Below are 72,089 nucleotides of genomic sequence, written 5' to 3'. Positions count from 1 at the left end.
GTATTACGTATACATAATGAGAATTAGATTTGGGACACTTGCATGCTGTGGTGGTTTTATAATATAATATAGTACGCATACTTTTCACACAAATAAAAAAATTAATTAAAAAGTTATTTAAAAATAAATTTAAAACGTTTTTATATAAATGAAAATATAAATATATGTTGTGATTCAAAAAAATTAAAAAACCATAACAATAAAAAATATTAAAAAATTCGTTTTATGTCGATTGAAAATTAAGTAAAAAAAAAATTGTTTCTAAAATGTTAATTTATTTTGAAATAAGAATATATTGATTGATAAAAGAAACAACCAGTTTATTTTTTATATTTTTAAATTTGTTATGAACATACATGAAAACATACCTACCAACATCATAATAATTAAATAATATTTTTATTTTCAGTGGTAAAAGACGATGCATACTATAGCTATTATTATAATGTCACCACAAGTGTCCTAAATCTAGTATTTATTGTGTATATACATCATACCTCGCTGAACCTAACCTAACCTGACTGTGACTAATACAGTAGTGTATAGCGTTTAACATGGCATAAAACATAATCTGTACCTCTGTTTGTGCAGTTTGGATTCTACGTGCATATTTAATAATACCCAATGAATATAGGTACTTGCATATTTAGGATGACAGGATGTGGTACATGTCCATTTATATATTTATGCATGTTTAGTATCAAAGTTGTGTAGGTATCTAATTGCGCACACGGCATAGGATTAATGAATAATACGTACCATAACAGAACGAAAAATCTTTCGCTAAAGGGTTCAAATCTATTCTGAAAGTAAATAGGATGGGAAATGGGGGCTATATACAACTAATAACTATACTATATAGCCTATATACAATTGCAGTGTGAAGTGCTGAAATATTGAATTACTATTACCTGTAATATACACCTAGCTATATTAATATAATTTAATAATAATTTAATCTATAATTTTTCATTTATAAATTGTCGATTTTTATCTTAACATATATGTTGAGTTTAAGTAAAATTATAGCTGATGTTTAGAGTTCAAAATAATAACAAATTAAATGTAAGGCGTTAAATAAATCATTATTTTTACAACCTTTTAACTTCAATTATTTTTCACTATACCTAAATGAACACGCCAGTATTATTATGGTGTAGTGTATATCAATAATACTAACAAACGATTGACTTTTTATAATATATATTATACGCACATAATGTGTTATCGTGTGCCTGCAAAGTGTTGCTCGTGTTTATGGCTGTTGTCTGATTCTATAGGTACAATGTTACTAAAATCATAATACTAATATTACTAATTACAGCACCTTACATAGTTACACTATTATATATAACCATTATATACCATTTATGGCATTATTATACTGTACTACAGTATTGTTTGTATGTACCTACATTGTACGACAAATATCATATTATTATTATATGCGACCGGCAGCGTTCACAGCGGTGTTCTCGTTTAATACGTTTTTCAAGTCACTTATCATCGCGACGGGGGAACAAAATATTAATAAAAAATAATATTTACTTATATACATTATACACCCCCGGTGTATTATTATCGGCGGGTAGATCCGTTAATCGTTTCCGAATAGGCGCGTGCGCGTGCATGTGAACACAAACCACACATACGAGAGAGCGAGTAAAGTAAATGCCGTATAATGAAACACAGCGGTTGACTATTTTAACATTTCCGTAGTAGATTAGGAAACGTTATCGAGATTTTTATCCGTACACATTACCTATGCATTTTATTTTTATATTAAAAGTGCTATAATCGACTATATTTTATACATTGTTAGTTTATATATAGTGGTGTACTATAGCAGTGTATGCTTTGTAGGTAGATTGCCCACGTCCCCAAATATGATTTTCCGATGAATACGCATCTGAACCGAATTTCACTCTGACCGAGACACATTTAAATAACCGAAGTAAGTACCTATATAGACTATATGTATAGGCTCTATGTCTTATCCACTACAGGTTGATCCTACCCCCCGAGGCCCCTACCATCAGTGACCACATCCGTTTTCAATTAATTAGCAGTACACAATCTATTTGCATTTTATGACACTTTTAGCACTCACAATATTAACTTATCATTTAAAACTCATATTGATGTCATAACAATAACTTTATGAGGGTACTCCCGACTGAAACGAGATTCGCTTACACCGAGGTGCGACAAAACTATTAATTATAGTAATAATATAAAAAATTTGTTCTAATTTAGTGTTTAACAAGTAATTTGTACTGAATTTCTGCAATCAGACCTATAGAAATACGCAATAAAACGGATATAAAATAAAAATAAAATCCAATACTCTATTATATACTCATTTTTAACCAAAATTTATTTTACCCAAAATTAGTATACTTTTCGTTTTTTAATCGCGGACTCAATTAGCATATTTTTATTATTTTATTTTTATTTTAGTTAACGTATGGGACTCAATTAGCGTATGGACCGAAAAAATACTTAACTAATGAGTAATGGTAATTTCTTGCTAAATCTGTAAAAATGATAACAATTTTACGATATACAATGATATTCTTCGTTCTGTATTGTCACGATTTTCCATAATACATGTACATATACGCGTTTTCAGTAAAATCATATAACACAAAAGTACAATCGTACAATTATTGCTATCTATGTTTAGATGCTCGTTAGGCGTATATGTACCGAATAAGGTTGTTTTAGACTATAGTATATGTTATGATAGAGATAAAACACGATTTTAGACTTTTATATTACTCATTTCGCGGGTAGCATTTGTTCGGAATTGTGGCTGCGAGAATCGAGATATTTACATGATCCTCGAGTGCCCGACAAATCTTATACGCAGCAATAGACTTCCATCACAACGGGTTTTATTATTGTAAATATATAATCAATATCAATACAATATATATATATATATACCTATATACATATTACATATACATATATATATATATATTATACCTATATAGTGATAAATATTGGTTTTGTATCGCCGACGTTGTTCTTTTCATACAACTCGGCGTAACCCGGCCCGTTATTTTATTCACAATGCAAATACGCGGGCCCGGGCACTCGAGATTATTACGCATTATACTTATATAATAGGTATACGCGTACTTTTCAAATATTATTATTAATAAATGCAGAGCAACGTAACCGGCGCAGCAACCCACACACAGCCTATATGCGTATTATTTACAATACACGGCGGTCGGTCCCATTGTTTTAAGATAAAGCGCATATAGAATATAATATAACATGTATATAATAATTGCTAGCCACGGCCAGCCTGCAGCAGTGTGATTCGGCACGGCTGAAAGACAATGCGCATACAATTGCAGCCGAAGACGACAAAATTTTACTAGCGATAGGTTTTCGGCGAGAGAAAATGCCTTTAAGGATAGGGTTTCCTCGTCGAGAAAAGCCGAAGAGGTAGTTACATATTCGTCTACGCTACGCGATCGCACTATATAATATTGTATACAGCAAAGACGAAGACAAATCAATAACCTCAGTGTTTGCGTACCGAAAGTGACGAGACGGTCACACATCGACTACGTGTGTATCATAATATGCGGTTTGGTACACTGATGGTCGTGATGTAAACAATTTGGTTAGAATAACAGAAGTGTAGGACAACGGCATGCGCTGTTCCAAATCTTAACTCGTTAGTACTGTCGCCCGCCTGGAATTGGTTTGGACATATTATATTATCAGAGTCGGCGATGGTGTACGAACGACATTCCTATCAACTTTTCAACTTTTGAGAGGTCACTTTTTTAAATTTAAAACTATAACAACCGAATAATGTGAGATAGAGTATACGATATAATAATATTATCATGTTATAATGTTATATATATATATATAGTGACACATTATATGGGTGACATAAGTATAGTAAGTATTCACTATATATATATTAAACAAATATTTACACTCGTAGTCCATAATTTATGATTATTATGTTTACATCCAATCGACGTCAAAATGTATTTATTTTTTAAAAAACGACAAAATAATGATTCTTCAAAAACGTAGGGCGTTTTTAAAACATATAATACATAATAACATTCCAAATGTTCAATTTTTCAGCATCGCGCCATAAACCAGAATTCTACGTTAAGTGTGTCGAAGTTCACGAAAAAACAATTGCCAATCGATTTCCAATATATAATATTATACACGGATACACCTATTCACTCGTGATGGAACATCAACAAAACGCATTGCAATTATGAAATTTATAAATCATGTAAAACAGACAGCTTTTCTCGAAGAGGCAAAATTCAATATAATATAATATTAAATTCGGAGAATTCGCTGCGGGACGGTAAAACAATCGCGTGGTTGTTATATCGTATACTACTCGACCCCGACGCGGCCGCAGGTATAAACGAGGGCGTGCTTTTCGTCTACCACCCCCCTCGAATAGTCCTCTCTCGTCTCGTCTCTTCTCCTCGACAAAATCCTCAGCTCCTCTCGCCGCCATACGTCCACTGCACAGCAGCCCTCTCGCCACCACCAACGCCTCCACCACCGCCACCGCCGCCGCTGCAATGCCGTCACTAATGATGCGTACGTATATATATATATACGCGCGCGCGCGCTCCCTTTCCCATTTGTACTCGACGTCGTCAGGACTGTCGGGCGGAGAGACAGACAGATAGAGAGAGAGAGAGAGAGAGAGTAGTCCCCAAAGGGAAATGCGAGCGGAAAAAAAAGCAAAAAGAAATTCGTTTTTACAAGGAACGTCGACATCGGTTGATGTGGTATATACGGCGGGGCTGCCGGGGAGAGGTGTGCGTGAGGGGGTCTGGATTTTGGAAGAGCGTACACGAGTACATCGCCGCCGTCTCCCAATACACTAAGCGGATCAACTTGCACCGTCGGCCGCTCACTCGCTCTCAATATAACTCTCTCTCTTTCGCTGTGTTTGTGCGCGTGTATGTGTATGTGTGTGTGTGTGTATGAGCGCGCGCGCGCACCCCCCCTCAATCTTTCCGTCTACTCGCTAAAGGACTACTTACGAGGACGAGGAGAAAGAGGCAACGCGAGTGGTCCACCGTCATCCCCGTATATACATCGATCATCGTGTACTCGTATATATACGGTGAAGACCAACTGTCTTTCACGATATATATATATATATATATATATTAATAATAATATAACAGTGAATTATATAGATATTAAAGTTAAATATGATGGTTGTGTAGGTAAATATATATATATATTTTGTTTTTGGTAATTATTAAAAATAAAAAAAAAATAAAAAATTTGTATGAAATAGACATAACGTAGGAGTAGGTTACCCGTTGGAGCTTAGTACCCAATTTGTACTTTAAAAACGGCGTGTTTACATATATCTTTTACTTTTTAACTTCCTTATTGCGATGGTTTGTCTGGGATACGATTTGAAGTAAGAAGATTTATATTGGAGTTGGTAAGTATAATTTTAAAACAATAAAGTTACATGGTCGTAAGTACGAGTACATAATATATAATAATATGATTACAATTTACAATGTTGGTACCTATACCTATATAGTAAATACACTTACATGATATGATTTTATTAAACAGTGAAATATCTGCAGTACCTATATCGTTTATTATATCAATTTAATATGAGTTAAAATTCATAACAAATACGTTGTCATTCCGTATTTCTTTAATAAACTTAGCTTTAAGGTATATAATTTTAAATATCAATATTAAAATAATTAATGACGCCTCAATTACGTAAATCTATTTTTTTTCATTTAATTTATTTAAGTGAGATTAAAAATAAAAGTTAGTTTTTAATAAAATTAATAAATAAGTATAATAATATACAATATACTTTCTTAAATGTATATATAATAAATTTAAGTTAAAATTTGTAAAAAGTTTTAGTAAAAGTAAATTAAAATTAAGTTACCAGTTAAAATAATTTGTATTTCATTAATACCTACTATTACAATTTCATAAGAATACAGTAAAACATAATATTGAAAATCATATTTCATTTATATTTTAGTGATTTTACCATACTACAAGTCTTGTTTATTTTTGTGAAAATTAAAAAAAAATATATTTTATAGATGGATAGTTAAAAAATACATTTTTTTATAACCTATAAATAATAATAGAATTATAGGTTGAAATATAGAAAACAAGATTTAAATAATAGCATGTTAAAATACATATAGTAAAATAAACTTTTTAACATGTAGAAGAATAGCCGAAGTTAATACCAATATTTTAATGTATTCACACTAGTGCAATTAATGCGTAAAACCCACATAACAAAAAAATATATTATTTAGAAAATATGAATCAAATCGATTTTTCGAATGTGTCACTTACTTCAGAGTATTTATGCAGTCAACAATTCAATAGGAGACGACGTCTATGTAACACAATAAAAAAATAAATGTATCATATAGCCACTTAACAATTAGCCGTAAACTGTTGACTTTTCAATACATATATACAAAGTTCGGATATCAAAAGAAATTTCGAAAAAATAAATAGGCAAATTCGAGGAGAATTAAAAATAGTTTAGCTGTAATTTCAATAAGTACCCAATTTATTGTGTACTCAATTACGTAGGTTGTAGGTACGTACTAAGTAATAAATATATCAAATAGTATTGAGGTGAGCGGCTTATAAAGTCGTAGATTACGAAGTATGTAAGTGTACCTATAGAAAATTATATCCAAAACTTACAAAAACGTCGAATCAATTATAAAATATTAATTCAACTAATTCAAGACGTTATTCACTATTTATATTTACTACAAAATGCATGCCCATAAACAAAATTGTGCTTGTCAAAATTAAGATAAAAACGCTATCTAATGGATTGGACAATCGATACCTATATAATTTCATTTAAATTTGCAATAAATCCAACTGCTTGTATATTAACCATATAATATAAATTAGTATATTTAACATTTTAAGTATAACAACAAAATAATTTTCCTTTCCAGTTGTTTTTTTATTATTGTTACCACATTATTAGCATTTTTATGTTTTCAGTATCTCAGCAATATAATTTATATTTTGCAAACATGCAACCACCATTAGAACATAATATTAGGCGTACACATTTTGTATACGAACATTATTTGTACAAAAAGGAATTAGTAATAATTATAATAGTGAAAATTAAATACATTTAATCATCTTAAAATATCTCAAGTGTTAAATATTTTAAATTAAAATTTTTATTAATTTAATAGGATATGCAAACAAATTTAAATAAATAAAAATTATTCATTAAATCTGTGCAAAAAAGTTTGATTTACGAAAACTATTAAAATTATCAAAAAAAGTAAAAATAAAATGCATAACTATTACATCAAAAATGCAAAAAAAATAGCTAACGGTAGTTTAAAAATTGAATTCATTAGTATTATTTTTTTTTACAAATTCACAGCTGTAGTAGTTTGTCATAATTATCATACATATCCAAACATAGTGATTATGGTTAATATTACCGATAACATTAATCTAATAATTATTTTAATTGTTTACGTGGTTATAGGTATATACTTCCAGAATTTTCAAACTGCGTATACGTACATATTATGGAAATATTTATACCGCGTGATAACCGACACATACAATGTTATTTAGAAATTAATTTGATAATATTTTTGCGGTCAATCTGTATTAATTGGCAAATAATTACAAAATCGCGTGATCTGCAGGGGACCAGAGAGGCCGTAGCCCTCCTCCTTAAATCCAGCCCCGACTCTGACGCGCTATCGCGTATTCTACTAAACAATATTATAAATACACGTGAAATGGCTCGCACGAATAGGCATTGTGCAGTGTATTTGTGTGTATCGTTATAACGCGCTCAAAATATATATACGCAACCCTCCCCCGATATGTATCGCGCTGAACATTCGGGGCCGTAGATTATAGAGGGTTGTGTGCCCACTCGAATATTCTCGCAAACGGAAATAATTTGTCGGCCGAGTTTGATTGTATATACGAATTGACATGTGTACGAATAAACAAAATATAATGAGACCGAGGTGATTTTTTTGCCGATAAAAATGATTATCCAAAGTCGTTATATTCTGTTGCCGAGTGGTATTCAAAACTGTAATATATATAATATGGGGACTGGCGGATGGATGGCGAAACTTAGGCGCATACGCGCAATAAACAATGATGTTAGTCGAAAGCGATAAATAGTACCAATGCGTAAAACTTGGTTTCTCCCTGAAACACAGAAATCGAATTATTATTATAAATATTTAATAGTGATGATGCTAAAAACGGTCTAATGTTATAAAAGCTAATAAATATATATAATAATAATAATAATTTACGACTTACAAAATGTATTTAAAATTGTTATTTAACATTGTATACTTATAAGATTAACTTTTCAAGTCTTCGTTTGATGAAAAAAAAAAAAAATAATAATTTCTCGGGTTTTTTTTTTTGTTGCTTATGTCACATTAAAAGTGCTGTGGCTCTTCAGTCTTCATCTTGGACGTATCTAAAACGTCACTGTATACATAGTAGGTACATATACCTATAAATCGTTATATTATTAATTCACAAACATAAGTATATATATATATAAGTTATAAGTACACTTTTAATGAGCTTCAGCATAAATAATAATGTACATATTTTTATGAAATAGGCGTACGCACGGGTCTTGACCCGAATCTTTTTAAGGGCATAGTAAAATTTCAAATTTGAGTATATTATATTAACTCTATAATTATATTCGCGGAGATCATGAAAATTGATTTGTCGTGATAGCGAAATAAAATTAAAATTATTTGTGTACCACTACATAGTTTTTATTGATTTATTTATCTGACTAAAACATTGTGCACAGAATATCAAAATATGTATACCTAGTATAACTATAGAAGTATTAAAGAGTCTATATCTATAGTATAGACAATGGCCTATCGCCTATAGGAAATAGGAAAATTAATTTACCAATTATATTGTAATTATAGTTTTAAATTTACAATCAGAATATATGTAGTACGCTAAAAAAAAATTAGGGGCACTGTCCAAGTATTGGGGCACTAATTTTTCCAGGCTCGACCGGAAATTAAAGTCTGCGCACGCCTATGTTTTACGATCTAAATCGCATATTATATCGTTGAGGTGTTTTTATTTTTATCGTTATGTAAAACATTTGCATAGTTATGGAAAACTGATATAGAAATAAATCCTTCCCCGGATAGCCGATATCATGATTAAGTTTCCCCAACCTCGTGCAAATTACGCACAATGGTACTACTAGTAGTACCTACTCCTACCTAGTATAGGTACTCGGGTTAGGTTGTGTATACTTTGTCCGCTTTGATTTCGGTACAACCGTGCGATATGTCGGATAAAATATATTATATGCAGACGCGCGGTATTGCGGACGAGAAAGTTATTTGTTTATGGATCGTCGGCGGCGGGGGTGAACGTTTTTCCGATAGCCGCGCCCCCGTAATCCGAGAACGGAGCAGACCGTGGATGATGCGAATAGCGTGCACGCTACGAGGAAGTGACCGCGACTGCAAAGAAGAGAACAAAAAAAAAACAAAACAATGGGAAGAAATATAATATATGCACGACATGCGCAATAATAACGTCATACAATATATATATATTATAATATACACGCCATAATGATTATTATTATTATTAACGTGTCGTGCAGTATAGATATATATATATGATGGGACGGGCCTTATATAATATACGCGCGCATGTAGACTGGTCGATGTGTAGGGACGACGGGTTGTCGGGCGCAGCGGAGGTGACAAACCGGAAAAATTTAGAAAAAAAAATTAAAAACGAAAGAATGAAAAAAAGGAAAAATCTTAATAAAAAATATATATATATATATACTCGACCGGCCGATAATGTGTATTATTGTGTACACGTATATATATATATATATATATAGAAAGAGTCGACGGATATATAATATTACGAACGAGACGATATTATCATAATGTATGTAGGTATATATATATATATATAGTATATATAATATGACGATAAAGACGTGGGAAATGTATATTATTGTATATTCGATCCGGTGACGGCCGTTGGGGAGTGGCGGGGGGGGGAGATGAAATACAAAAAAAAAAAAGCGAAACGACACACTGCTGTCGTAGTTGACACCTTATATCATTATTCCGTACCTACGGCATCCGTGTGTGTGTGTGTGTGTGTATATTACGTGTAGATATACGGACCGGAGCGCTCGTCAACCGCGTTAATCTGTTGCGGGTCGCGCGGACGCGGACGGAGAAGACCACACCTGTAGGAATCTCGGGTGACCGGCGGCGGCGGCGGCGACGTACTCGCAGCGACCGACGACGCATATAGTGGGAAAAAAAAAACATTATTTAAAAAAAATAAGTGTAAAAAATACAAAAAACAAAACAAAATGGCCGCCGCCCGAAGATTACCCGTAATAACCCGTCCGTCCTGGCCCCGACGATCGTCTCCGTCAGGCGCGAGTCGCGCGTACAAGGAGATTACCGGTGTCGTATGACTATTATAATAATATATTATACGCTCGTGCGCGACCTCTGCAGCACTGCAGCGACGTCCGGCCCGGGAGGTGCTCGGTCCGCGCGTCATCTACAACCATATAATAACCGTCTAGCTATAGGGTCAGAACCGTGTCTAACGGGGGGTAAAAGGGGGCAATTTCCAAAATTTTCATATGTTAAGAACGGCGTCAACTATTTTTAGTACCAATAACCTATTATTTGGACAATTTATTTTGCCCCCCCCCCCCCCCTCCGTGGCTTTAACTCTTAATCCGTCGCTGTATAGGGTCGTCTGTAGTGTTTTTGCATGCTTTTGTCGAATTTGTCCGACTTCTTAGACCCATACAAAGTCTATTTAGTCTAAATAATATAATGTATATCACGTTTGAAATAGTGTATACGTGTAAAAACTATAGGTTATCGAGTTCGTGAACGTTCAGTTCGAAAAAGTGAAAAACCGTAATTCCCGAGCACAGGTAAATATATATAGTACTTACTTACTGTGACATAAAAGAATATAATTTTTTGTTCAACCTTCCCTAATCAAATGTCAACTTTAATGGTTAAATGACATATTATTTAGTTTTTTTCGGGATCTTGGTGTATGTAAGTCTCGAACTCTACTAAACTTTGAGACTTTCGCTGATCATTGCAGTTATTCTCGACAATCATATCGGGTGTTGCAAACTTGTAAACAGTTAAAAGGTTTTTTATTCAATATTCTTGTGATCTTATAGAACCGATTAAACATTAAGTTCTTAAACTTACCACAGTCTCCGTATACAATTGTATGAGTATTATAATATATATACATTGCAGCCGGTCTCTCCAGTCTCCGTCTCTCGCCGTATAATTCAAGTAATAATATAGTCGTCTTTTCGAGTCGAGTGAAATCTGCTGCAGTATAATATACCGACGAGAAAATACTATACGTTTAAGAGTAAAGTGAACTGGTTTCGACAACTCGAGTAATTGACATGGTAATCCGTTCTTTATTATTATTATCGCCGTTGTCGTCTGTATAAATACGTATTATGCGATTCGAACGAGCATAAACAATACGCACCGATGACTGTCTGCAACGTATACCTATAACGCATGTGGCGTGTGTATATAATATTTGTTTCGTGTTCGTACGGCGTACGATATTGTTTATTTTATGATTACTATACGCTCTGAAAACGTACCAGACAGAAATAAAAAGCAATTATTATACGAGATCATGCGAGTAGGGTGCGATCAATAATGTATAGTATAATTACGACGTGGACGTAGTTCGTTCATAATTCAAGCGGTGTCCCATATCAATTCTATCAACCTACGATCTACGGAGTGCACGAATTGGAAAACAATTCAAATAAGGGGGACATGAAAGTGTAAAAAAGAATTTGCCTGTACCTACCTTATCAGTGTTTAAATATTTTATTGATTAAGATGGATAAAATAAATTACAAGGGTTACGAATAAATATTTTGTATAAAGGAGAAGAAGAAGGACTCCGTTCCTGTGCACCGCCTTCGATTCTGCAATGCATAAGATGTGCGTCCATAATATAGTTGACACGCCAACGGTGAGCGTAGCAGTAAATAGGTTATAATATGAACACCTAGTGATATCACACCTGCGGGGTCGTGAATAGTCAAGACCGAACGGTATACATATATAGAAAAGTACCGCTTATTATAACAAGTCGCAGACAACAGGTACACCGCACAGGCTACAATATGCATATATAGCTTTAGAGATTATAATGTATTATGTGCATTAAGCTATTTGAGTATTGACTCTAATACAGTATTGTTTAATTAAAACGCGAAGACGGCGCCGAGTCGGTAATAAGACAATGGTATACCATAAGTGATTATATACAGATATATATATCCACACCGCGCCGTAAATCGTAACAACTCGTGTCGAATTTGCAGTAACTTCCGTATAAGACCTAACAGTGTTGAAAAGTAAAATTATTTAACCGCGAGGGAAACAAAAATGATATAAAACGATAAAAGTTATATAGGTAGTTTATTTCAATAACATATTATAGTCTCGTGACTGAGAGTCGCAGTCGGACTCGATTAAATAACGCACTTCAACAATAATAACGTATAAGCGCGTGCAATATATATATATATTATTAACTTGAGAAAAAATAGCGTTGCATCGTGCGCATTGTGCTTTGGTATATTAATATATTATATTTAGCCGTCGTCTGTATATATATAACAACCGGGACGTGTAACTTTTAGGGGATTGTCGTCCTTATCCACGACGCAGCAGCATCGCCACCACTATACAGCTACTATACTTCCACCGCACCGGAAACCCCTATTTATCGAGGCTGTTTCATATACCCTTCACCCTATAATATGTATGTATACATATTATACGGGATATTCTGATACGCACTGATAATATTTTATTATAATGATATAATATAATATAATAATATATAAAACGTGTCCCCTAAACAAAGTCACCGAACAATAACACCAAACATATCATATATATTGTATTATCGTATAGCCTATATAGCCTATATACGTATATATTTTCATATATTACTCGTATACGGTTGCGGTACACACGATATAGAAAATATATATTCTAGTTAAACGCATCGACGTTCGGGGCTCGCGCCCCATCGACCGGAACCCCACCCCCGCCCCGAAAGTCGCAAAAATGACACGCGTGTAATATAACAACATGATTTGACGTAGGTACCTACCTATTATCACGCGCGCGCTAAATAAATTTATTTCGAAGCGATTCGCGCCGTAACGATATTATATATATCCTCAAGAATAATATGCGTCACGCTGAAATAGAAACACCAAACGAGATAAACCGTAGACACATGTTGTTGATGACGTACTATACTGTACTTAAATCGTGATATTTCCAAAAACGACCATATCGTCTATAGCATATACACGCACATAGATAAAGCGTAGAGATTATATTATATGCACTATAGTATAGTATAGTATAGTAGAGCTATAGCTCTACTCGGTTGTACAAATATTTCTACAGCTCGCCTATGGAAAACATAATATTATGTAAACCGAGGTTCTCGGCTGCGTCTCGTCTCGTCTCGTCTGTACCCGAAAATATCTAGTCGAATTCAATTTGAGTCGTCGCGAATATTACAATATGCGTATATTATAATTATATTCGTATTACAAAATATAGTTTGCAGTGGGTTATTACGCCATCGTCCGCACGATTGTGTTTTATATTTTAAACATAATTATAATATAAAAAAATACCATAATTATACGGTGTTGATATTTTATGCATAAGAGACGTTTGTGCGTTTATTTTAGTTCTGCCAGTTCTGGTGGCACACGTTGTACGGTCAGTATGCAATATGCGTGTACGTCGGTTACAGTGGTTTGCTAATAAAGTTCTGTTAATGATGGTGTTGAAAGTTCGAGTTAATATTGCAGATGAGTATAATTTTTTATTTAAATTTATCTCTACAGATTAAAGTGTAAAATATGTTATATCTAATTATAAGTTTACCGAGATCAGAGAACTAGAGTGATGTTTCCGAATTTTTAAAAATAATTATGCGTATCTATTAGTACAGTTGTTTCAAACTGTTCAAGCGAAAAGCCTATTATCTACTGTTTTTAAAAGAGTAAAATCCTATTTGAGGTCAATTGTGAAGGAAGAAAGGCTATATAAGCACATTAGCAGTATTTAGAATTAAAGCAGAATTGGTTAAACAATTACATTTTAACGATATTGTAAGCAGTACCGTTACATTTTCTCATCAAAAAAGTAAAGTTTATTGATTTATATATTTTTTAAATTATAGGTACACCTATATAGATAGCTCAGAATAAATTTTATCCAATTTTTTGTTTCAATAATTGTGCTATTGCTTGTTTACGTTAAACTTTATGATATACATTATAATATGTTTGTACGTAATGTGAAAAGGTTTCTTAATTATATTATAAGAGATTCGATGCAGTACAAACAACGATATATATATATATTAAAGTATAATAGTAGACGCGTATATAATAATAGTATATAATATATAAATTATTATAAGCCTGTACATGTTAATACATTATACTTTATATAATATATATATATAATACAATACCATAATACATACTTTGAATCGAGTTTCATCGACTTGAAAACTTTTTAAACAACATTTTGTCCCGCACCCCATTTCATTCGTCTGCCACATTGCCCTTCCATTAATATAATCTCTTCATTGACGGCTACATGAAATAAAACTGTCCCTTATTCGTTGTTCGGTTTCGATTTTCGGAAAGTGAAAACAAACTTATCCGACGTCAAATCCATCAGACCCAGATTACGGATTATTCGGATCGATTATTATTATTATTAACGATTGTTTTTTAATTTTTTTCGTTGACTAAATATTATTCTTATTGCATGCGTCTTACACTCATAAAATATTATTTTATGGGCTATTGCAGCTGGCCTATCAATAAAAATGGGCGGATTATTCGATTTATCATTAATATAATATTAAAATTATAAAAAAATTATTCGACAACAAATATATTTGTTAATAAAATAATTTATTTATAACGCTCATAGTCGATAATGGTTAACACTTTATAAGGTAGACCAATACATTTTTTTTAAATATTTATGCTTTTAGTTTTCACATATAGTAAATAAGGTACTTAATAACATACTAAACCGTAGTCAAACCGTAGTTGGTATTAAATATAAAACTATTATTTTATTGTACTATTATATAACTAAATAAATAACTGTAGATTTTATAGAATTTATAGAATTTATGTATAATTAAGTTATCTTAAAAAAGCCGAAGATTTTTCCCTGTTGCCGTAAATTAGATATAAAGGTTTCAAGTGTATTTGATCATTCAGCGCAGTCTTATCACGGGTGTGCTATATTTTAATTCAATTTTATAAATCATTATGTAATGGTATACGAATAAAGTTTTTAAAAGTCTTTCGGTATTTTCTGCAACCATTAATCCGGCCATGACTATATTTAATAGCATCACTTATCTCCTCCTAATAGTTACCTTAATGAGTTATGTTATATTGTTTTATGTTGTAGAATTCGAGTGAATACATGCTTATGAACTACACTGCGATGTTAAAAAAATGTCTCGAATAAAAATCTACGTGAAAACGTACAGAATAAAATAAATATAGAATAGTCAATGAATTTGTATTGACTATTTTCTTCTATTGCATATATCTATTTATTATTAATTTTGTTTGTCAAAATATTATAAGAATTAATTTTAAAGTCCCTGCACAGTGCTAAACAATAAATAGATTATTACCACGATTATATAATATATACATAGCTACAACGTCCTAGTAAAATAACCCGTTTATACGTACTAAACAGATTCCAAATACTGTAGAAAATAAGAGATTCTGAAGCTATTATGTGGTAGTTATATTAAAACGTTGTCTACCTCTGGTATGGTGAAATATTTCGGCGGAACACGAAAAATTAAGAGGATTTTTATGTTGATTTTAGATTACATTAAACACTATATTATCGAGTACAATTTAACGTTGGTATTCGGTATAAAATGTTTACATTATATATTGTACTTTAACAATGACCTGGTATACTTGGCAGTAATATAGATCAAACAATAGCGCTGAAACGAGTTTAGTTCGGTGGTATTCGTAGCAAATCTAAGAATTATTATCATAAATGCTGTTGTAAAGTTATACCAATATAAATACTTGTCTGGGTATACAAAATATGAACAGGTCAGTAAACCTGTAATGGTATTGCGTTTTACTTCATTGCCGATATTTTGTCGTGCGCTAAACTTTATCTAGTCTGAAATCCTATTTTCGTCATTAAAGTTTAGAATTTTTTTTTTCTCGTGTACAATATAAGTCCAAGAAAAAATATAATGCATATTATAGGGTAACATATTATAAATATTCATTAACATCCAACTCTTTATTGTATTGTTTTACTCCATTTAATGATCTTTATATTTTTTGTTTTTTAGTCTAATTTAAGTCTTCTTTTACTGTTATATTGTAATTTATATTTTTTAATTATCTTTTACTATTAGAGTACTTATATCTTACATAAATTCTTTTAAGAACTGGCTCTCCCAACACAAGCTCTGCTTTCTGGGAGTGCTGCAATATTATCATATTTTTTTTATTATATAAATTTATAAAGTTATATACTATATATGTATAATATATTCCTACATATATTTTATTATTTTGCTTTAATATGTAAAGTTGTTATTGTTGCAATAAAGTTATTATTATTATTATTATAACTCTTCGCCGATATTATATTATTTCCGCATAAATACGCAATCGCGTATAATATGCAGGTCGACTATATTATGTATCGGCCACGGGCGATTGAGTTTTTTTAAGAATTCGTCGTGGCCCGTCAAAGTGTATATTATAATAACAATCATATAATATAATATTATAATATCATAAATATTTTATACGCCGCGCGTTCTATATTTATTATTGTGATCCCGACGTGCGAGCACGTGCCACCGTGAACCGCACTGCGGCCCGTCTGAAAGTCGAGTGGTGCCGAAAGTCGAGTGCGTACGCCGGCGGCCGCCGGTTGTTTACACACAACACATGCGCGCGAAACGGTCGCCGGCGGCGGCGTCGGTCCTCCAAAAACACAAACAACGGCGCGCGGCTGCGGAAGTGGCGGCGGCGGCGCGCGCGGTCCGTTTCGGACGGTCGATCGATTCGTATAGTGTACATTGTCGAGAGGCTGCGTACATGTATACACACACACCCACACACATTGTTTATGCTGTGGAGGTGTTACAACGGCGCGTACCTATATCGGCGTGGATTGCCAGAGTTTTATCTCGGCGGCGGCCGATAGAAATACCGAAAATGCGTACCTACCGCACATAAGTAGGGCTCGAATTTCGATTAAAAGTGCATTTTTATTTTTTATTCTTTTGTTGATCTCAGACGATAATGCTTTTCAAGTAAACATTATGTATTCGTATCGTATATAACGAGTGATGCTGTTCAAAGCTGCAGAAACTTTTATTTTGCATATTTTGACGTTTTTTCGTTTTTAGAGCATTTTTCGACATTATCGGGTCATTTTGTTGGTTTTAATGCATATAGTTATTTAATATACTATACAAATTTAGCTTATTCAAAATATTATCCCAAGATAAATTATTTTTTTGATATTTAAGTTGTTTTCGTTTAATAGGTTTATCGAGTTTTCCCATACATATCATTATTCATTGTCAATCATTCAATTCAGTTTTTATCTCGTCTTTGTTATTGTCTGTGAAGCATGACCCGTATTCGGATAAATAAAAAATAATTAGTCAGTTTTATTTTAATAAAATAATAATTATATCTTAATTATACATTTTTTAAGGTCATTTATGCGCTAAATGCATTTTTAAGGCTATTTTTGGCTATTTTTTTTTTTGAGCATATTTATATGCTTTTAAGTTTTAAGGGTACTTAAATCCGGGCCCTATACATAAAGAACAAAATATTGGAAATAATAGCGATTGTGTAGAAACTAGAAAGACTGTCCAAATGTAGATATATTATATACCTAATAATAAAAGCGTTTTCGCGTTATACTCCACAAAAAATATTAATAATACGATGTGCCTGAAAATATTATTCGAAACATCCATACGCGCGTATATTAATACTGTATGCACTGAGTCGGCGATATGTATACGCACGATAAATAGCTTTCTACAGCTTTGGGGGAGCAGAGATCTCGGCAATTGTATAATTTATGAGATTTAATGAAATGCAATAAATGTCGATATAATGGAATTATGTGAAAAAAATCAAAGGCCTATTTTATGGTATAGACAAGTCGGGACGACGACCTCAATACTATATATAGTACGTATATGTATATTATGTTCGGTATACTAATACAGCGTAATACTATATCGATTGAAACAATAATATTTTGAATAGAATTATAGGTACTCACAATAGAAGCTGTATAGATTGCAGTAATAGTAGAAACGCAACGATATAAATAGGAGAATAATCAAAAACGAGCATAATATCGTTTGTCCGGATGCAATTTTTCTAAACAGCGGCTTCGAATTGGAAAAATCAGACGGCGCAAAAAAAAATTTGTAGTCCGCGAGTATCTATCGATAATGTCTCATCGATCGGAGCGTACAGCATTATTACAAGTGGTATACAACGTTGAAATATTCATTTTTTTTTAAATTTAGAGGTATATATATGTGTTCATCGGTCTCCCCGCGCTCCGCTCCTCAAATACGCGTTCATACATTGCATCGAGTAAAAAACCATTAAAAAGCGATCGCTACTTTTCGATAATATAAACGTATATAGTCGTTTTCGTCTCCCCCATCACCAAGGCGGCGGCGTAAAACAACCAACAACAATCGTACAAATAATAATATATATGATATACATATATATATATATACTCACACACACACATACATATATATATATATATATATATATATATATGCGTTAAACTACGTGATGTATGTATAGGGTGCGCATTGGCAGTGGCGTCTCGATGTGTATATAATATATTATGTATATATGGCCACAGTTATTTTTAGTAGGTTTGTATAATATATATATATATTTATATACATATCGTGTTTATTCAGTGTCGTCGTCGTCGTCGTAGTCGTAGTAGTCGGCGGCGAAATTTTGGGGTCCGCCGGACCCGCTCCGATCCCGCACACGACATCGTCGGTCGGTCCGACATCGGTTAGCACTCTGCGCGCGTGTCGTAAACAACACGTGCTGACGGTTTTTTTTTTTCACTCTTCCCCCGCCGCACATCGAGAGAGCACTTTTCTTCTCTCCTCCGCCGCCGCCGCCGGTCCGAAAGTGGTGCTGCTCTCGCCCGTGTATATACCGACGTCGCGCGCGCGTTCAATTAACCAGAACAAATGGAATCAGTTGCCACTGCTGCCGCCGCCGCCGCCGCCGTTAGCTAAACAAATAAACACGGCCGAGCCGACACCCTCGTCGCCGCCGCCACTGACTATAATACGTGTGCAAATAAGACGTGCATTATAATGCATCGTTATGTACATATATTATATCCACGACCGAACGCGCGTCGCCCCAGTAAAGGCCGCGTATGCGCCAGTGTGGAAAAAAAGTCACGCCGCGCGCGTCTATATACATTGGGTCGTATATATTATCGAGAGTGTTATGCGATGCAACTGCAATTATTATTCTTAGAGGTCGTTATACCCGCACGTGTTGTCTCTGTCTTACTAACGTACATCATTAGTTTTAATATTAGAGTAAATTTACCGATCATGAAATTTTAAAGGTAAGAATATTATTTGGACAATTTCATTTGTTTTTATCGATATTATCTTTTTAAAATGAGTTATAACTATGTAAAATATTACAATTTTAAAACGATTATAGCTCACTTTAAAATGATATAATAAAAGTATATGAAATTGTCTAGATAATATTCTAACCTTTAAATTTGATGATAAGTAAATTTGCTCTATAATATTAAAGGTAACATCACAAAATGTGTTCTGCTGAACGCAAATTTGCTATGAGTTACGTTATATAGTAAGACGGAGACAACACATGCGTGTACAACGTCATCTTAGATATACGAAATTGCTGCTGTAGTTTATAGTCGTGAAGTCCAAATCCAAAGACGACCGCTGTCGGTATATTTTTCCTATTATGCATATTCTTAAACACAAAAAGCTCAACACGGCGCATTTTGATATATATAATATATAATATCGTATTTTATTGTTCATCGGGTGATGTATTTTTTAGTCGTATGAGAAATGTGGTATTATATCGTTCTTTTAGATTTGTAAGTAGTTTTTCTCTGCAACCGTATGGCCCGCAGGAAAGATCATTTGTCTCCAAAACGCTATTTGAATTTTCCCAACGCCAACGACAACTATAAATAATATCATACATAGCATACACCTATTACAGTTTATAGGTTTTTACTGGCGATGTAATTTTTTGGAATGGGATTTTTATTTCAAACTTTTCCAGGAAAAGGATTACGAGAAGACGTCTTACAACAACAGCGAAATTCCACGAATAAATCAAGAAAACATGTTGGTAAGTACCTACATTTATTTTTTGAACAAGCTAACAAATATAATAAAACTGTTTAAACTAAACACAGATCTACAATACTCGGAAATCAAAATCGTTTTTCAAATGCGATATTTATCGCATTTAAGCTTTCATAATGCACCATTATTATATTATTCTCTGTGAAGGTTAGCCGAGTGAAATTCATTTGTACTTGCTACAGGTACTATATACAGTCATAATTGTACACTATAATATAGTCTTAAAGTCAGTCAAGTCAGGTTACAACCCATATTTTTTAAGGGCAAAGTGAACTGCGAACATTTAAAATTTTTAAATTTTTTGTTAAGCTTTTTATTTTATTTTAACTTACATCATCGAATTAGGTAAATCAAATATTTAATTATCAAAATAAATAATGAATTTAAAGTGTTTAATCATAAATCGAACTGTTCGTAACACTACCGCAGGAAACACTATATGTACCAATAAGTATAGCTACTATTTTTTTTTCTTTTTTATTGTAAAATATAAATAAGATGTTTGAAATATTATTAAAATGTTTACAATAAAGTATCTACCTCCTTTAAGCACAATGCTTGTGTTGGTGGTAGTGAGTTACATTACATAATAATAAACAAAATTACATACAAATAAATCTAATTCAAATTACAAAAATAAAAAGATAGAGTAACATAATAAATTTCATAATTAACATTCAATGTTTCATATCTTATTCCATACATAATTATATAAAATTGAAAATGTATTAATTTATTTTTATAAAACTATCAGTGAAAATAACCATGAGTTAAGTTGTTTTTTTAATGCATGTAATTCTAAGATTCCCAATTGAGTAGTAGATGAGTTTTTTTATATGTAAAGGCATTGCATTATAATAATTAGGACCTAAATAATCAACGAAATGTTGACCAAAAGATTTTTTACAATAAAATACTTTGACATCAAAGGCCATCAATTCACCATAAATTATATAATAAATTTTCTTTTGTCGTACACTATAATATATTTATAATATATTATATAGGTATATGTATGACCTATTATCATACAAATTATACGAGTACAAAACGTATATCATATAATATAAGCATATTTTATTGTATATCCTGTATTATGCTATATGTAGTTATAGTATAACGCATGATTTCTACTATAGGTATACGTAATAAATGTGATATTATTAGGTGTCTCCTTTACAACCTGAATCACGAATGTCACAACGGTATAGGCATAATAATAATTATTTAAAGGAAATGGTCATTTGTATAGTAATGCGCCGTATTAGTGCACATGTTATTGCATTACGTGGAATGGATATCTGTTATCGCGTGTACATGCATTTGTAGAGGTATATATACACATTATATATTACACCGTTCGTGTTGTCGACTTAAACAAATTCCAGTCACCCCCTTACACGTCCGACACGGATATAAAATATACGCCCTTGGTTTACTCCCATTATTAATATCGCGTTGATGATACACACACAGTAGGTGCACGTGTGATATGCCTATATATATAGTTTAATGAACATTATATTATTATATATGTACGTACCTACGACGTACCTATAGGTCATAAACTCGTGTAACATATGACGACTGCAGACGGATAAAACACTGACTTTAGAAGAGCAATTTTACGTCGGGGGTAAGCTAGCTATTATTATAATATGACATAATAATATTATATATTATTTTCTCTAGTGATATACATAGTACGAGAGTAGATTTTTGCAAACGGTATATTATATACATAAGGTAATTCTCGGAGTGGAAATCGTAATAACAATCCGCAGAACAAAAAAATCCCTGACCCCAAGAAAAAACCCTCAATAAAATATTACATTACTGGTATTTTTATTCCGAAATTCCCAAAGGTCCTACCTATCTATTTGTGATTTTTTTTTTTTTTTGAAAACGTTAAGGCGTCCTAAATCGAAATTCGAACGAGAAGTTTCTTGCTTATTAAATGTTATGTATACTATATAATATAGGATAATAGTCCTTATTTAATAATGATATTATTTTACATCAAATATATATAAATATATATATGTCTAAGTAGTACTCTTTTATAATACTGCTCAGTGCTCGGAACCACTTTTACAAATTATAAAATGCTAATTGCTAGGTGATATATTTTTATATTCATAATAGTTGTTATAGTTTACAGTCCTCGCATAATCATAAATTCATAAAAATATACAGAAAAAAAAAACAATTTTCATTTGTAACACGAACGGTGCTACTGTGATAGTATATATAGTAAGAGGTGATGGGTCTTCTCTTTAAAAATATCGTCATAAATTACCTACGTAAAATGTATTATGTATTTGAAAATATGGTTTTTAAAAATTTAAAGTTGTATATTATGCGTGTATGTCAGTATGCGTACGTATGTATAACATTCGAAAATATTCCGGAAATCAGCATTTGAATAAAACCATCTTAAAATGAAACAACGATAGAGGGTGAGCATTTATGCCTGCGACGAATCTCTCTGTGAATGTGTATTTCAATTTTATATATAGGTATATACTCGTATGTTATTATAAAATATTATATTTAATTATATACGAGTTATAAAACTTTGCGTGCGCGGTCGGTGGCTTAAACCGGGAAAACAATTTACATAATATTATGTATAATACGCATGAGCATATATATATATTATTCATTGGTACGTGTCATAACATTACACAGTGATGAATGAACAATGTTCGATGGATTGTTGTCGAATGTTGCCGACGTCGATAAATTATTTTGATAATGTAATGACGGAGAAGTAAACGAAAGAATCTCGAAATACATAACATAGTGCAAAATGTATAGATAATATCTATTAGATTTGTATTATGTATGATATATACATTATACAGTATATAAACTTGTGTCTCCTCTATTGAGGACTGTTTTCTTTTACAAAACTAATAAAATGTCGTATTTGATTGGTGCCAAAAATGGGGCATGTCTTAATATTTCTAAATGCTTCTCGATGAGTTTCTTTATAGGTCTCGGTTGCCCATAAAATTTGATTATTCTATATAATTAATAATAACTTACTCTAATCCGTTTCTCACATCAAAGATCTGAAACGTTTTCTAACGTTTTAGTTTAATTGAAATTTTCTTCAAGATATAATAGTATTGGTTTATACCAAGAGCTTTATAGCTCTAAAGATATATTGGGTTTTGTAAAACGCCATTAATTTGACTTTAAAAATCCACATACATTCCTATTGCTTTACAATGCGTTAGTTAGATCCATTTTGGAATACGGTTCACTTATATGGAGTCCATACACTAAATCAGACATTCACAGTTATTGAGTGCGTTTAAAACCGCTTTTTCAAATGCTGCATTACATCCAAAATTAAAATACCTATTATTATTAAACACAATTACAATGAATATATTAAAACCTTATTATTACGTCGTAAAGTATCAGACATGAATTTTATATATAAATTAAATAATGGTCATATTAATTGTTCTCTTCCTTTTCTAAACTCTATTACTCTATCCCCTTTAACGTTCCTTCTTAAAACAACCGATCTGTTCCGCTTTTTTATAATTCGTCCTACAGCACAAACGTCACAAACTATCTTTCTAATTCCCCCCCTTACCAAGAGCATTGGCACTCTATTACAAAGCCCTAACATCGATTTTTTTCTTTTCGCCTTTATTTAAGATTTTAAATTCTTATTGTGCTTTTAACTAACTTTAGTTATTAATATCATTGGTTTGTATAATATTCTTAGTTTACTGTCGTTTTGTAAGTTTTGTTTATTATCTGTGTATAAATGTAATATAATATTATCCTTATTATACCTACTGTATATATTAGTCATAAAAATGTATTGTCCCGTTTTATTCACTTAATTATTTATTTGAATTAACAGTATTATTATTATATGCGCACAGATCATTTGAATCCATATAATAATATGATAATATCGCACACCATAGGCGATTACATATAAATTATAAACATTACAATAGGATATACGTACAATATGTATCTCATAGGAATATATAATAATTATTATTATATAATACATATAATATAAAATATATATATATTCCGGCGAACCAGGTAAGGTGCATAATTATAATATATTATCGTTATCATATTGCTATTATAATTTAGACGTATATTCTGCATACAGCGTACTTGATTAGATTCTTGAGTACACGACCTCGAGACCCCTCCGACACGATCGGGAGGAAGGCGATTGCGTAAGAATTTATATTAATACATAGAAGGTGGTTTTGTTCTCCCCACATACCTGGTAACATCACCCTAAAGTCGTGTGACCTTTTACTAATATTCTATTTTAGTTTTATTATGTAGAACTAACTCAAATTAAAGATAATTTTATACTCATATACTATAATTCTTCTATTTGTACGTTATTACACTGCCGACACGGGTAGAGTCCGTGAAGTAAACGTGCCCGGGCCACATACAATTATATATCATTTAACGGCACTGTGGCGGTTGTATATACGCGGAGAGGCGAACGGGCGTCATCACACTACAGGACCTCAACAGTGTTTCAAACGGCGCTGTGCGTCGAGCTTTATCCTTGCAATCGTTTGTTTACGTTCAACCTTTGAGGACCGATCCTGGTCAGGGTAACCACTGAGTCCGTTGATGACGTCCTTTCCACAAGGGAATGCCTTTGTCTTTGAGTCGATGTCTGAAATAAGGGAACGCGATGAGCGTAGAACCGATAAACGTATATTATTATATAATGTCGTCGTATACTTCGGCGGTAAGTCGGTTAAATTAATTTTTGTGTTTAGGGCCATTATGACTATATATTGTATAGGTCGAGAGTGCGGACGAGCTAAGACGTTGTAGGTTTTTATACTTAAAACGAGTGATACGACAATAATATTATTATTCGGTCGCGTTTAGACTTGTGATTAGACGGCGGCGGCGGCGGCGGCGGCGGCGACGGCTGGAATGACAGACACGCTTTTTTCGACAACGATAATAATAATATTATTATTATTAATCTCGAGGCCGTGGCGGCGGAATGACGCGCGCGCCCGTCGCCGCCCGGTCCCTCCCGCCCGCGATTAATTAATCGAGCCGCCGCGCTCCGTCAACTTTGAAACCGTGTGACGGCACATCATCAGACATCACATCGTCACGGCGGCGACGGCAGCTGAGCGTTTTCACACACGCGCGTTTACGCAAACACGCTCGCGCGAGCACACGCACACACACACACACACCGGCGCGCGCGGAACACACGCGTGTGCGCGCCAACACAAAACACACACACGCGCGCACACAAAACACATCGCAGATTTTAAGCCGTACCACAGTGTTTATTCGATAACGCGGCGGCGACCCTCTTCCGCCGCCGCCCACTGATCGCTCGCCCGCCGCCGCCGCCGCGCCCGTCCGGTCCGCCGGCGTTTTATATACGCGCGCGCACGCGCACTCCGCAATAACAATATATAATAATAATAATAATAATAATAATAATACGACCCGTGGTCGGCGGGTACGGCGGCGGCGAAAACGGTACCGGAAGCGGAGGAAATGTATATAGGATATAATGTGTGTGCGTGTTTGCGAGTATACGATGGTGGCCGTGCGCGGCTGCTGGCGGGGCGGATTTAGCCACACGGCGGCGGCGGAGACGGTTGATGTGCGGGTAACGCGCGTATATAGTGTAGGCGTGCAGTGTCGCAAGTGATGGATGCTGGAGGCTATTGGCGGCGGGGGCGGGGGGGGCTGCGGTGGTGGTGGTGCGCGGGGCGGTCGGTCTGTCGGAGGCGTGATAGTGCCGTGCGACGGCTGCGGCGGCGGCCGTTGAGAGGGGAGGGGGCAAGGGGGTTAGACTTACAGCGGTCGGACGGGGTGGCGTGATGTGGTAAGGTCGAGGGGGCGTGCGCGCTTACGGCCCGAAAGTTTTGGTGCTTTCCCGCGGTGCATAACACACACACACACACACACACACATACGCGAGCGCGCGCGCGCGCGCGCACACACACAAAACACACGCAAAAATATATTGTATACATACACGGCCCGCGGCAGCGGCGCAACTACGACGGTGGCGCCAAAATATAATATATTTTCGTGAAAAACGGCGAGCCGCTTAGGTGCTGGCGGGTCGAACGCATCCGGCGAGTGCGCGTGCGTGCCGTGTCGAATATGGCGATTGGCCGGGCGGGGTGCCGAGTCCGGAGGGGCGGAGTGGAGGGGGGAGGTAACGCGCGGCGGCGGGCGAGAGGACGAGAGAGAAAGTGAAACAAAATAAACGAAAAAAACTCCCACGACGAAATGAAAATATAAAATTGCGCTTCGCTTCGCGTGCGCTAAACGTTTTCAGCGCTGAACTTTGGCGTGTGCTGCAGCTGAGTCTGCGACCGATCGAACGCATCTGGTGGGATGTGTGAGTGTATGGCGTTATTACGACGGCCGATGTCAGATGTTTGCGTCACAGATACATACGTATAATATGTATTTGAGAACGGATCATCATAATAAAACGAACGCCAGAGAATAAGAGACTAATAGAATAATATAGCGATTGCGACAACGGAAATATAATATAGAAAAATAATGACATTATATATAAATATGCTATAAATTACACGGACATCGCGACATCGATCGCTTTCCGGTCTCTGCAGCTGTACGGTCAAATATTATTGACTAAACCTACTTTTAGACGAAAGAAACGATTACCCGGTCGGACAGGTAATTGAATTCAGGCAGTTCAATAATTATTCTCCCGGTAGAATAGGTATACTTAAGTAATACTTACTTTCTGCGCTCCCTTTACGCGGTTATATATAAAATATTTTAAAAACATATACTATTATATATATTGTTGTACGAGATAATAGTATTATTATAATTTTTGAACGTTTAGTAATGAAAAATTATTTCAATTACTCGTTTCATGAACTTAGCAATATTATAATTAAAAAAAAAAAAAAATTAGTTTTTAACAATATTAAAATCAATGTAATATTCATCGTATAATAAAGCTCTAACGGTTTATAAGAATATGAGAATAAAATTTTTTAATTAATGAAACTAAATTGTAATCAACGTTTTTTATGTACATGAAGAAATTAACATTTTAACTAAAAGAGCAGATTTTCGAAAGCTGACGTTATTGACTTATAGTGTCTTATACACGTGCAGTTCTATAAATACTAAAACACTAAAACATTTTCATGAACGAACGAAAGTTTTAAACAGTTCTTTATCTACTTACATCCAAATTAACTAATGATGATATATACAAGCGCAATATATATATACGAGTAGATAGATAGTCAATATTTAAATTTTCGTAAATTTGTACATTTTTGTTTATTACACTGCAGTCCGTTACATATCTATAATATATATATATTTATCAGAACAATTATGGTTTATTCGATGATAAATGTAATAAATAGAAGAAAAAAATTAAAGCAAAATACATAATTCCTATCGCCAATCATTCCAATTATTTAAAAAGCCTGCAGGATAACATGTAGGTCAAGTCAACATATTATCGTAGATATAAAACATACACAGCGCATATATAATAACTGTATTGCTACAGTTTTATTTTTGCGATATATTTCATTTTTTTTTCTGGCAGAGGTAATAGAAAATAAAATATTCATTGCAAAATTTCCGCTCTATATTGTTTCATCCGAATTGAATTATCCATCTGTCCAATAATGACATATCCACATATATACATCACAATATATACATACACATAGTCATATAATAATATGACGTATTGATATTATTTTGGCAGAGGTTCGAGTCAATTCCGTTCTCAGACCTGCAACGCCCACGTCTATTCCCACGTAAAACTATCGAATTTACTCCGCTCCGCCGTCGTGCCGAAAAGTGGTGCAGCTCCGTCTCTGCCGCTGCGTTATCTTTTTTTTTTTTATGTATATAAGCTTTACAATATATAATACAATTGTTGTCTATATTAAAATTATACACAGTAGTAGTTACATGTGAATATAATATGATATAATATATATCATTAAATAATAATAATATATAATTATTAATTATATAGGTTACGCCCCCCGCCCCTCTCGCTGTCGTCAGAACCGAGACTGCAATCAAATCGTCGTCGACACTTAAAAATTATTTATATCGCCCGCGATTTGTGTATATATACATCCTAAAATAGTTCAATGTACGTACCTTACTTACGATAATTTCGTAAAATATCACAGAATTATATTCACATCTCCCAAGTCGTGAGAATGACACTCATTTGTGGTGCGGAAAATATGAAGACACGCCATCCATCGCACCGGCATCAGTCGCGTTCGAAAACATTTTAATAATTAATATTATAATATATTCATGTATACTATTGATGAGTGTTAGTCGCAGCCCGCAGTGACGTTTTGGTTTTACGGCAATGGTTGATCCAACCGGTAAAATTCCATTTACAATAAAATCATTTTTCAAGCTCTAAGACAAAATAAATCTATACTACTTCAACTAAGTATGTGTTATGGGCAAGTGTGCCGTATACCATTATATATTAATTTAGGGCTCGGAAATTGATGCATTTTGCATTTAAACGATGCTCTGGCCACAAATATGTTTCATTTGTATGTGAATCTGAACAACTAATTTTTATTTTACATTTTTTTGCATTTTTTTGTGTTAATTACTTTTTAAGTCATTTTTTGACATTTTTAGGTCATTTCCCCGCATTATTAGTCATTTTTACTGATTTCACATTAGTTCACTTCTTATTGTTTCTTGTCGACCATTATGCCGATAACTTACTTAAAACATATACTATATTTGTAATTTTTTTTTCAATTCCTAAGGACTTTTTTTTGTCATTTGTCTATGTCATATTTTGAGTAATTTGTAAGCTTTGATAAAGGTATATAGAATTTTATAGAAAAATAGAATACAATTTAATAAAAATATATCTTTATTAATAATTTTTTTAGGTCATTTTTTAATGTTTTTAACGTCATCAACTTCCGAGCCCTATATATATTATATTGTCATTGCGAAGTTTAGGCCATCGTTTTGGTGATACGCACGCCACGTGACCCAGACTAACCGCGGAATAAATGTCATTACCTATTATATAAAACAGCGGAAAACGGTAAGACTCGATCCGCGACAGCCATATACTCTCCCGTTAAGATTTTTATTTAAAAACAAAACAAAACCGTTTAAAAATATGACATCGTACAAATCGTTTGCCAGGGAACAAATGACGTGATATTATAATGCGTGATGTATGTATCATACATGGCAATAAATTACGACGGCGCCGAATCTATGACCCCGTCACCGTCATCATCACACCCCGAGCGCGGGGCAATACAGTTATTCCGATTCACTTGCACCCCCCCCCCCACCCCCTCTCGCCCCGCCGACGATCACGGTCCTTAGTCTTATATCGGATTTGCACATTAGCGCTGCTTTATATTATTATATCATTATATTTTATATTATACGTATATTATACTACCGCGCCGGCCCCCTTTCTGTATAACGTCGTCGGTTGTCGCGGACGGCGCGAGCACGACGGATGATGAAATTATCCGGCTCGTCGGTTGTTTGTAAATACTTTCGTTTGCCGGCGCTAAGCACATTATACTTTATATATCTCCTGTATATATATATATACATATATATCGAACATCGTCATCCGCGCGCTCCGTTCCGTGTGAAAAGTTTTATATAATATTATTATTATATACTGCAGTTCGTCTGTTTGTTTATTATTTTCGTTATTTTTTGTTGTTGTTGTTGTTGTTGTTTTTTTTTGGTTTTCGCACCGTTAATCCGTCGATTATACGCACGACGGTTATATATAAAAAAAAAAAAAATGTATAAATTATATTAATATATATAGCTGATAGCATATTATAAAATATATCGACTAAAATTCGCGTCTTGCATCGATGCACTTTGCGATTCCGGCGCAACGTTGTACATAATGCGCGTTAATAATACGCCGAAATCGACCGCGAGACTTTTGCAAATCGCGCTATAGGTATATACGCAATAAACACTGCGCCATTAGCGTATATAATATACGGCTAACCGATCTCGGCACCCCCATCAACTACATTACGATGGACTACGAAAATAGCGATCGACATTTACGAATAACAATAATAATATTATCTCAAGATTAGTAGTATTTATTTTTTGGATATTAAAATGCGCTCGCGACATACGAGCTTTATCTGTATTTAAATATATTCATACACTATAATACCCTACGCCAGGGGTTTTCTAACCTTTTTTTTTTTTTTAAAAAAGCAGGCTAATGCGTGACATTGTGGCCAAAATTGTTTGGGGGAGGTGCAGAGAGATGAAATAAATGAGAAGGATTTATAATTACCTACCAATTTATTATTATTATACTTTACCATACTTTTACAAAAAAAAAAAAACATTTCATCATATAATTTTGAAATAATTTATATAGTTAGGATCCCGAAGTCCGAGATCAAATAATCACATAGTTTAATGGGATGATTTAAAAGGCTTGGTTTTTAAGTTGTAATAAACCTCCTGCCCTATACGATAACTACATTTTATAGCGCGCAGCTTTGAACGAACAAGTGGATTGATCGATTCCGAGAAAAACAAAACTATTGATTTTGAACATTTGCTGTGGACGTGGCTTTTTTTTTGTAGTTTCTCCTTTATCTGCAGTACGCTGAGCCTTAAAAAAGGGACATTTTTAGCCATGTATAATGACCACGCATTGTCCGTATTTAATAAAAAAAATTGGCTTTCGATATTTATTAGATTTGCAATGGAATGGGGAACAAATGGTTATCTATTTTATAGGAATATACAATATTGTACAAACGTTTCATGAAGCAACTTTTTAGATAAATAATTTTATTACACGGTGTAAGTATTTTATAACACTACGTTACAATATTATATTATATTATATATACATTATAACTTTTATATATATAATGTAAATTATAACTAATATAAATATTCGAATGAAGCCCATTCTTATATATGGAATATTTAAAAAAGTGTTTATCATATTTTATATAAGTACTTACACGTGAGTTCATTCGGATTACATTTAAATTACATATTTTATACTCAGAGGAAAATTAATTGGCCAAAATGTTTGTACGTTTGAGTTAGTATATTTTGAATTATTTTTTTGCTTATTCTTATTTAGTTTTATAACATATACGTATTACTCCGTGAAATTTCAGTGTGCTTTAATGATGCGTATTCGTTTACTTCACTGTTTGATTTAAATGTTACAGTTATTGTCTATTGATATTCGGATAGTATGAATTAGGATAAATGATATGATAATAACTTATAGAGAAAAAATTAGGTAAGGTTATTGAGAAGTTATTGTGTTGCAATAATAGTATAATACTAATACACATAGGTATTCGTAATTATTAAACTTATATTGACTCAGTCAGAAGCACGCAATTACTACGTCTTGTGATATTCAAATTGTTGAATCAATTGTATCTATATTAAATAATTATTTTATAAATAAGTTTTGAATTTTTGTATACCTACCGGCTACCATGTATAATACGATTAATTAATATAGTGGAATTAGTAAGCTTTATGCATAGTTTTATAATGGTTTTATATCTTTACCATAATTTTTGAAGGCAACCACAGTTCTGACATTGTCGTACGAAGATTATCATTTATCATTATAAGATGTCTCACCAAACAAAAGTTATTTAGACGGTTACGCAAAGTATAATTGTGTATATCGTTCATGAATTTATAAGTTAAAAAAACTAATAAGCTGTCTGTTCTGCAAGGGCGTATATTAATTAAACGATTTATAACACAACAAGAGAAAAATTTTAAGACAAAATCTTTGCAGGATAATAATGAAAGGATGGTAATTTTAATAAGGTTTTCTTAATTTATATAGTGTGTTTAAATACTTGGTCCTGATCGCTATTTGATTACGTACAACAAAATACATTTTGTCATACAAATAAGTATTAATCATATTAATAATAGGTAACTCACTAACTCTGTGGTTTCTAATCGGATTATCAAAGTTTCATTATAAACATATATAACAACAACGAGCCAGGTAAAATGGAAGTATAATATTATAATACATTTAACACATTTCCACTAAAAATAAATTTTATTAATTCGCCACTTTGTTGCTATCTATTTATAATAAATCAAATTATTTGTTCGCTCTATGATTTAAATTCCAAAATATTATATATGCGAGTAAAATGTTAATTCAAAAACTAAGCAAAAGTATGAATGGCAAAGTAATAAAATATTTGGGTTCTCTTATCGAAATTGTGTCTCGATTATGAACAAAGTCTAAGGGAAAAGGGGGAGGGTAAAATATATCAAATAAAACTGTCCTAAAACGATACCTCAATATAAAGTTTATGATCAAAATATATTGTACACGTTGAGTCCCAATAAGAAAGATATATTGGTAAACATAAAAGTAATTAAATAAAAGCCGAGTCAGTATATATTATTCCGAACCATTTATTATGATCATTTTTTTTTAAAATTTGTCTAATTAATTTCAAACAATTGTCCGTAATATGCATCGACCTTATACTCATAAGGCAATACGGTACATACAATACAACATAATAATATAATAATGATACTGAATATTGTGATGGGGCGCGCAGGTGGCCTTATTATACATCGTAATATTTTATTTTATTTTTGTTTGATCGTTTCTAAAGTTCAACATTGTGATGTTTATCAATTACCGGTATGAAATTTCGTACAACGAATTAGCATCATTGTCGAAACAAATTATTTGAGAATATTATATACAATACAAAATATATATAAATCCAATATTATATATTATACATTTATAACAATACGATTAGTAATATATATTGGTTGTGTTATTATTGTTATTAATACCAAATGTATTGTCATAATTGATAAGTAATCTGTTTTTATTTATTTTATAATTGTTATTGTTAATCCCACAGCAGTATATCATTGATTTTTCTGTCTAATATATACAGAATAATGTACAATAATTGTTACGTTTCGTACAAAATATAATCTATTAAACTATATTTTAATTTATAATGTATATAACTATAAATTTCATTATTAAAACCGATTCAGTGGGTCTTCCACATAGCTCATGATTATACCACATCAATATATTGAGATAATATCAACCAATAAACCGTATATGACGGGTATGCCTGCTACCTCCTTTCTCCGACGTCTTTTTGTGTAAAGAATTCAAGTATATGTATATAGTCGAAATTTCGAAAAGCCTATTTGCAATAATAATAACATTTGTATATATGATGTATATTATAGTATATATACATATAGGTGGCCGTGTATTAAAATTATAGGGCTCTTATAAAATAAAAACCAGCGGCAGCGGCCAGTGATGCGCGCCGTTAATTGTCTATATTTCACTAACGAAACAATTAATAATCGTCTTGGGGAGTAAAATTTTGCAGTGTTCAAACTTCAAACACACTTTTCGCTGTGTGTAATCGGCGTGTGTTCGATCAAATACAATTTTATTTGTTATGGACGAGCGATTGAATACGCACACGAAACGTTTTAAGCGTGGGCCTTTGATTACATATAATACAACGACACAGTTAACGTGCTTTTAAAACCGACGAAGATGCTTTAGATAAATTAAAAATACATTATTTTAATGATGGAAAAAATGATTCTGCTTTAAAAATTTCCGGGGGGAGGGGGTCGAACCCCTAAAACCCCGCTGTATACGGGCTTGCCTATAATACATTGTGTAGTAGATCAAAGCTGCAGGTGCGCCGCACAGTCGTTAGCAGTTTATGCATCTCCGACGGTCGCGCGATACGGTTATACAATTCGCGTATTGGCGTAGGTGCACACATATCGTCGCAGCAGTCGTCATCGCATATATTGTTATCGAGTATATTGTTGTTGTTGTTGCAGAACTGTGCCAACAACGACGACGGACGGGGTCGTTCCGCGTTTGACCGTATGTACATTAAAACGGAAGCGTGGGCGCACAAAACATTATGATTACTATTAACGTCGAGATGGCTTTTATTTTCGTCGCAGCCCTCTCTGCTCGTCGTCGTCGCTGCGCAGCGCAGTAACAGATTATCCGATTACGGTGCATATAATATTATATGATATTATGCTCGGCGGCGTATACGTATTGTACTTTATACACTGTATATATGTACTATACACAAAGAGTGCAGTGTGTAACGTGTACGCGTATAATTATATAATGCCGCGTATACGAGGGCGGCGCGAATCTCGTCCCCGTCGTCCCTGTCCCTGTCGTCGTCATCGTCGTAGCTATAATAATATAATATAATAAACAGGTATATAGGTGCACTCCAACTGCAGTCGTCGCCGTCGTCGTTATCGGCGCAATGCAATCTTCTGGAGCGCGCGCGGGGGCAATTAGACCGGAAATGAACGAAACGTTATCGACATCGGTACACAATTACACCGGGGTTCCGGTGTGTGTGTGTGTGTGTGTGTGTGTATTATATACATAAACGACGACTAAAAAACTCACGGCCGTGCGCCGGTACCGTATTGCTATACTAATACTATCTACAATATAATAATATACTTACCGAGTGCCGAGTGCCGCCGCAGCTTCCTGTACCTGCAGCACTTCGAAGCGTTCGTCATTATAATATTATCGCCTTGTGTACGTTATTATGATGTGTATGCGCCCGTTTTGAGGCACGTGCGCCGGCGCGAGGGGCGGTCGGTCCGCAATTGCGGATAATAAACGACTCGATCTCCCTCTTTTCTACATATAGGTACACTATATATGACTAGATATGTGTATTTGAATAGGATGAGGTAATCATTAAAATCGAGTGATGGCGAATCAGCCGCCAATTTACAATACACGGACTAACCTATGCAAGCGAATGTGTGTGTGTGTATTACATTGTATTATTATCATCATCGTCGTGACCCGTGTGCGCGATAACAACAATAAATAATAATGCATCATGTGCAGCGCGCGAACGATTAAAATGTTTTACGGACGGCGGCGATGGCGTTTACATCACTTAACGACTTAACGTCTGTATATATATATATACCTATACCGTTCCGACCGTGCGTGTCACGTGTGCACATAATATCGTAGTAAATAATAATATACATATATTTATATATCTTTTAACTTTTCATCATCGCGTTTGACGTAGTACATCATATATATATATATATATATATCTATTATATAATACCTACTCTTATTATATCATTAAACTACCCCTCGTGCGCGGGGCTATTATTTGCCGAGCTAATGAGCCGGCCTTGAACGATTTTTCAGGGTTTGAATAAAACTTACGTCGATGACGATAATAATGCCGACGGCGAACGCTTATCCCCGGCTGTATATATATACGGTGGCCGAAACGTGCCGGAATTAGCTCCGCCTGTCTATATACACGTATAATGTATATATACATATATAGCGTATACGAAACGTACGTCCTGCACAATATACACTCGATGAACAGCGCCGAACGAGCTTTTCGAAAACCACTGTATATAACAATCCAATTTATAGTTTTGCCGAACCGTGATTGCGAACGAAAATTCAAAATAGTCTTCCGCAGGCGAAACACATAAATTACCTTCTATGAAACGGTACCTATATATATATATATTATATATAGGTACGATGTACAACTGTACTTACTATACTTTGTACGGTTGTGTATTACTATTTGTTAAAGTTTACCGGAAACGAGGATTTGGTTTTGCTCGTAATAAACATGAAATAGTTGTTCTCCGTACTCGTATATTGTTTATAGTCAAAACTGTAGTACGTAAATGGTATATATCATAATATATTATTACAATAACTGTGAACGAAAACGAATCCTTCGTAGAAAGTACAAACTTCGTTATCAATAGTCATCGTGTATAGTATGGAATGACAAAACGATAAAACGTGGAATCGTTATTCAGAAACGTTGACACATTATTATTTCTAAATACAATAAGAACAGTATTTTATAAACCGTCGCATATATAGTCGTTACGTATTGTTTAGAAACTTTGTATAGAAAGTTTCTTACAAGTTTTCTTCTTAATTTCAGCATAACATTTCTCTGCAATAGACAATAAAGAGATTTCATCCGCTTTGTAAATGTATTTAAGAATAAGTCTTTCAAAGTGTAGAATACATTTTTATGTTATATCGCCAGCCAACTGAGAATGTATATTTTACTTAATGGTGATTATTATTATAGTTATAATTATTTGTTAGTTCTTTTAGTTTTGCCTGTCATCATTTTTCGACTTAAAGTCGTCTTGTAAGAGTTGTATTCTTGTATTTTATACACCGATATAGAGATAACTGATAAGTAACTTATATATATATCAATTTGTATTTAAAATTTATAATGTAAAACAGGTTTTTTTTTTTAAATTATTTCGAATTTAACAATATGTCAATATATAAAACGTTTGAACTCTTTTCTTTACAAATGTTAAGGTAGATGAGAGCTATCCACACCGTCCACCATAAATTCACGTGTGCTTTCGGGATCTGGTTTTATATTTTTAACATGTTATGTTTCTGGTTTCTGTAGATTTATACATTTCAAAGGTAACAGCAATTGCATCTATTAATCAAATCGTAATCAATCGTTGAATAAAAGGTAATTCGTTTTTGAATTATAAATGCATATTATAAATGAGTAGGTACACGCGAATTTATAGGTGTAATCTCGGAAGGGTACAAGAGGTAAATGGTCACCGAAATTAAATAGTGATAGACTGATAGCTAAGGTGTTGTTGGCCTATCCTCTCGTTTTTGGTTATAATAATGTATTGTATATTAAAATATATTTTTTTTCAAATGCATTATGTTTGAATTTTATTTTTCTCTGTATATTAATTATGTTTTACATACTATAATAATAAATTAGCCATTAAAATATTTATATATTATATAGGTTACCAGCATTTAAAATAATAATATGATGGATATTACCTATAGTACCTGTAAACCTGAGATATTTTCTAATTTTTCTAACTTACCAAAACTTCTAGGTAATATTGACATATATAATTATAGATTTATTGTAAGTAATTTTGGGGTTAAAAGGGCGGCACCTTTATTTTTGAAATTATAAATACATACTTCGGTTGTTGAGATTAATTGTTTTATGTTTTTGTTTCTTTGTTGTTTAGGGACTATTTTTTGCCTATACTGTTTCGCCGTTTAACTTGATTGCGAACATTTAAATTTTTTTCTATTCATGTCTTGCTGCTGGAACATTTTTTTAGTCTGGCTGCCTGCTGGCGATTAAAAATTTCTTTCCCAAAAAGCATAAAAATGAAATACAACTTAATCGAATGTGGTGTCAACTTAAACAAGTTCAACTTGAACATAATATAATTTTAGTATTTTTTAATGTCGAATGTTTATAAAAATAAAACCTACGAAAACGCATCACAGAAATTTATTATAGTAGTTATTTCATAAAACCATAGCCGGCCTTAAGGTGAATCGAGGTCTAAAGCAATTTGTTTTAGGCGATACTTCAGAATATAATTTTTTATCGCGTGATGCCCAAAGTGTCATTCAAATGCCACGAGGCCGCGCGATATAAGAACATCTATTCGCATTTCCATTCTTCCGATATTATATTTTAATTTATAATATCGTCTTTAATGGACACCTTTAAGTAGCGGGAATCTCTGAATAGTGTACATAGTTTCAGCGACCGAGAGTGTCCGGTATTTAGAGGTTTCACTGTATTGGTTATTATCTATCTGGCTATATGTTAACTTTTTATATATGTATATAGGTACTGAAGAAATTACATCAGTTGAAGGGGAAAGCGGATATATATATAGTGACCTGAATTGAAAGGTCGTAAATCCTTAGATATATTTGTAATTTATATTGGTTTTTACGAAATTTTTTTAGTTGACATCTCGCATGATTAGATGTGATGGTCGCAATCATTTTAACGCGATTCGTTCGGCGCAAGACAATTATTTGACGAATACGAAATTTTGACGTACGTAAATTTGGTTAGAATTTTTTTTAACTGGTATTATTATTTATTACGTTTATCTTAATAATTGTTATTCGCGTCACTAAATTAGGCTTATCGAGAATATCATATAGCATAGGAACTTAAGAGGAATATTTGACGCACTTCGAAATTAGATATATTAAATTTTCCTTAGGACTACCTATGCTTTTATGGGACAAAAAGTATGATTAAAAATGTTTTTTCACCATACCTATAAAAATATAAATATAAATCATTGAAATTTTATAAAATATTATATTATATATAATAAACAATACAATATGTTGTATCGGTAATACAGATGATATCTGACTTTTGTTAATAATACATATTACATATTATATTCAGGTATAATGGTCGATGCGTATGTTTACTGTAGTTATTATTATTTTTTAAATTTTGGTTATTATACGTATTTGAACGTTATTATGTAAACGAATTATATGTTTTTCGTATATCAATGGTAGTTTTGAGGGGAAGAAGTGGGTTTTCCTTGGGACTTGACGAATTCTATAATTTAATACGATAGTTTATGGACATTTTTAACAGTACTGAAATATTATACAATTCTTAAACATAACGAAAATAAAACTCTAGTAGATATATAGGCATATAGCCGATATTATAGACTTCGGCAAGAGAATTGAAATAATTTTTTTTTCACATATTTTGTTTTCGTGCGTTATAGCACTTATTAAATTCCTTGACGCTTTCTCAACACCACTATTATTATACTGTTGCGTACTTAGTGAGAAAGCAACTGTCGTGAGATAACGTTCCGTCGATCCGACGTGAGCACAATAATGTGTAATAATACAGTGGCGGTCTGTTTATACGGGCCGCCGAACGCGCATTTCGAGGGTCGCTCGAAAAATGTGTAACGCCCGAAAACCACTCAAGACCCGCGACCGCAATACATATCATCTGATATCAAGTGTGTAAGACTATACATATAACGTCGCAGTAATGTGTGAGTGTACATGGTTAAGTGTTCACCACCACGCGACCGCCGGTTTTCTCAGTCTTTTTTACCGTATATCCAGACTCCTTTTGTGGCGGGACAAAAAAAAAAATTAAATAATAAAAATAACAATAAAAAGACCCTTTTAACATATTGTTATTATTATCATTATTATACAATAGCCACCGCTGAAACGACGACGAGTGTTTAATATATACGCACAAGAGATAGGTACATCACAAGGCTGCAAATTCACATTTACGAACGGTGTGATTATTCATAATTTTTTATAATATAATATTATACATATGTGTGTATTTATAATATAATGTAAAGGCATCTCGACAACGTGTATACGCTTCGTGTCGTATTATATGAAATAATATCGTCCGTGACCGTATTGCAAAACGTTTCGATCGTTTCGCATCTTCATGATAGTATTATAATTATTATTACAACCATGTAGTGCTGTGTGCATTATAATATTATATATTTTATTGTCAGAGGTCTTATCTATGTGTGAAACAATCGGACCATTTTCAGATGTTAATAATTCAATCTTTTATAAAAAAATATATCAAAATATATAGATAATTCGAGTAAATAATTCAATGTAATAAGCTAACCCCATCTATTTGATGTTTACAATATTTTGTACTTTTGTACATCAAGTACGTTTGAGAAGCACAATAAAAAATACTGTGACATAAACAAAAATATACGGTTTTTATTAAAATTCTTAAATATTAAAATCATATTATTATATCAATCATCATAATTATATTTAATTGCACAAAAAACGTATTATTATTTAAATTTGATTTTTGTAATTAACAGACATTTTTACATTTGTAAATACCCTCCGTAGGAATATTTTTACCTGGCCGACAGACTGACCATAGTGGTATACGGTACAAATTGTTGGACGTGTACTTACTGTATTTAGACTTAAAAAAACATTTTAGTTGAGTTTTGTTCCAGACTAAGAAAAAATTAATTTTCTCGGGATTACTGTTCGGTTTAATCCGGACCCCGAGTGGGCAAGAAAAAACCGAAACCTTGGAATTTTGTCGGCCATAGATATTACCGTGTGAAAAATATAATCGAAATCAATATCGAAAAACGATACACGATTCGAAAAATAAATAATCGTTAAAAGACTTCAGCACGCTCGCGTGACGCAGAGAGGGTTGTTGCGTAATTCTATTCGTCACGTTATAACGCGACATTTGCATGCGATCACCTACATACATGCAGGCTGTAATGTGTAGATACCTTTACGCGGTGTCGAGGAGACGACACTGGAGCGCAAAGGTCAACGAAAGGTCGATCTCGATGAATCGCAAGTATATTATATTAATATATATTATTTTTAACATTTAATAGAAATATATTATAACAGCTTACAATATGCACATGAGCGTGACAGGTGAGTTACGCTGGCATCCGCAGGTTGGAATAAATACTCAAAACCGGTACAAAAATTTGTAATATAATTTGTACGAATTTGTAATCGTATTTTGGAAATTTGTACACCCCCCCAAATGGGGGAAAAACACTTTTTCATCTCGGATGCCAGCGTAACGTTACTCCAGCATCCGCATTCATGATTTTTATCTTAGACACTCAAAACCGGTACAAAAATTTGTAATATAATTTGTACGAATTTGTAATCGTATTTTGGAAATTTGTACACCCCCCCAAATGGGGGAAAAACACTTTTTCATCTCGGATGCCAGCGTAACGTTACTCCAGCATCCGCATTCATGATTTTTATCTTAGACACTCAAAACCGGTACAAAAATTTGTAATATAATTTGTACGAATTTGTAATCGTATTTTGGAAATTTGTACACCCCCCCAAATGGGGGAAAAACACTTTTTCATCTCGGATGCCAGCGTAACGTTACTCCAGCATCCGCATTCATGATTTTTATCTTAGACACTCAAAACCGGTACAAAAATTTGTAATATAATTTGTACGAATTTGTAATCGTATTTTGGAAATTTGTATTCCATTCTAACCTATAGATCTAGACAAAAACTGATTGTAATAATACGTTACCTATTTAAAAAATAGTAGAGGTACACCTTCCTAACATGTGCAAAATCAACATTTAACGTCGGGCGCCAGCGTGACGTTATTTCATCAACCGTAGAGCTGTAGTATATAATCATGATTTATTTCCAAATAATTTTAAATTATACAACAAATGTATTTGTATTTTTACATATTATTACGTACAATATTCCTTATTGATATACTTAGAGATAATTTAAGCAAATAAGCAATGCTGGTAGAGTTTCTTCATTTTTTAAGCTTGTTTAATTTTAATTAGTTTCTAAAGTAGTAACTCAGTTATATCATATTAATATAATTGTATTCTTTGTAATATTTTTATGTATAATTGTTAATCATAATATACTATTTTATTTTGTTTATTTAAAAAAATATAAATATGATAAATATCGTGCAGTTTTTATTTTAACTGTATGGTAATAGTTAAGTTTATGTTGTGGTTATTCACGTGCGACGTGCAGCAGATATTTTGTTGGTTTTTCCTAATTTTGACGGGCGTCATCGTAGCGACCATCTCTATTATTTATTGTTATATATATATAATATATAATATATATATATATATATAGACCATCCTCTATTGTTATAAATAGCTATTTTGGTCTATATAATATAAATTAAAAATAATTTTGTAATAATATGATTTCTGATGATTACCGATTAGTATTTTATACGATCATTTGTCGTTTGGATTTCTCCGTGATCAGATTTCCTGATTTCCGAGTTTTTATTTTGCTTAATTCAATTATTTATAATAATATTCAATTTCACCGTCGTTATAATGGTAAGTACCTATTATTAATCATCATAATATAATGTTATAATATATTATAATTACCTTGGGTGAAACTACGGGTAAATACTAGTAATACTGACTAACAATTTTTACATTTTATATATTTTAATAATTATTTAGGCATTATAAATAATATATTTAAATTTACATGTAAACGTATACCTACATCTGTACATTTTATATAATATAATATCAATATTATCATATAGTATATACTATATTTATATAGGTACAAATGAGGATTATAATATAATTATAATATTATAATATTATAATAAAAATATTAAAAAATAAAAAAATATAAATAAAAAATAAAAAATAAAAATATTATTATTTATTTTTTTTTTATTTTTATTAAAATATTATTATAATAATATTATTATATTATAATATTATTATATATACTAATATTTTATTATTATATAACGTACCTAATAAAATGATTTTTTTTTTTAAATAACTAATAGCATACCTATTTATTTAAAATGAATAACTTTATTTTTCGCATATAAAATTTGTGAAATTTTTCGTTTAAATGTTTCTTACCTACTACACGATTATTATACCGCTCGTACCTATTAGAAGTGTAAGAATATGTGGAATTTAAATAATTTCTTAAATTTAAAAATTGTACATACTACACAATATGAACATAATAATTAATAATAACATTGATCTATGCCTAGACTATCTTCTATTTCATATTTTAAAATATGTCGTTAGTGATATTAAATTAATAAATGTTTTATATGTGTAGGCAGGTAGAAAACCAAAAGTCGATCCATCTGTTGTTGATAAAGAAGTTTTAAAAAATAAAAATGAAATTTTCGATGGTAAAAGTAAGTAAAACAATTATTACCTATACTGTTAACAAATATTATTATAATGAAATCAACACAATAGAATTCCTAAAAGCAACTAAATTAATGAATTTACTTTAAGATAAAATATCAATATTGTAAATTATATATATATATGTATTATTTTTTATGTAACGCTAATGGCCTCAGCTGTCGAAGCGGAAATTAAAAAATTTCAAGATCAATAACAAAAAAAAAATATATATTATTATTTCTAACAAATATCTTGTAGAGTAAATACAATTTTTTCGAAGTAAAATACTTTGTATTTTTACGTTTCAATAAAATTGTGTATTATAAAAAGAATTACCAATCTTTTTGTTTTTTTTGAGTAAGGTAGTTATAATTAGGGTCAGATTTAGGGATTACTATATTAGGTAACTATATTTTTCTTACAATTTTAGTGATTAAAGTCTGTCAATTTTGATTTTGTGGGTATATATGGTTCTCTTAAGAAAAGTGTAAAATGTTCATAGGTAGTATATTTCAAACTAAATCTGACACCTTTGCCTAAATCAGACGAGTTTAAGATGGTTTTCTTTAAACGCTTTGTTAATAAATTAAACGTTTACGCCATCATTTGAAATTGGAATTATTTGAAACAAATCAAATATTTACTTGAACATATTGATGAACATTGTCGGTGCCTATTTGTTGTCAGTAAAATTATGTTTTAATCTAGATATTGCTGGTGTTAACGCAGAAGTGTGGCGAAGAATAGCGTCCAGTGTAAGTGAAGGGATTCAAGATGTTGTTACACCAGGATCAATACGTATTCGTGTTACTCGTAATGGTGGAAATATACTAAATATTCTTGGTATTTTACCTGCTAATAAAACAGATGTAAACTCCCCCCACACAGTAAAAAGTAAGTACATATATACATTTTATATACCTAGTTTACATAATAATTCGATTTAGCTTAGAATCATTATAAACTTTATTCTAATTATAATTTTTAGAACATTATGGTATTAACTCTACAACATATTATGATACATCTTCTTCTGATGAAAATAATTTAAATTCTAATAACTATGAAAAATGTATTTTTGATATAACATTTTCTGTCGATGAATGGAAATTAATTCAACCTCGTCAAACAGTGCATTGCGAAAAGAGAGGTTATAGAACTTATAATATACTTACTCCGTATGAATGGAGCAATGTGATCCAACAACACTTTTTTTTACATACAAGATTACCTTGTTGTCTTAAATTTCAAAAAAGGCCGGTGGTCAGCTTTTCTGGTATCGTTTTTCTTACCATACAAGGACAATGTTCAGAATGTAATTCATCATTTAACGGAAGGATAGATTCAGTACCAGCAGCAGATACTCGGTTAGTATAAACCTATTTCATATACTTGTCTTAATATAATATAAGTTATTATTTCATATTATATTTTACAACTATTATTAATAATTTAGAGTAGTTATGAAATGCGTATACAGTGGAAATTTTAATGGAGATCATTTTAAAAAACGGAGACTTATGGGTGCGGAAAAAGAACGTGCTTTAAACGCATTGCTGAGTCAGCGAATGGATCCGTCGATTTATACTCGAAATCAAGCAAATGTTTTAATGAAAGAAGGTAATTATGATATTATATAATATATTATTATAGTACCTACTATTGATATTTTTGGGCAGCATTTATTTAAATAAACATTATACTGTAGATTCTAAAAAATGTGTATAACGTGTACAATTCTTAACCTTATACCTTTGTAAATAAACTAATCCAATTTTAACAAAATTATTTTATTTTATTTTTCAATTTTAAAGGTGACAGTATCCCTGCTCAAATACCTAATGTCAATGCTTTAAGAGCTCTTAAGCACAGAGCAGCATCAGCAACTAGATTTTACAGTGATCCAATTAAAGCATTAGAATTAATGAAAGACAATAGTACATTTTCAACATCCATTCATGGTATTGGTCTAGATAAATTTTTTATTCATTTTTGGAGCCCGTTACAATTACAAATATATAAACAGTATTATAACCAAAATAGTACACCTACAATTTCATTTGATGCTACAGGTGGATGTTGCCGAAAAATTAAAAGAAATAAAACTGGTCCTATATTTTTGTATGAAGGTGTTATAAATTTAAATAATAAAAATTTTACTGCCTTTTCGATGCTATCAGAAGAACATGACAATTTGGCAATATTTATGTGGCTTAAAAGATGGTTAAAATGTAATGTCAAACCTCCAAAAGTAGTAATCAGTGACCAATCTTTAGCACTGATGTCTGGTCTAGTACAAGCATTTACTCAATACTCATCTCTTGACAGATATCTGAATGCATGTTTCTCTCTGGTGGTTAAAAACGAAGACATAGAAATACCTTTATGCTATATAAGAAACGATATAAATCATTTTATACATCTTGTGACTCAATGGGGCCCAATAAAAAATTCTATTTATCCTAGCACAAAACAAATTATTACTCGAACTATGGGACTACTCGTTCTCTGTACATCAATTAAAGATGCCGAAAAGATTTTAGAAGCATTATTCGATGTCATTTTAAGTAAATTTGATGGAAATATAGAGGGGATGAATACGTGGACACCTTGTTATAAAGCCAAGCGTTATTTACAATCATTAGTAACAACCAGTGTTATAGATTTAGTAGAATCTGATGAGTGTAATGAACCAGATCCAAACAATACAACTAGCAGCATTGATGAATATAATACTGATGATGAAAATACATCTAACACCAATACGACTTTCAAAGATTGGGCACAAAGTATTGCTGATAAATCTAGATCAAAAGTTAAAGATGTAAAGGGAATTTCCGATAATGCACAATATCTACTTGCACTCGAACCTATCCTTATAAGAACATTTAAATTATTTCCTTGTTGGTCCGATATAATGAGACAACATTTTGGATTTGGAGAAGAAACTGCGTCTAGTAGCAGGATTGAGAGTAATTTTAATCATATAAAAAATCGTGTGTTCAAAAATAGTCATTTGCCCCTGAGAGTAGATTCATTTGTAGAAGAACTGATTTTATATTATAGAGGCGATCATCTTTTATTACAAGGAGAAAACGATAATAAAACGATAAAGTCACTCGATCAACGCTCACGTAGTAATAATGATAATAACACATATTATGATAATCAAAATAATGTAAGCTTATCCCATTCAATTAATAATGATGACTTAATGGCTTATGAAGATGATTTCTTGATAATAAGCGATACTAATTTTATGAATCAAAATGATATCAGCTTATCTCACAGCCATACTGATAATGACTTGAACACATACTCGAATGACAATGAGCTCTACGATAATTTTAAGTCTAACGAGCATAGTGATGCTACTGCCAATTCTACTGATGATTCATCATTATCTTCATGTATTTCTATTGACGTAAACGAGCACCAAACAAATAATAAAAGTTCAATTTTTGATACTGATTTAAAAAATATTCAATGCCAACTTTGCAGAAATGGAGATATCCCAACAGGTCTTTACAAGTGTATACAGTGTAAAAAAGCTGTTCATTTATTTGGTTGCTCCATTAGAATTCCTAACACGGATGAAGGTTATGGAGAACCAAGAATTTGTCTCGATTGTGATAAAAAAAATTCAACTATAGCTGAAAATAAAGCAACAGAAAGTTGGAATAGAAAAAGAAAACTACAAAATTCACGATCTTCGCGTTCCTATCTTGTTCGACAACCAGGATTTGAATTATTAGACCTCAATAAAAAGGGAAATATAACTTCAATTATACTTTTGAAAAATGGGAATTCTCTACTTAGCAAACCAATTATGGTACCCGATCATGGAAAGTTAATTATAAGCAATACTTGTTCGGTTGATTCGATATTGTCACTCTTAGCAACATCAGCTGCAGACAGTGGGGTTTATCGAAAATATTTAAGCGACTTAAGTTCATCAAATTTGACTTCAAATATAGCATTGCAAATGATTACTGAAAAAAAAGTTAAACAAATTTATTATAATCGAGCATTACTTTTGCTACAATTTTTCGCAAATAAAGTTGAAACTTTAGTAGGTGGTCTTAAATCGATTGATACAACTGATACTGCTGCATCCATGGCAAATAAAATGATGAGTGAAATGCCTTCATTTATAAAAACTAGTAAATGTAACCACAATTTTTGTTCTGTACCTGTGTTAAAAGTCACATCTACACAGCTTTCATTAAATGTGTACGATGGTCGAATAAATATAGCAAATGATCTGCAAGAATATATAAAGGACTCTGAAGAAAATTGCTCTTTCTGTGGAAATAAAAGAAGTATAACAGTGGAATCTACAACACATATAATTATCGAATTGAACTCGATTCCTTCAGGTAAATATTATTAGCTTGAACCAAAAAAAATTTATAAATATTTTATGTAATAAAATGCTTTTATTTAGATCTAGAAGCATCAACTAGCACGGGAAATATTGAGAGTGTTCCACTTCATTTAATAAAACAAAACTACGCACGTCCAATTACATCTAAATTAGATGATTTGGAAAAATTTGTAAAAGTTGGAGATAAAATATTCAAATTAAGAGGAGTAGTAAGTTTTTATGGTGGAGACAGGAGAGGATTGCGAAATGCCATGGGACACTATACAGCATCTGCTTTCAGAGAAAACTGTAAATGGGAAACATATGATGACACAAAAATCAAAGTCCAAAACACACGCTTATCGAGTGAAAATGATGTAGAATTATTGTTTTTTACGGTTTAATTATCATTACTTTTACAGTTGTATTTAATTTACAGATTGGTTTTTTTTTGATTTATTAGTTTATTTAAAAGGTTTTTAAAAGCAGAGAAGCATATGTAAAATTTAATTCAAGTTTATAATTTTCAGTTCATTTAAAAGATTTTATAACCAAATAATCTAATACTATTTATTATTATCTTTTTTTTTATTATGAAAATGTTTACTGTTAATTTTAAGATTGATCTCTACTATTTTTTAAATAGGTAACGTATTATTACAATCAGTTTTTGTCTAGATCTATAGGTTAGAATGGAATACAAATTTCCAAAATACGATTACAAATTCGTACAAATTATATTACAAATTTTTGTACCGGTTTTGAGTGTCTAAGATAAAAATCATGAATGCGGATGCTGGAGTAACGTTACGCTGGCATCCGAGATGAAAAAGTGTTTTTCCCCCATTTGGGGGGGTGTACAAATTTCCAAAATACGATTACAAATTCGTACAAATTATATTACAAATTTTTGTACCGGTTTTGAGTGTCTAAGATAAAAATCATGAATGCGGATGCTGGAGTAACGTTACGCTGGCATCCGAGATGAAAAAGTGTTTTTCCCCCATTTGGGGGGGTGTACAAATTTCCAAAATACGATTACAAATTCGTACAAATTATATTACAAATTTTGGAACCGGTTTTGAGTATTTATTCCAACCTGCGGATGCCAGCGTAACTAACCTGAGCGTGACGAGGTAGGTATGATGGGCTTGATGCTTGAGGCGAATAGCAGTGGCACTCGACACATATTAATATAATTTAGTTTTATACATCATAATTATATAAATAATATAACGTCATGATGACATTCGTACGTCGAACACATTTCATACACATGACGTGTCATAATACGAGCATATTATATATGGTAATATTCGAAGACGCATAATAGGACGTTATAAATATTGTGATATTAATATGTATAGGTATTATAGTCTATAATGTTTATATTATTATGATGACGATGATGTAGGACCTGTAGGTACAACCTGCACTGTGGCCGTATAGCGCGTGTGGTGGTCGGTCGATCGCGTATAATACAACAATATTATTACTTTGGAAAATATTATTTTCGACCGGCGGGCGTGTCGTATTATTACTGTTCGTAAATAATAATAACAACAACAATAATAATAATAATAATAACGATACGGTGCGGGTAAGTCTGAGGGAATGTTTGTGTCGCGGCATCGGTCGTGACATCGCAACAAATGATGCGTACGGCGAGAATTGAGCACACGTCCCCAGGTGACAAATGACAATATTATAATATCGTATGAATCGCGTACGTCACATCAGCCCTCACTTTGCGATTTTCGAAACACAAATTGGGTCGTCATTCGTTTGACGGCTCTCAGAATTCACACAATCGAACGGAAACTGTTGAGACTTGAAAGCAGCTATCAAAACAAAAATAAAAAATAAATAGTCAGAGGGCCGGAGCGTAACGTCTTCGGTCCCCGCGATCTTGAACTGTTTTTATTTATTTATTCTATTTATACAAGCGAACCCCTTTTTTAGTGTAAACACGTGCAGCAGAAATAAATTATTTCATAGTAATTGATTTACACGAATATGCATTATAGCAATTAAGCCACCGCGATTCACATTATTCCAGTAAAAAGGTTCCAAATCAATTGATACCATTACCCTATATGGTTATATGTACACAATTAGGAACATTGGAATGGACTATTTTACTGGGTAGGATGAGGAGGGACTCACTCTAAAATCAAGTAATATTATGAATTTAAGAATCAATGTATCGGACAGCTACAGTAACCTAATCTAACCACTTATACATTTTCGGTTGACATTATATCATTATGATTAAATGCCAATGAAGATAGAATAAACGACAGTCTTGCTACGCATCAGAAATCTTCTAAATGAACCTAAAAAATCTTGGAAATATTCATTGAGCCTTTACTCCGCGAGTTTGGTCGTATCCATCTTATTTACTTTATAATTGACACTAAAAGCTGTAATTCTTTAGAAAGTCTCATTATAAAACTTAAAACACTTAATGTTCTACAACATAATATGGTTTAAGGTTTAGACGTTTAGTAAATTGGAAACTAAGCTCGTGAATATAGTCGTAAAAACAGTATAAGCGAATACGTCTTCAACAACAGCAAAACAATAGAACTTATATAAAGCTCTAAAAACGATTTATATTATTTACAATTAAAGATAATAAAGGTGTGGTGACAGGTTTTATCGGGCTCAACGCCAGAACTTAAATGACTTAACTCCAAACATTCTTACTTACTGATATATTATATCGGTTAAGTAAGATATTTAAACCAAGAAAAGAGTGTTCTACTGAATCCACTTAAATATTATTATACGCCATCCGTAATGTGACCACGTCAATAACTTTTTTTTAATTGATATTTTTTATTTTTAGTATGATTTTGGAAAAGTATTCTGTATATAATATCACATTAGAAAACAACAATATTATAAACTAAAAATTAAATATTAAAATGTTTGAAAGTCTGAGATGAGCAATTTAATCAGTTGCTTTATGCACGTATACTTTAAATTAATGATTTAGGTACGAGTCTTAAAGTTTATGCAGAAGAGGGTATCTACTACGTCTATGGGTGAATTAATATTGTGCGTTATACGCAACGGGTGTGTGTATCTTAGCGTACAACCAATAAGGTGAGACAATGTGATGTTTACCATTCATCCTGTTAAATAATTAAATAAATTCCAGTCACACAATCTATAGACGAAGATCTCGCATACGCTCCTGTCGAGTTGAAACCACACGCATATTACCTCGTATATATTATGTATATTTAATTTTAGAGTGGCCGAGTGTAGAACGTTGTTGAGTACGGATTTTTGTGCCGTGCACGGTATATCTCAATATTTCAAAAATGCGAAAAAGTGAATCAATCGTATTTGATGTAATTTTTAAATTCGTTTAGACAAACATCAATTCGTTTTAAATGTTTTTGCAAATAATTTTACCTACACATAGTTACCCAAACGGAAACGTTCCGATTGTTTTACACGTGAATTGAATGAACCGATGAATCGAAAAGCTTTCGAAGGCGACACTGACGTAGGACGCAAGTGGAAAGCTGTTGGTACTCGCAGTTGTCATGTTAAGTTCACGAAAAAAAAAAAGTAAGCGCGATTACATTTTTATGGCCAATGACGTCACAGCATCACTAGGTTTCGAAAAAATTCCTCTGGCTGACTACAATAATATAAGACGCATTGTGAATTTGTGAATGAATAATGTATGATTATTATTATTATTTATTGCTATACATTATTTAAATGCTTTTTTTTGAAAATTCATAATTTATATCATATAGATACTAGTGGGTATTGCCAACCCCCTTTTTGTTTTGAAAACGCCTTCGTATGTATTATTTAAATTGTTTTTATATATTTCAATATTCAAAGCTGTATTTTTTTCTGGTTCACATCGAAACACTGAATAATATTTTAAAAATAGTAGTACGTTAAGCAAATATAGCTTGCATACGTTTTAAACACCACTCAAGTCGGATAGAGCCATTTTGGTTATAAATAAATGATGATGATTTATCGCGATACATTTTTATTTTTACTTAAACTCGGATTTCCATTAATATGGATAACATATTACGAGATTGGACATTTATTTGGGGGATGAGTCAGGGGGGTATACTAGGAATTTACCTGTTGTACATTGTATGAAAACTTTCTGGAACTTTTGTTGTTCTATAAATAGATTTATTTTATTTCGTTTATAATATACGCAATCATAAAATGCGTACGATTTGACAAAATTACACAGAAATAAAATTAATTTAATATAGTATTTTGGAATAGTGTTTTGAAAAATGTAACGTTGATAAGCACCGTATAGCCACCACAAAATATATAGTAATTTCTTTCGCCTCGTGAATTTTTTTTTTTTTTTTTTAAATTATATGAGGCGACTTCGATTGATTTTTCTTATTTGCATATAAATATAAAAATATATAATGTAGTAAGTAATATCATGAATTATAATTATAATTATATTATAATTATTGAAATATATGGCACACAGAATAATAGTTTAATTTATTTACAAATGGAATTTAATATGAATACGCTATGTCGAAAGTAAACAAAATAAATATACGATTCGATATAGTCAAGTGCGTCCTTATATTATATTATTTATAAATCTGAATATTCGTTTTACGAAATGAGAAATACGAAAATGGTCATAATATTTTATTGAAGAGTGTATGCAGAAATGTATTAAGGTGGGGGAGGGCGCAAACATTTTTTTTTACTATACATTTTATAATATACTCGTACAGCGAATATCTTTTCCAGGACGGTTTTAAATATTCAATAACCAAAAAGAAGAAAATCGTATTAAATAAAATCACATTTTTAATTTACAGTGAAAAGTTGACAATCATTAAAATTAAACTAATAGAAAATAACCACGATATAGGTATAGGTACTTTTTAATTGACTTTGCTCGTTTATTGTCGATACTTAATTATGATATATAATATATCATTATACGACGTCAACACGCTGAATGCTATAGGGATTCTCGCGGTCTGCAATCTTGCTTAATTTTAATAGACCTGCGTAACTAAAAAAAATAAAAAATAAAAATATATATTCATAAATTGAATATTGCTTTAAATACAATATATTTACACCGTAAATCGTATTATTAAACTATTATTACTATGACCTGCAATGATCGAAAACACCGTATACAGATGAAACGGATGCGGTATTGGTAAAAATAGCCCGAGCGGGGTCATGTACCCCTATACTTTCCCATTCATCGCACAAACGCGATTGATTAAGTAGATTACTTTATTATAAGATCAGTTGTATGATGCGATATTATACGTTTATCTTCGTTCCTTTGCTGCTTAACCGACGTCGTTATACGTGCTGTTTAAATTGTCCTAAATCCAATAAACTAAACGGCAAAAAGGAAAAAAAATCAAAGAAAAATAATTGTTTAAAATAAATATTTTATTATTCGTCATTATAAACTATAAGCCGTCTATACCTACTCAATTATTTGGTTTTTAGTAGTCTTCATTATTCTAGTAATTAATAATAAGCAGTCGCGGTCACAAGTATGTTTTATTTTATTCTTATAAAAAATATGTATAAAATTGTAAAAGATGTTTAGGACTTGAAGAAACATGTCTATCACAAAAACCAATCATTTGAATAAGTGATACAACGAAAATCAATGTCAAAATAAAAAATAATCTTTCATCAGACCAGCAAGGTACACCTTAATACTAAAAAATGTTGATTTTCGTATATAAAGCCCTGTCAGCTGTCACCGATGATGCTTTGATTAACGTTGAGATTTTTTAGGATGTATGATGCTCGATTTTTTAGCAATACATACTGTAGTATTAATCTTATCGAATTATATTTCATCATAATTTCACTATACTAGCTGATCTTGGACGGCGTTACAAATTAAATAATGCTAACTCCGTTAAATTTAAGTTGCACATATTTTTAAACACATTCGTCATCTGGGTGATTTTGACCAAATATAAAATACGCAGGTCTTAAATCATTCTGTCCACCGGCAAACTTGTACAAACAAAATACCACACATTCGTTTTTCGCTAGCCGACCAATCTCGGCCCTCTTTAAAATCATACATTTAATAACTGCAGTTTTCAGAACCATAAGACTTGGCTGCGCGGATTGCACATTTACGGGGCCGTAGAATGAAAAGTTCAGGCCCGGGAATAAAATCTTTAATGGCCCCTATTAGTCACCACTAAAATTCCAGGAGCCACCACAGAGATTTGATATTATTTTATCGTTTGGTTAACATATACCGTCAGCTAAAGTTTGTAAATAAGCAAAAATAAATTGTTCGAATTATGTATCATATAATTAATTAGGGTGCCTCTTTTTTCGGGACCCTTAAAACGTTCGGGCCCGGGAGGAATCCTACCTTTCCTTCCCCCACCCCATCGACAGGCCTGCACATTTACTATAGTGTGGATTATGATTTAATAATAATAAAATCACTATATCGAGGGCTATATGATGTATTATACTTACTATATACACACACATACACACCATCATTTACGATTAGGCTAATGGTACGCAGCCGAGTGCTAAGTCTGCTGTGTGCCGGTTGCTCGCTCGCTATATGTATAGGGGTAGTTCGACGTCGTTTCATTCGAAGACCGTTTTCGCGGGGTCGCACCCGCGGACGATCGTGCCGGCGTCGCTATTAAATCCGCCGAAAGAGACACGACGGTGATGATGATGATCATCACCCCCGGCACAGTGCAGCAGGAACTGAACGCAGGCCCGGGGGCCGAGGATCAAACGTCGTCGTATACCCGCCTATATATATAATATATTATTGCATATAACTTCATTTTATTTACGCGCGAACGTGTGTGTGTGTGTGTGTAGTCATACCCGCCGAAATCTCCTCTTTTCTCGGGGAGGGGAAAAAAAAAAGAAACCACCAGAAAGACATTGCCCGGAGCACACGGTGCACGACGACGTCAGCGGCGGCAGCCGCGTTTTTCTTTGTGCGACTCGCCCACTTTGATATATTACGTATTTTGTATTGTATTATATGCGCACGCATTATTATTATTACATTTTTTTTTTCATATCTATTATACCTATATATATACATATGAAGGTATATGATGGGTACGTTCCCGTCTCAAACGCGACTGAGATCAAAACACTATACCCATATAATAGTAATATGCATAATATATATATTATAATGGCGTATATTTTATGCTCGCACAGTCGCGTATATATATATATATACATATTATAGTACGCTACGCATCCGCATAATGTACATCATCGTATATATTATTATATATTCAACACTGTGTATAATACTATACGCATTATAATATTATTATTTTTAATGTATATTTCTCTTATCGGACGTGCGTTTTTTCGCTTTTGCATTCGTAAAATCTTTGTACGAATCGTATGCACTAAGTCGTATAGAATGCGATCCTTGAACGAGAATGATTGTGATCGATATGTTTTGTTTTTTCATAAAAATTTAAATAATTAGCGAGAACCATCACGAAGTAGGTTTGACTACAAGGCGAGATTACTATATCTTTCCAGATTATTTTATAAAATTTCTAAATGGTATATATGACATAGGTGCACACGAATTTTTGGTTTTTATTTACCTGTTCTGTATTTATATTGTAATACTCGATGGTCTAATAAACCCAGTGATGTATGGTTGAAGGGCAACACAATAAGAGTAGGTGTTAAATGTCAATACTTTAATGGGATGGCGAACGTAGCAGTTTTCAAAAATACGAAAGCGCGAACGAATCATTTTTTTCGGTAAACGGTATTATATGAATATTGTTTACATCTTATTGCCTAATAATCTTGATAGTGTTTGCGGAAAGACTGGTAACATCGCAAAAGAATAAAACGTGTGTGCTAATTAATGGAAGTCGTGGTAGTGGCATGGTGAACTTGAAATTGTTCATAGACTAGTTCAGTGTTCTATACTCGCCGACCATAACTCCGATAAAGGCATTTTTTTAACTATTATAATACCTGTCGTAGTAAATACTAAAATATTATTTATTAATAAATTATTTCTCATTACTCATTAGTCTTGAACCGATTTTTGAAAAAACACAGATGCGGCTGACTCTCAATTAGCCCTTTACAAAACTATAAAAGAGCACAGATGCAACCGATTTTTATTTTAGACTTTGTATATTATTGATACCATATAAAATACAAAATATATGCGTTGTATTTACATTGCGTTCGTGTCAATGTTATAGGTATGTGTATAAAGTACAAATGAACCGGCAGCTGCGCCAAATTCATAAAATTATTGTGTATATTGCAAAAACGTGTATGTATTGATGAATGGATGAATGGTGATGAGAGGGGATGAGTTGACGAGAGTATGACAACCATCAACACGCATATTATTACGTATAAAAAAAATAAAAAAATACTGTTTAGGCTTTAGAGTATTACTGTCTAATGACCGATTTTTTATATAAATGTATCAATTTGTAAATAATATCATATTACACAAATGCATTTAAATATTTTAAATAGATAGATAATAATTAGATTATGTTCTTTTACAACTGACAAAAACCGGGATTTGCTTCATCAATACCTATAACCATAATCTCAAAGCTGATATTAAGCTTACCACACTTATGATATTAAAATCGATTTAACAACTACTGGTACACACAATAAAGTGTAGGTATAGTATATAGTGATATACACAATACGCATTATTTATTTATTTTTTTATTTTTATAATATATTATTAACATTCATCTTAAACTTATATAGGTTTTAGTTTATTATTGTTGTTTACTGGTACCTATTGTAAAGGTTTTAAATAATAGTTCTGATTAATCATTTATTGAGGTATCTAATTAAGTTTTGCAATAATTTTTATTATACGCAATATAAAACCTTAAGTGTAATATAAAACGTACATAAATAACTATAAAAAAAAGATTTATTTATAATTGTAATAATTCTTTATAATTCATTAAAATAAATTCTACAGTAATTTATTTCCTGCTAAATAAGTATAAGAGATAACTCAACTCAATTTATAGTATGGAAAAAATATTTATATCTCTTGAAACTATATTGTGTATGCTTATCTAATTAAAATATACGAGATTTTTTTTTTTTTTTTGATTGAATAAAAAACTGCTAAGAGTATTTTTAAGGTAATTAGGGTGTAGAGATGCTATATGCCTATATATAGTATATTCTAATATTACGTATTAGAAATTAAAAAGTGCTTGATGACATTGGAATTATGAAATTGTAGGGTTAATAATAAACGTGGAGATATTTCAAAATATTGAAGTATATAGGCAATAGGTATGTCACACGCGTACAGGGTATCATAAATTCGAGGTATGCCAATACATACTTATATATACATATATACTCTGCGACTCCGAAAAAGGACCCATTATATTTTATATCTATCGACCTCGAGAGTACTTTTTTCTTGTAACTGACTTAGGAAATTCTATCCGAGTTCATATAAAAACACTTATGAATTGATAAAACGTCAAATAGAACTTAAGTCAATAATTATTTTTTATAAAAAGTTTATAATGTAGACATAGAAGAAAAAAATTATATATATTCCTGTAATTTTTTTTTTTTTGAAGAAGAAGTAGGCTCAGTTTCAAATACTAATCGTAAAAATTTACAATGGCGTTTTTATTTTTTCATAGCGACACTCGCTTTTTGAAGCAGAAAGAAAGCTCCAGATTTTATTCTGATATTTAGATGTAATTGGTTTTTAAGAGGATCAAAAGTAGAATATCCCCAATTTTTTTTTTATAATTAAACAAAGTAGCAAGAAAAACTTGAAATTTTACTTATATTTATTTAATAATTTATCGTTTGATGAAGAATAACTGAAGCATCGAAAAGAATTATTAAATTAACAATACTATTGTATTCAATTTAACATAATCACCTAACAAGTCTACAGATAACTGTCTATCGTTTGCCAAAGAAATATTATATTTTATTTTACTCTTAATTTGAAATACGCTTAGCTTGAACAATATAGGTATAGGTTAAACACGTTCTATTGGGCGACCGTTGTTTGTTAGTAATATAATTCGATAATGCTTTCAATGCTAAAACACTATTAAAATGTAAATAATGTATTTACTCATTCGATATAAGTGGAGAAAATTTCGGATAAATTTTGACATTACTCGTAGTCAACAAATTCAAATAAAAACAATAAAATATATCTCACGTCAGAAATACATGGATACCGCGGATGGCAATTCAACTTCAATAGTCCAGTTATTAAATAATCTGCTAAAGGTGTTTCAATGATCCATCCAAATACTAGTTTATCATATCTAACCAAAAATTTCATGGCTTATGTTGCTCGTTTCGAATGTAAGTTGAATATTAGTAGTATTATTATAGTATATTATATAGTTATATATCATAAATGTAAAAAAATTTAGTTAAATAAAAAAAATAAATTCGTGGTTATTACCAAAACGTTAGAGGTTTACTAGTTATTTGTATTGGTAAAATAATTTTAAATTTATTATGTTATGAGCTTGTTATTTTCCACCCGATAGTCAAACTATAGCACTTGTAGCGTACATATATAGTGAGACGGTTGAGCGGTTACTAAATACATTTTCATTCGAAATGAACTTAATATATCATACATGTATCGTTTAAAATTCACCTCATGTTCGTTTTATGAACAATAATATTCAATAATATTGGCTTAGTACGTTATGCAGTGGCTATATTTTAAAATGCTCACAATTAATTAACGGTTGTTTTTCTTCTTTACATTTCTGTCAATTAAATAACTTGCTAAATAATCGAGGAACACAACTTGATCTAGTGTTCTCAAACAATACATTAAACAAAATAATTAACGTTACGGCATTAGATAATGTTATCCCACTGCAGCGGATAGGAGTATATTTTAGCAGACTCTACTAAACATGATTGTACGAACGTTTTGTATTACGAATTTAATATAGAAAATTATCCCGATATGAATATAATAACTTTGCAAGTGTTGACTGGTTAAATGTATCCAAAGAAAACGACACAAATATTGCGTTAAATGTATTTTATGAAGTAATGTTTATCATATAAATAACGTGTACCTAATAAAGTTTTCCGTATATACATTTGAGCTTATAATATACACCGCCGCCACTATAGCTGTTATTGGGAATTCAATAATTTAAATCGCTTAAAAGTGCTATATATTTCTCTCCGATTCGTTCTAATATGGCTCAGCAACTTGGGATCCTCGACACAAGCTATATTATAGCTTATTAAATAAAATCGAACGTGATGCTCGGAGTAGGCCATTACGTGAATTAAATTGCATCCACATCACCGAATGCAGCGCGACTGTCCGGTCGAAAACGAAAATATGTATATGCGTCTTTCTACGGTTTCCGTCATCGCGCATCAGATAATATAATAATAATACTCTATAATATAACGTTATTAATTATTATATCTAAAATCTCGTACCGCGTTCGGTATACACACTATATATATATATATACACGATATGATGCTGCAGTGAGGGGGCGTTGTAACCCCCCGGAGAAAAAGGGCGGACGGTTGTGGGAAATACCACAAACGATTTCATCTCGTTTCAATTATTATACAATATATTATGTAATATAATCATAATAATATATACTAATAACGATAATGGCGGGGGCGTCATACACAAAACGGCGACAAACGACGACGACGTCGCGCGTTTGATTTATCTCTACGTATATATAGTACGATGTGTACCGTTTTCTGATAGCCGACCCCCAGTGAGCGTGTTGTGTGTGTGTGTGTGCCATCATTAGTTTTCGTGCACGCGCTCGGGCCCCGGCCAATTACCTAAGCGGCGGCGGCGGTCGTCGAGTCCCTCGGGTATTAAAACGCGACCGGGTATTTCGTTTGGAAGAAAAACCCAAATAAATACAAGTAATAGTAATAATAATGATAATAATGATAATAATAATAATAAATAAGCGGCGGCGGCCGCGCAGCCGGTAATGAAATCGGCGGCGAGTTGTTCGGCGCGCGCAAAGAGTCTTTTGTGCGCGCTGCCGGTTCGGCGGCGGAACGGCCACCGCGGAAGCCATCGCGAGCGGATTGCGGTGAAAATTGAAAAATATCATCATAATAATATTATATACGCGACGCACGTGCCCGGCGGCGCACGTGCCGCCGCGCCGTTTCGCGTCGGGTCGATGATTATTGGCCGCCGCCGCCGCCGCCGCCCGGTGCTCTTCTACTCGCCGCGCGCGCACCGACGTCAGTCTCCGAGCGCGCCCGGCGAAATGCCGACGGACCGTCGATGACGATGACGATAATAATAATAATAATATTACAATATAATGATATCACATTGTTGTAATTAAACAATGATATTTTGTGGTGAACTGTAATGTGTCGAGGGGGTACCTATATGTATAAATATATCGTAATAATATCATTAATAATCGATAATCGTCGGCAGGAAAAACAGTTGTGAAACAAGCGAAAGAAAACCGCGTATGATATGAATAATTAATAATGATTTATAATATGATGTCACCGTACTGCAGGACGACCGCCGACCGGATTGTTGGAGACTCGTGTTCTCGTAGATGCAATGAAAACCAGACTGTAGTCACTATACGTATTGTGTGCATACACTATAGCTGTTATCACATAAGTATATTCATATTGTCTTAGGCTAGTACCACACCAGATAGGACTCGGTTTGTCGTCTATACGTAGGTAAAGTTACAACCGTCATTACTCCGAGTATAGGCGCGAGTCTTACGGGACAAGCTTCTGCAAACCTTATACGTACTAATTAAATCTCAAAGCTCATATTTTTTTTATTTTTTTTTTTTTTTGATAATGTATTTGAAGTTAATTGATCGTAACCTTGTAACTATTTTCACTCAAATCTCATTTAAAAATTACAATTTTAGTTTAAGCTCCGATTAGTCCGATTGCGACTTAACACTAATGAACGGTATCTGTTTAACACGTAGAGATAACGAAAATATGTATAATATTGAATAATTTGAAATTTCACGAGTAGAGAAATTGGGAAAAAAATGTAAATGTAAATTCTAAATATTTCATTTATAGTGATAATGCGAGTAGTAATGCTAGTGTATAATTATAAGTATAAGCGATGACTTTGACAATCGATTTAATAATTCGGAGCATATAAACATGATCCATATTCAAATCAGGACCTATCAATAAAAAATTAGAAATTAAAAATTATAAGGAGAAATTGTTTGTATTTCTAAAATAGAAAGACGAGAAATTATTTGCAGCATACGCGTCCAAACAATGTCAAGAGTTGAATAAATTAAACTTGGTCTACGACGACACCAGAATATGATTATAGACAGAAAATCCTAATCCTTATACAGGATGAAGAAAAAGGTTGTACCTATAATTATAATAATTTTCCATCATCGGTATAGTAATTAATTAAAAAATGTTTAGCTACGCAGGTAATGTACACCTTATAATAAATTGATGAAATGTGAAATTTTTTTTTAAAAAGATTTTCACTGTTTGTAAATTGTGCGCAAATTAGTTGTAGTAGAATCGGAGACCCTTATTTATTTCTAAATATGAGAACATATGTAATTTGAGTCCAAACAAATATTGCTATAAAATACAAATGTTGGTTTTAAGAAATACAAAACTGTAAACGGATTAAGTGCACACTTAGGTGACTGCATAATCAATTTTTGTGATGCAATATGTTCCACATTATGCATTGAATGTTTGTAGTTTTATACCCACATTATTATATGGGTAACTTGGGTAAGTCATTATCAACTTTCGTGTGTGTTTGTAGACTGTGCATTGTATTTCATAGGTGTAAATGTGTGTACCCTGCAATAATCTCGGTTTACGACCATTTGTCATAATAAAATAACCAGCTAAAGTTCATATTTAAAATATTTTACTTGAAATGTTTAAAAATGTAAAAATTCATTTGCCTCGAAATATTTCATTGAGATGTTTAAAAATATTTTTTCTACTTTTAAACGTGTTCGATTATAGACGATAAGCAATAATATATTGATTACACACAGGAAATACTGATGATGAATAACTTACCAGTTATCAACCAAGGATTACGATTTACTATAAAATTATGGTAATAATGGTTATAAAATTAATTTTATCAACTATTTAAAATATCGTAGGTATATTGCCATATTGGTATTAAATGTATTACATTATTGGTTATTAGGCCTAGAGCTCGGAACTTAATGCTCTTAAAAAGTACTAAATATGCTTGCGCTTATGCAGTTATGCGCTTAAAAAAGTACAAATATACTTTAAAAATATGCACTTATATTTTTTTCTACATAAAATTGTTATTTGTGAAAATATTTTATTAAACTGTAAATAATATAGTAAAAAGCAAAGTAATAAACCTTAAATTTTAATTTTTAATAAAAATTTAAAAAAAATTAAATTAAGTTAATAGATTTAATAATGTTCTATGAATAAAATAAATATATTTATAGAATATTTCTGTGGACGTATTAGTCGAGATGATTGACAATAATATTCATCATGTGACCTAAGAGTAGGTTTATTATTGCCATCAATAATATTCATTGAATTATTTTCCAAAAATAATCGTAGTGACTTTTATTGTATGTAATATACATATTTTTAATATAACTACAAATTGTAGCTATAAATATTATATATTCAATATGGGCAAAACATTATTTTTTATGTCTAATAGAAATTTAAAAAAATTTAATACAAGAATATCTAGTAAGAAATTTTAATACGTATGTATTTATTTTTTTATTTATGCTGTTGTTATTTTGTCCGTAGACTCGTAGTGTCTAGTAGTGGATTACTAGCTCACTATAAATAATAAATCTAGTAGTCCAAAAAAAAAAAAAAAACAAACATACAAACACGAAAACTTCCGAGCACTAGCTAGGCCTCTTATCACTTATTAATTGGATCTTTATTGGCTATTATTATTTTCTTTGTTTCGTATAATTTACCAACTTTTAACAATTTTCACTTGCAAGTTGACGAGACTATGAAATTTGAGGTATAATAAAAATTTTTATTTTTCATTGAAATTAAATACATATTTCAAGAACATAAATTGCGTGAAATTTTATAACCTTATAAGTTATAACCACTCAACAAGATAGGTACCATTCTATACAATCAATAATAAATTTAAAAATTCAATGAAATATTTCAGTTTTCTCAATTTTCTAGAGAAAGTTAATTTTAAATACTTAAAACAAATAATTAATATTAATTACTCAATAATGTACACACACAAATGTTACATACATTAATTTAATGACTAATAATCAACAATACTTGAAAATTGATTGGTTACTATATACTTATAAGTAATAAACTATATATCATTATTATTCGATTTTCATTTAAGTCACACAACTTACAGAACTTTATGTAATCCCAGCGGCTCCGTACATCAACATCAGATATAAATTTTACAATATGAGACTTACCGGACGTAATTTCAATTCCGTGCTTATCCTGAGGCTTAAAAACAATTCAATCGAAAAATAAATATTACTTTTAGATACCTATCACCTAAGTGTAAGTAATTATTAGTAATGCAGAGCAAATTATGCGAGAACAAAAAAATTAGCAAAAGATAACGATAAAAGATAAAATATGTGGATAAAGTATAATTCAATGTTAAGTATAACTATTCTATAACGATATTCATTATTTTACATGAATAATTAACAAATACTAGAGTGAAACTTGAAATAGTCAATAACTAGAGTTGAAATAATTGAAAACTAAAAATAAAATAAAATCATACATTTTTTTACTTCTAAAAAGTGTTTGCGTAAGAGTAGGGACCTAGGTAATTTTAATAACTTATATAATTTACTATGTTAAATTTAAAGACATATTCTTTTTTAATTTTATACTTAAATTTAATTATTAATCATCGAATTTAATTTCTAGACATAATACAATTATACTATTATTCTATTATTCTATAAAACCGAAATTTTAAATATGGTTTAATAACTAATCATATTTTATGAACATTTTACTAATTGTGAAGTTAATAAGAGGCATATTATTACTTATATTATTTAATGAAAATTTACTTTAACATTTATCTTTATTGATATAATACTTTATTAAAATGATTTCCTGATTTCCAGAAAGTTTAAAAATATTTTCTCATCGATTTCAAAAGCTTAGTATTAATATATAAACTCCATTTTTATGTTGTACTTAGTATTGTTTATTTAAATAGGAATAATCCGGGAGTTCAAGTTGAAAATTTTATTTTAAATTAATTAATAAAAAAATTGTTCTTTAATATGCATAATATATCGTAGCACGTAGTATTGTAATATTTCAATTTTTCAAATGACATATTAAAATATTTTAGAACAACTCAGTTTTATTTAATTAATAAGTACAGATTTATTTATTGTTATTTTTCTTTAACCGAAGTCGAAGTGATGTATTTGAAACTTGTGAAATACTGATAGCCACAAAAATATAATTTTTTATCATTTGATTGTTGATTAAACGTTAAAAGTTCAGACCATCATAATACCTTTCTATTTTTACTTTATTCGATCTTACAAGATTTAATAGACTTAACTATACAACAATATAATCATAATATAAATATACAACTCATAAGTAGTACTTACAAAATAATTAAATGATAAAAAAATAATAACGTTAATTCAAATAGTATTGAACAAACTAATAACACCGAAAAAATAAACAGAAATATTACTCTTTTTATAACAATTTATTACAATACAAAATGTATAATTATAATAACGCATGCACCAAGAACAGTAATTATTTTTAATTTTTGATAATAAATAAAATCTTTGTTACGGTCGGAATTCAGTTTCTATCTTATAGTACAATTAGTTGGACCAACCACTTCTTTTGCTCTTTGAAAATATTTTGAAATAGTGTTTTAAGGAGACTGTAGTCTTTTTCTTAGAATACTCTTTAGTCTTTTCAATAACTCTCCATAATTCTTAAATTGTATAGGTACTATTGCTTTTTAACTGTTTATCATTACTTTGAACAATCAAGCAAGACTTTAGAACACTTTTCACCACACCCAGAGTTCATTCATTGATTCTTAGAAACGCGATATTTGTTCAGCAGGTTTAAATTATTTAAAAGCAACTGAGTGACGCTTGTAATAATAACTTTGCACTAATTTTCTATAATTTAAGTCAGCTATCACTTTTTTCCTATATAATTTATTAATTAAGGAATAAGATTAGCAGTGGCAACTATAAGATCAACTAGGTAAAATCTTTTGATTGCCTCGACATCAACAACTTTACAAATGATAATCCAAAACCTTAAAGGTGCGTTTCCATACTTTAACTAAGATCGATCCAGGACAAATAGACTTAGGGGCAATTGGAAGTCAAAAAAAAGTATATATATATTATATATATATTATTATATATATATATTTACACATTACACTTAAAAATTAAAATATCAATAAAAGCTGATGAGATTCCCTAGATAATATTGTTACCTTTAAGTTTCATCATATGTAAATTGATTCTTTAATTCTTATTATATTAAACCTAATATAGGATAAAATTGATTCCACTGATAGAAAATTACTAATAAAACGGAAGCAATACATGTGGGTATGACGTTCTCTTTATATATTTTAATACTGATTTGTTGAGCGTATAATAATATTTTTTTTTCAATTTTACTACAAATATTTATACCTATTGTTCGATTTATATATATATTTTTGAGTCCAATTGTCCCCACGTACAAACGGCTACGTCCGTTTGTCGTTATTCGAACAAAAACACATATGTCAGACAAGCTACTTGTTTTTTTTTTTACAATATTCACTACATTCGCTACAGATATACTTTTGTTTAAATATATACAATTTTCCATAACTATATAATAACTCATAAGATTAGGAGTAATGTGAGTCGCTATTGTAAACATTTCTTTGCATTGAATGTCCTTATTAGTGTTCATTCAACTAATACTTTAATTGTCTTAATTCTTAACTCAATGCGGTGTATGCGCATGTGAATTGTATGTAGTTTTTTTTTTAAATATTTTTTTAAATAGCGTATAATAAGACTGTATTAGTATTTTTCTCCTAATTATAATTTTCTGAAATTTATCCTATGAAAAACATATGGCAAGCATTTAATTTTTAATTTTTATCTAAAGCGTTTCAAAGTGCAACTTAAACTTTTTGACATATTTGCATTTACATGACCATTTTGCATTTAAAGAAGGAACTTATTTACTCTCTGTTGACGTATCTGCAGTCTAAATAACAATGGATAACTTCCAATCAAATGTCCTACTATTGGAACTCTAGATATAAGGTTTTTTAACTCATCTATTGATTGACTAAGTACCAAGGTCCGCTCATTATTAATACTGTTTTGTACTAAATACCTAACGGAGCAGTTACCTTAGTGATAAGTACCCTTCTATTCGGGCTAAGTGTAATGGCTACACTTTGTTTGTGTACTATTATGTTGAAGAGTTCCTTAAAATGGCCCTAACCCTCCATAACACTGTAATGATTAATTTAACATATGTTTTTAATAATTAATGTATAATTATTGTATATTGGGTAATGCATTTTTTGAATAAACTATAACATATATTATATTTAACAATATGTATTTGTTTTGCTTATTGTTTTTCCTGTAATCCACATAATAAAGCCACTTTTCGTTCTGATTTAATTTTTTGAAAAGTAAAGATACTTTTTATAGAAGGGTGGTTTATGATTGACTTTTTTGTGTGTCAAAATTCTAAAATATCAATAACTATACGAGTGTTTATTTCAAAATGTTCACAAAAATCAAAAAAAAAAATTGTAATTTAAAAATAAAAATGAATAATTATTGTGATTATACTATACATTTTAATCGAATATTATCCAAACTTATTTCAGTTGCATTTTCCATAATTTCACTTCTCATAACACATTCATCACAGTAACTTATACTTAATGATAAGGTACACTCACCTCTTACTCTACAGTTAAGTGATCTTAACTTTCCCACATCTTTCGTTGATTTTAGCTTTTTTTATTGCAGAAATTCACATAAGTTGCGAGAGTGTAAAGTTCATTTTTTGAGCATCTTTTTCTATCGTTTTAAATCAATAGGTAACTAAATTTTTAAAAATAAATAAATACTTCAGTATGAATAATAATAATATGTTATTTTTTATTAAAAAAAAAATAAATGGCACATAATAATTGTTAAACATTAGGTATATTATGTTGTACAATATTCAAAAATATCATCGTACTTCGATATAACTGTTAAATTTTATTTAAAAATTCTAAATTTTATTTGCATGTAAAAATATGATTATACTATTAATATAACCATTTAAAATATAAATAGCTCACTACCATTTGTATAATAGAATTTAATGCTGAATGAATAGTTATTGTTGCAGTTTTTCACCTCGAACACGAATTTATTTTTTATACGGCTAACATCTGTTATTATTTATTATAGCTCTGTATTTTTACACCGATATCAATATTTTATTTTGAATAATGTCAATGCATTATTAGCTCATCTAGTGTTTCAAATAACTCTTGTGTACTTTTCTTCAACCGTGGTTATTGTGGATAGTTTTCCTAACGTAGTTCTTTAAAATGGCATCATTAATGTTGATTTTTAATTAGATTTACTTTACACGTTTTCACTCTACATTTCCAACGTTTAATATTTTTTAAACAGAACTTAAAATAGTTATAACCATAAATTATTTTCAAACACTTAAGTTTTCACTTGTAATATTTTGCACTTTCATCATTACTACCTAATGTAAAACTATATCAGTTGTCGCAACCATCGTACACGAAAAAACCGAGTATAATAGGTTAATATCGGTTAATACTTATATTTTACTTATTTATAATACTCATTTCAGTGTAGCTATATAGTAAAGAATTTTATATCAACTTAGTAAGACAAAATATTGTGTGAAACTTAATATTATATACATTATATATACATAATTATATAAATAAAAAGCATCGAGTTTTTATTGACCGTGCTGGAAAATAACTACAAAATTGAAAATATATATACTTATTACTTATATCAATCAATAATCGGGAATTAAATCCATCCATGTTTATCGTAATTACTATTATTACTTATATCTGGCAACATATTAGCAGAGCCCGGGGGACCTCTTTATAAAAAAAATTGTACAACGCCTGATCGATATAGTGGGACGCATTCAAATTTGTTACAGAATTCAACTTATAACTATAATGTACTTCGATACTTAGTTATCTTCTGAACTGCGTTTGCGATTCTGTTTGTTACAGGGAATTTTGTAAGTTTAGTTGTAAATTTTGTTACAAATGTTCTCAGTTAATCAATTTTTGTATTATGATACAGTATTGCGTAATATACTCGTTTGAGATACTGTTTTGTAAGTTTTGTTATTGACCATATTATGAAATATATAATAATATAATATTTATTTAAAAAATATATTGGTAGAAAATTGTTGAGTTGTTAAATGATCATAAATCTGTTAACTTGAACTTGAGCGTGATATTAAGATTTATATCATTGAATTTAAATGTCATGAATTGAAAATACGCAAATTTTCCGGTCTTATAATACTTTGAGTTATAATATTTATGGTTATCAGCTAACTATCCGATACAATATACACAGTTCGTTTTACCAAATATAACTAGCAATGTGACAATGTTTCAAACTATTGATTGAAAAATTAATTAAAGACAGGCAAAAACACGGCGAATGACATATTCTGAAGTGTACCTATTATATACTTCAATATAATGAACTTTCCTAATTATAAATATACCTGGAGTATTTTTATCTTATGTTTTCTCGACCCACGCCCGTAAAATACCAACTTAGTACTCGTTTGCAGTAACTATCAAAGTAATATTATATTATCGATAAAAAATAGTACCTATACATAATATCGTATATCGTATATGTACCGTATAATGTTCTATATATATATATATATATATATATATATATATATATGTATAGTGAACTATAACGCATAAACTCGTGCTCGATTTAATTAAAGGAAAACGACTTACTGCAAGTAATATTATATAGGTACTCACACACTGTCACACAGTGATGATTCGACGAAGGCAGCGAGTATTAAACTCAATTAAATAATGATTTTAATTCCATACACAAACACTGAATTTGTTTACCGTCGATTTCCCTGCATAGGTATTAAATATGTTATTTGCACGGAAACATTTTATTGATCTAATATTCCTATAATATACATAATATATACATAAACATACAACGAGGACGACTCGGGCGACACAGAAGAGTAGAAGACGCATGGGCATATTTGCGCATATTATTATAAATTAAAACGTATACGCCAATAAATTATAAAAGGATTTTACGACGAAAACGTATAATAATATTGATTTTGTGAAAACTTTTTGAAAAGTTCATGCTTTATGAATAGCATTTATACCTGAGTATATATAATATAAAGTAAAATGTTTATCATTCGCCATTCCGGCGTTGTTTATTACATTAATACTATTATAATCCACAATGAACAATCGGTATTTTTGTCTTCCAACAATGATATAATATACCAGTTACAATATTATAATATTTACTGCAACAGTGCAATGTAATGATAATAATGAACATATTGTTTAGAAAACAATAATATGAATTGTAAAATAATATATATATATACATTTATCACTGTGTCAATAAATAGCTTTGCAAAACTGTAAACAAAAACTGAAAAATTATACAATTTTACATAAATGATAATATAATTATGAATTTCTGAAAACCAAACCTTATGTAATAAAAAAAAATGAAAAGGTATTACACTGTCAAAAACGAAATTTGTTTCCATTTGAACGGTATAGGCATAATTATTTTTTTGCTTACGTGTGAATTATAATTGTATCATTACAATTAAAGTATGATCAAAGTTGGCAATATTTACCTACTTTATTGTTATTCGCCTTGGCCCAGAAGAAAAAATATGAACGTTCGATGTGTGTTTTGTGATGTAAAAATTAAATTAAAAACCGTATAACATTAAAAAAAAAAAAGATTTTTATCGGAATTCTGATGAGCTTGCGATTTACAAATATTTGGTTGTTGTCTTGTTGATATATCATAATCTTTTCAATGCGGTTGCGCTTAAAATTTCTTCTTTTTCCTTTTATTATCATTTTTATAGTCACTTTCGTCGTTGTTTTGTAGCTATACCTATTCTCATGTCGTGATCGAACGATCTAAGTTTATTCTTCCTCCATTTATCTAAAATTGGTGCCGTTCTTAACGAATTAATTTTTTGTTATTCGCTCCTTATTCTCTCCACACATTTCAAGAATAGTTTATGATAATATATATTATTATATTTATATTTTAATTACTAATAAGTAATAACCTATAAGTATTTTAACATAAATAACATATATTATATACCTTAACGTAATAGTGAAAAGTGTTAAGTTTCTATGACTTATATTTTTTTAATTACAACAAAATATCTATCAACAATACTTAAAAAAAAAAATGATTATTTTAAATTCAAAATTCCCAACTTGAACTTCAAATAGGTACTTATAAAAAATGTAATCTATTTATTTTTGGCATTTTAATTTAAAAACAAATAAGGTTTAAAACCTCGTGTCTTATATATATTGCCAATTTTCAAGCTTTATAGTTATTAAAATTGAACATTTTATGCACTTCCCTCGACAAATTAATTTGCAAATATTCGTAACTTTCGCATATTACATTTGATATTTAATTTTACGGTCATTACAAAAGTTATAAATATCTTATATGCATATTTTTTAACTACCCCAAGAATTGCGTATGAGGAATATAATATTATTATTTTTTTTTTTAATGAGAAACAAATTTTTCAATGACAAACATCGATAAAAAAAAAAACTTTAAAACGTCCATAATTAAATCGAAAGATGCCTAAATATTTCCAATTATATAATATCTAGAAACGGTTAGTGTGAATATTTAGTGAAATTTCAAATATCAGTGTCGTCCAACGTAAAAATAGATAAAAAATTAATAGAAAATATCACGCACAATGTTAAAAATTAAAATGAACATACATTTTCAGAGTCTGAACCGTATAGTGTGACGACAATACATACAATATATAAAATCGATAATAATAATACTACATTTTATTGTACATTTAACGATTGAATATAATATACTGAGCTTTGTCAATCGATAAATGAAAGTTTTGATTGATATTTTATCTGGGAGCGCGTTTAATTATATTATATGTAGGTAGGGGTACGACGGTGATTTTTTTTATTTTAGCATGAAAGGAAAAGTACTGCGGGATTTTGCGCGGTCTTCGCGTGGTATAATAATAATTTTCCTCCCCGCAGGGATCGTAGCATAAGCTGCAATTTGACGGGGGCGGATCGCTATATTATACGGAAAGCCCGGATTGTCGACTTGTATTTGACTTGTAATATACAAGTCTCGTGTCGCGCGTTTTCATTTCGTATATTTTTCTATATTATTATTCGGCGAGGGCTTTCGTGCGTGTGGGACGTATAGGGTATATTATGTATACAAATATGTAATTAATAATATTTACGCGGCAACCTCTAGTTCAGCGATGGTATCGTTACATCACACATGACCTACACATTCCGTTCGTGTCTATAGTATATAACAGCGACTGCATTATATTATACATTATTGTTATACACTCGGACGCGGCGACAAATCGATATATTTTCACCGTCGAATTATAATTCGATTTGCAGCCGCCGCCGCTGCTGACCGTGACGTTAAAAATACGACGACCATGTATAGGTAGTATAGGTATATATATATATATAATATAAATTATAACCAATATAACATATAACACACAGTCACGCATATTATATACGTACAACTTTACAACCGCCGTGCGACGTGCACGTGGTGGCATTGACGAAGGAAGCCAATCGACGGCAAAGTTCTCGGGTTACCCTAACCCATTGCCACGGATTCATGACCGCGGAAAATTCGTTTAAATCTAATACCATCAGCGTGGACGGGGAAAAAAAAAATTACACACAAAACGAAAACACCGTACATACTGTTATATATTATTATCAAACAAATTATGTACATTATACATTTGACGGCGCAGCACTCGAACACTGCATCGGAGTAATAATAATCGAATTA

At 31.4% G+C, this 72,089-nt stretch overlaps 1 protein-coding gene across 1 annotated transcript; it reads left to right on the top strand.

Annotated features, from left to right (window-relative positions):
- Positions 1–47,556: 47,556 nt before the first annotated feature.
- LOC132926611 (uncharacterized) lies at positions 47,557–48,313 on the top strand. Its single transcript, XM_060990983.1, has 2 exons — positions 47,557–47,803; positions 47,872–48,313. Exons 1-2 carry the CDS (start codon positions 47,557–47,559, stop codon positions 48,192–48,194), a joined length of 570 nt encoding a protein of 189 aa, XP_060846966.1. The 3' UTR covers positions 48,195–48,313.
- Positions 48,314–72,089: the final 23,776 nt, after the last annotated feature.

The sequence above is a fragment of the Rhopalosiphum padi genome, chromosome 3, assembly GCF_020882245.1.
Source record: "Rhopalosiphum padi isolate XX-2018 chromosome 3, ASM2088224v1, whole genome shotgun sequence".
NCBI lineage: Eukaryota > Metazoa > Arthropoda > Insecta > Hemiptera > Aphididae > Rhopalosiphum > Rhopalosiphum padi.
This window is presented reverse-complemented; position numbering and strand designations above follow the sequence as displayed.

Coding starts and splice junctions, on each gene's coding strand:
- LOC132926611 (XM_060990983.1), top strand. CDS start 47,557: ATGAGTGAAATGCCTTCATTTATAAAAACTAGTAAATGTAACCACAAT. Junction 47,804..47,871: donor ATTGAACTCGATTCCTTCAG/GTAAATATTATT, acceptor GCTTTTATTTAG/ATCTAGAAGCATCAACTAGC.